At 41.7% G+C, this 60,985-nt stretch overlaps 1 protein-coding gene across 1 annotated transcript; it reads left to right on the top strand.

The window, feature by feature from the left end:
* Window positions 1–3,287: 3,287 nt before the first annotated feature.
* Window positions 3,288–56,342, top strand: uvssa (UV-stimulated scaffold protein A). The gene is made up of 15 exons (XM_080841314.1): window positions 3,288–3,306; window positions 3,609–3,709; window positions 5,071–5,180; window positions 5,815–6,145; window positions 6,750–6,870; window positions 7,145–7,747; window positions 7,976–8,085; window positions 11,004–11,132; window positions 27,803–27,896; window positions 39,944–40,157; window positions 41,065–41,193; window positions 43,324–43,507; window positions 43,748–43,859; window positions 54,362–54,554; window positions 56,099–56,342. Exons 3-15 carry the CDS (start codon window positions 5,071–5,073, stop codon window positions 56,190–56,192), a joined length of 2,424 nt encoding a protein of 807 aa, XP_080697440.1. The 5' UTR covers window positions 3,288–3,306; window positions 3,609–3,709; the 3' UTR covers window positions 56,193–56,342.
* Window positions 56,343–60,985: the final 4,643 nt, after the last annotated feature.

Raw genomic sequence — 60,985 nt, 5'->3', positions numbered from 1 at the left:
TAAATCATATCTTCTGCAGACATGCACCCTCTCAAACTGTCTATATTTTTATTGGTGCTATTTATATTAACTGTGTAGGCCTATATTTTTTATATTCTCCTATTTTGGATTCAGTATAGGTCCAATGTAATCAAATTATACCTAATTATACCTATTATGAAGTCTCTGTTGAAATTCAAGAGGAAATGATGGATAAATAGTGGTTCCATGTCTTCTATTGACCAGCCTCAGATTATATACCTGATGTCTCTCTGGTGGTGGTTAAATAAATCTTAGTGTTATTTTCTTTTTGAGTATGTATACTCTTCACTAAGTGTTGTATATCACCCCTATTACATCTCCAAGACTTAGGTCATCCAGTAGCTTATACACAAATTCTCTCCCCCTCCCCTTCTGCGTGGCGTTATAAAGCTGAATGGCCCTGATGACAAAGGACTTCCTCAGCCTGTCCGATGAGCATGACATCGACAGGAGTCTGCCACTGAATATGCTCCTCTGTCTGTTGAAAGTACTGTGTAGTGGTTGGTGGACATTGTTCGGGATGGTCAGCAACCTACTCAGGGTCCTTCTCTCCGCCACTGTTGTGAGGCAGTCCAGTTCAATGCCAACAACAGCTACCGCCTTCCTCACCAGCCTGTCCAGTCGCCCTGCATCCCTCTTCTTTATGCTGCCACCCTAGCACACCACAGCCTAAAAAAGTACGTTGGCAACAACAGGCTGGTAAAACATGCTCAGGAGTTTGTTGCAGACATTGAAGGACCTCAACCTCCACAGGAAGTAGAGCACAGTCCCCTGTGGAGCGCCGGTGCTGCACAGCACATTCTCAGAAACTGTGGCCTCTCCATCAGGTAGCCAGTGATCCAGGATACCAGGTGGACGTTCACACCCGTCTGCACCAGCTTGTCACTCAGTCGGAGGGGCTGGATGGTGCAGTCTGTAATCAACTCAATACCTCTCTCCACTCTCCCATCACACTTTCTTTACACACCTCTCTCCTCCTTAATTCTCTCCCTATCACACACTCCCTTCTTTACACACCTCTCTCCTCACAATCTTTAGTTTCATCAGCAATGTGTGATACGTGTCATATGGCCCTGCCATTGAAGATAATGCATTTTCACCTGTGGGTAGGCCTATGTTAAAAGTATTGTGGAGCATTCAGGGACGTAAATCTCAACTACTTCACACATTTTATTTATGGTTTGGAATGTCCTGAACATATTCAACCCCCCTTTTATTGAGACACAATTTTTTGTTTCTTCAGCAAAGTGGAATATATGTCACATGGCCCTGCCAATGAAGATAATGCACTTTCGCCTCTCTGATCACCTAAGTTTAAATTATTGTGGAGCACTCAGGGACGTAAATAACAACTACTTCACACATTTTATTTAATGTTTGGAATGTCCTGAACATATTCCACCCCCCTTTTATTGAGACACAATCTTAAGTTTCATCAGCAAAGTATGAAACGTGTCGTATGGCCCTACCATTGAAAATAATGCATTTTCGCCTGTGTGTAGGCCTATGTTAAAGTTTTGTGGAGCATTCAGGGACGTAAATCTCAACTACTTCTCACATTTTATTTAATGTTTGGAGTGTCCTGAGCATATTCCACCCCCCTTTTATGGAGACACAATCTTTAGTTTCATCAGCATAGTGTGATATGTGTCATATGATCCTGCAATTGAAAATACTGCATTTTCGCCTGTCTGATCGCCTATGTTTAAAGTATTCTGGAGCATTTAGGGACGCAATTCACATCTTCATCACACATTTTATTTAATGTTTGGAGTGTCCTGAACATATTCCACCCCACTTTCATTGAGACACAATCTTTAGTTTCATCAGCATAGTGTGATATGTGTCATATGGTCCTGCAATTGAAAATACTGCATTTTCGCCTGTGTGTAGGCCTATGTTTAAAGTATTCTGGAGCATTCAAGGACGCAATTCACATCTACTTCACACATTTTATTTTATGTTTGGAGTGTCCTGAACATATTCCACCCCACTTTCATTGAGACACAATCTTTAGTTTCATCAGCATAGTGTGATATGTGTCATATGGTCCTGCAATTGAAAATACTGCATTTTCGCCTGTGTGTAGGCCTATGTTTAAAGTATTCTGGAGCATTCAAGGACGCAATTCACATCTACTTCACACATTTTATTTAATGTTTGGAGTGTCCTGAACATATTCCACCCCACTTTCATTGAGACACAATCTTTAGTTTCATCAGCATAGTGTGATATGTGTCATATGGTCCTGCAATTGAAAATACTGCATTTTCGCCTGTGTGTAGGCCTATGTTTAAAGTATTCTGGGGCATTCAAGAACGTAATTCACATCTACTTCACACATTTTATTTAATGTTTGGAGTGTCCTGAACATATTCCACCCCACTTTCATTGAGACACAATCTTTAGTTTCATAAGCATAGTGTGATATGTGTCATATGGTCCTGCAATTGAAAATACTGCATTTTCGCCTGTGTGTAGGCCTATGTTTAAAGTATTCTGGAGCATTCAAGGACGCAATTCACATCTACTTGACACATTTTATTTAATGTTTGGAGTGTCCTGAACATATTCCACCCCACTTTCATTGAGACACACTTTCTAGTTTCATCAGCATAGTGTGATATGTGTCATATGGACCTGCAATTGATAATAATGCATTGTCGCCTGTCTGATCGCCTATGTTTAAGGCATGGTGAAGCATTCAGGGACGCAATTCACATCTACTTCACACATTTGATTTAATGTTTGGAGTGTCCTGAACATATTCCACCCCACTTTCATTGAGACACAATCTTTAGTTTCATCAGCATAGTGTAATATGTGTCACATGGCAATACCCTGGCATTGGAGATAATCCTTGTTCACCTGTGTGATCTGTGTGTCAAGTGTTCTTTCACAGTGAATGACCAGAATAATTACTGTTAAACATATTTTACCCTTTCTTTACAGTGTACTGATCATGTTCAACCAACTTTAATGGAGGTATAATCCTTTTATCAGCAGATTGTGGTGTGTTTTACTGTTTCTTACAATAATAATTGCAAAATGTCCTGTTTAGTCAGTGTTCCATATATTTAAACAAGAAAATCATAATTTGTTAACATCAGTGAATCGTTTTTAACCAATTTTGATGTTCCTATGAAATTAATATTTCTGACAGTTAAAGAAACACGGGGTTAATAAGGCGCTTTTATTTTGAAAAATCGTAACCGGAAGTTGCTCGACCTCATTTGACTATAGTTGCTCACAGAACGCTGCTCTCCGGAGGAACCATAATATAAGGTCTGTGACTGAAGATAGAATAGAAGAGATTCTTGCTGGGTAGCTTTTATCATTCTTCCCAAGGCGAAAGAGAATAATTATAATACTGTTATATAGCTTTAGACTCTAGTTTACATCTTCCGTTGTTTTTAGAAAATGAATGTTAGCTGAATTGTGAGTAGTCTACGTACGGTCATGGTAGGAAATATAGTCCTTCTTTGGTCACACGGGTCCTGGCAGTCAAAGAGGCGTCCCATAAAGTATTATTTGGACCTTGCTTTCATTTTATGATAATTGATAGGAAGGATTATCTTCAAATACAGGCTGTTCTTGGTCACCCAGCCAGTGTCTTGTGCAAACAACAACAGGACCAGGAAGGATAAGTAAGAAAACAGAAGCGTGAGCAAATTTAAGGAGAGAACAGGTACGTTGGCTGTTTTAAACCATATATAAAAATGCCTATTGTAAAACACAATGCTACATAGGCTTCTTGCATGCAAACAAACCTTGGGGCACTACTTGCCAGTCATCTTGACACATTTTAGATATATTCCTGGTTGACAAAATACATTGTGAGTCCAGTTCAATTAGCTCCTTAGTGAGTATATTGTTACAGTCAAGGCTCTCATATACACATAGTTCGACGTTACTGACAAAGTTAGACTAGGATTGGAAGGAATTTAGAACTCGAACCGTGTAAAACAAGTTAAACACCACAAACAGTAGCTGTTAGTTTAGGCTACCCATTTCATTTGTTTATGCTACCTTGTTACCCATTGCCTATTTCGTCCCTCTCTTACTACCTGTTCTCTCACACACGCAGACCACAACACAAACTACATAAACAGCGCAGGGGACTGATTTGGGTTTAAAGAATATTGGTGTGGGTAATGGGGTCTACTACCCAGATTATGGTTTGGATGCTCCAGTATCCTCGGCTCTTTGAACACCTCCGAGCGCCTGGCCAGTATCTGCTCCAGCGCAGTGCGTGGCGCCCCCTGCTGGACAGGTTGCACATCTAAGGGCAGTTCTTTGAGGCAGCTCTTTGCTAAAAGATACAGACTTGAGGCTGACTCCACAAATACTGGTTACACCTTTGAGACATTGTTATGCACTACCATGTTTGTATTTACCCTCTATGGTACAAGATGTTTGTGTTTACATGTTTGTGTTTACCCTCTATGGTACAAGATGTTTGTGTTTACATGTTTGTGTTTACCCTCTATGGTACAAGATGTTTGTGTTTACATGTTTGTGTGTTTACCCTCTATGGTACAACATGGAATGATTAATATAATGCAATATGGTGGTATATTGGTGGTATGGTGGTACAACATTAATATCTCCCAGTTAATAATTTCCCACCACTGGTTTTAATCAGTTTTCTCTAAATAAACAGCATTCACTAACTTCTGGCTAGCGTTAGCTATTCGCCCCATATATTAGGCCTGTAGTGTTAAATGATAAGCTTCGTAGCGTGCTAACATTTAGTTTAGTCATGAATAAACCGAGTGAAATGACAGCAAGTCTACTAATTAGCCTGCTCTTGTTCATAGTATCCGATTGGCATCATCGCAAAGCAGATACTGTTCGATTTCTTGGTTCATTTCTTGCTCACCGCTGCTACTGTCAGTTAAAATATGACTGAAAATGTATATCGCTTGATGGATTGAGGAACCGTCTGTAGTACCCCATGTTTCATGTCTCCATCAGATGGATTCTGAACCCCATGGTTCATGTCTCCGTCAGATGGATTCTGAACCCCATGTTTCATGTCTCCATCAGATGGATTCTGAAAAGCGGGATAAACTCTCAGAGCTCGTGGAGGAGCTGACCACCTCCGGGGAACCTACTCTGAATCCAGCCAAGATGAAGGAGGTCAAGAAGACATGCAGGTAAGATTCTAACAATCTACTAGTTATTGAAATCAATAATCGACTATGAAGCGACAATAACTCAATGGCTCTTATTTATCCGTCAGCTTTTTCATTTAACTTGAGGTTGTTTAAGGCATATAACTAACAATGAGACGACGATAGCAATGAAAACTAACAGGGCTAAGTCAGTGAGGAGTACAAGACGAGTATTCATCATCCAGAGATCCAACGAGACACACCTTTGCAAATGCTGCAGTTCACAACCTTCTTGGCAGAATTAAGGGTAAAATACTTCCTTCATGGAGGTCTTTGGTCATGAAGGTGTTACCATTGCTATTGTTCACTCCAGTAGTAAGTTACATGTCTGAGCATTCTGAGCTTGAAAAACACACAATGATGTCACTAACTCAACTCGTGTCAACTCGTTGACAACTAATTTGGTGATTGATTGTAGTTGATTTATTTGTTGCACGCCTCAATAAAGTATCTAAGCTGATGCAAAGGACATTTGTGAGGGTACTTTGAAGATTAAGGTTTAAGTTTTGTATGTGCCTTCTGCATGCTCTACATTGATTCAAATGGATGCATACATGGAATTCGTATGAGCTGTCCAAACTGGTTCAAAAGAGAGAGAACATTTCTTCCCCTACAGAATTTCCAACCACTATATTGAGCACCTGTACCACTTGATCATGACACAGCTGGACCAGGATCATGCCGAGATCAGGCTTTCAGCTTTTCACATCGTTGCCGAGTTGTTCAGCCGCTCGCATCACTTCCGTGTGCTTCTCGTGGACAATATGCAAGACTTTCTGGACCTGACTGTAGAGACGGACACAGACCAGCCGCTGCCCCCGCCCAAGGAGGTGGCCCAGAAGCTGAAGAGGCTGGCTATCCACACCGTGCAGTCGTGGCATGCCACCTATGGAGACGCGTACAAGAAGCTCGCTCTCGGCTACCACTTCCTTAAGCAAGTGAAGAAGGTTAGGATGTTGCCACATTGGATTTCTTTGTTGATTTTAAATACATTCTTAAATTGATCTTTTAATGATTGTTTTATTTTTTGTTTTTTTAATTTGGATTCGAATTTTTGGTGATTCCATAGTTTTAAAAAGAATCAGAATCATTTTTTTCAGAATCATTTTTAATGACCACATGACAGGTCTGTGGAATTTGCTTTCGGTACAGCTCAATTCATGCCAGTAACCACAGACACATAACACATTCAAAATGACATTAGACATTTCAAAACAATGATTGGCACAGCACACAATAGACCCTAATGTCACATGACAAATGGTCAGTACTTAAGACCTGATGCAAGTCTAATTAGAAAGGTTTAACCTTGGTAGTGTATTTCTATCACTGCACTTCTTACCAACTTAATGCTCAAGTTTCATACGCCGTGTCAACTCTGCCCCAGTATTGGTACAGCCGTCCCGACTGTGTGTGTGTTAATACACAGAATTAAAATACACAGAAGGAGTCTGGAAATCAGTGGAAAAGTCTTAATTTGCAAGTTTATACACGTATACCATAAAGAATAATTTAGCCACATTTGATGGGAATGTCCTCTTTCCATTTCAGGTGGATTTTCAGGATGTGGAGGCTCGTACTCTTGCAGAAAGAAGAAGACAAGAGGACAAACACAGAAGACTGCAGACGGTCTACAAAGAGAAGATTGAGAAGGCCAAGGCAGAGATGGAAGGTACCTCCTTCTTTAAATGTCTTCTTTTGGCTGCATTATCACCACTTCAAAGTCTTAACTCTTATGTTCCTTCTGACCTAAGTTCCCTCAAACCGAAGTTATTAGAAAGATCTTGTATATCATATGAATCTGTTTGCGTGGTGTTGGGATTCATTCTCTGTGTTGCTCCTTCGGATGTGCATTACTGAGAGGACGACTGCCTCGTGGGTAGTGTGATGTCATGGACACAGTGTGTGCAGAACATAAGAATTGCTATTGTATATTTTTGATACAGAATCCTGTGCAGACATTGAGGAGAACTTGACTGAGATCCACAACTGTATGACGCTCCTTGTACCCGACCCACACAACTTCAATATGTGCAACCTGGAGTCTGGAGGCAGGTCTAGTCGAGCATCGACATCCTTAAAGTCTAGAGGCGGGGCCAGTGGACCATCGACATCCTTAGAGTCAGGGAGCAGGGCCAGTGGAGCACCCTTAGAGTCTGGAGGCGGGGCCAGTGGAACATCCTTAGAGTCTGGAGGCGGGGCCAGTGGACCATCCACATCCTTAAAGTCTGGGGGCGGGGCCAGTAGAGCATCTTTGGAGTATGGAGGCGGGGCCAGTAGAGCATCTTTAGAGTCTGGAGGCGGACCCAGTGGACCATCGACATCTTTAGAGTCTGGAGGCAGGTACAGTGGAGTCCCTGGAGGCGGGGCCAGCTCAAGCAGCAGTGAAGATGGAGGGCCGTGCTGCAGTCAGGACCTTCAGAAGGAGCCTGAAATGGAGTCCAGTGATTCTGAGAGCGAAAGTGAAGTGAATCCACATGAGAGCTGTTTCCTGCGCAACTCCGGCATCATGACGCACAAGTATAGTTTGGAGCTCAATATCTCCACCGGTATGTTGATCTCTGACATCATCTTTAGAGTATAGTCTCCAATGGTATGTTGATTTGTGGGATCAGGCAGGGGTTTCCATCTTTTACAGAAGGGCATGTGTTATTAGTTATGAATTTAACACATTTAACACATTTGTTTTATGTAGACACACAAGCCCTTAGTCTGGCTCAGATTGGTTGTGTAGGCATAACTTGGTATCTTTGCTCTCCTTCTCTGTCTCTGCACAGATGTAAATCTTCAGGAGTCTGAGGACAATGAGGCTCTTCTGAACACCGTGAGGGATCTGCACCGCCTCATCACCACCAAACACCTGCCCAACGTACAGTCCTGGATCCAGGTAACTCATCACCACCACACACACACACACACACACACACACAGTGCAAGTGAAAAAAGTGAAAGTGAAAGTCCTCTCTATGGCAGAGGTGGTGTAGACACACACACTCTGAAATCCACCTCTGCATTTAACCCATCCAGTGAAGTGATGTTTCACACTTACCCGGAGCAGTGGGCTGCCATTGGCGGCGCCCAGGGAGCAGTGATCGGGGTTAGGTGCCTTGCTCAAGGGCACCTCAGCCGTGGATGTGGGCATGGGAGAGCAGTGCTCTACCACTTCCCCCGCCCACATTTTTCCTACTGGTCGGGGATCGAACCGGCCACCCTCCGGTTACCAACCCGAAACCCTTACCAGTAGGCCTAGGCTGGTTTACTCATCACCTCCACGCACACGCACACGCACACGCACACGCACACGCGCACGCGCACACGCACGCCCAGCGTACAGTCCTGGATCCAGGTAACTCATCACCACCACCAGTGGCGTCGTAGGGGGGGGATAAAGGGGACTGAGTTACCAGGGGAGGGCCCTTGAGGAGTGTGGAATTTTATTTTCCTTTTAAATATTAATATCATTTAAAGGTCCAAATTTTCTTGCTAACTAATATCATTTTAATGTTTTGGGTAAATAAATTGGTTGAATGATGGATTGAATTGTGTGTCCTAGTCTACATATAATGTCTGGAGACCCTCACCCCCCCGGCTCACGCACAAAATGGTTTAGTCCGCCTTCAGTGGGCTTTTTACCTATAGGCGCATTTCACGAATGTTAACGTTCATTCGGCTGAGGCAACGGTGCGCATTGAAGATGTCCAAGAACGTTAAATCCGGGTTTCAGAAAAGAAAAGAAAGGCAGGCAAGAGAGAGAAAAAGAGACGAGGGAAAGCAACTACTAACAGACTTCTTTCCTAAGAAAGGTGAGCCCGAATGTGAAAGCAAACACCCTACATTAAATGAACTTATGATGTGGTAATAAAACGAATCAATACCACCGCGATTGTCATTGCTAAAAACGGCATAACACAAAATTAGAAATAACATGCCCTATCTGTAATCTGAGGTAAACTCTAAATACATGTTTGTTTGCATAGCCTTCCACAGTTGCAGAGTGTGTTGCACGCACATCCAATCCAGGTGCAGGGTAAAAAGAGATCCGTAAAAATGAAAGAATACCCACACTGTTGCTGCTGACACCTGACGAACACCTGACGAAGACCAACAATGGTCGAAACGTTGTGCCAATAAAATACACGGGAGCTGCAGCAACAGTGTGCGGGTATTCTTTCATTTTTATGCATAGCCTACCACACCATTGCAATAGTAGGTCTATACTAATTAGAACATTTGGCTAAATTAATATTTGTTAGGCCATAACATAATTAGGCTAATAGCCTTATTAAGTAGGGCTAGTCTAGGCTCAATAAGTTCATAAGGTTAGGCTGTCAAATTGGTTGGCTAGCAAAGTTGACTTGTGAAACATGGCACTCAGTTTCAGAAGCAGCTAGTGATGCAGACCCCTCATCCTCTGACACTGTGGTCTTGAGGCAAGGTGAGCAGTTTAAAATGAAAGTACATAATTTTAGCTATTTATACTGTAGGCTTAATGTGTTTAGCAAATAGCAACACAGGCTGTTCCACCCAAAGGTGACTTTTTTTTGTTGCAATCAGGGTGTGAAGGGGATTTTAAGCAATATAGTAAAAAGTGTTCCAGGAAAACATCCCATACTCTACCTTTAAACATGTTCAGTCACACAAATTAGGCTACATTGGAATTGCCTGTTACAGTAATATCTATCAGATGCATCATGCTTGTAGAGGGTTCTGTCCAGGAAGATGGAGAAAATGTGGTAGAGGATGACACAAGTGAAGGAAGTGATAGCAGAGAAGATTCTGAGAAAAGTGAAAGGGATGAAGATAGGTCAGAAAGTAGTCAGAGCAGCGCCAGGGAGTGTATGCCAGAAGATCCAGCACTATGGACAGAGAAATGAACTAATAAAGAGAGAGACACAATTGTTCACAGACTGGCAAGCAACATAAAAACAAATAAAATTACAGCAAAAGACAAGGAAGGGAAGCCATTTCCTAACTACCTTCAATTTGCACAGTTTCACCGTCAGGGGGGAGGGGGCGTGGCACTCTTTTTTTTTGGGGGGGGGGGGGGGGCCTTATGAACCTACTGTGCATAGGGCCCAGAATCTGGTGCTACGCCCCTGCCACCACACACACACACACACCTGCCCAGCCTAGCAGGTCTTGATTGAGGTAACTCATCACCACCACACACACACACCTGCCCAGCGTACAGTCCTGGATCCAAGTAGCTCTCTGCAGTCTGTCTGGCACACATTGCCTTTTTTTTTGCCTGAGTCCTTGCAGAACTCCAGGGGCATCCTGTGCAAACTTTGTGTAAAACCAAAAGGGTTGTGTAAGCCATCTTATGCGCTCACTGTCAGATGTATCAAGAGTGCGATGAACGTGAATGTGTGTTCCTACACGCCAACTTCATGTCAGGCAGCACAAACTTGGTATAGTTTTTGTCAGTTGGCTGTACAGTGCAATGCAACTACTTTGGGTTTATTTACAGTCTGTAGGTCCACGTGTGATCTCTGAAAGGTGTTCACGAGGGCTGAAGGTGATTGACAGGTGTGATCTATGACTGCCAGGTGTTCACGAGGGCTGGAGGTGATTGACAGGTGTTCACTAGGACTGGGGGTGATTGACAGCTGTGATCTTCTATGACAGGTGTTCACTAGGACTGGGGGTGCTTCACAGCTATGATCTTCTATGACAGGTGTTCACGAGGGCTAGAGGTGATTGACAGGTGTTCACTAGGACTGGGGGTGATTGACAGCTGTGATCTTCTATGATAGGTGTTCACGAGGGCTGGAGGTGATTGACAGGTGTGATCTTCTTTGACAGGTGTTCACGAGGGCTGGAGGAGAGGAGCAGCTCCTGAAGCGGGCCTTGGACCTGAAGAACTCTCTGGAGGCGGCTCTGGAGAAGCACACGACCCTCAACATCAGCCACAGGGACCGGCAGCGCAGGGTGGTGAGTCACACACACACACACACACACACACACACACACACACACACACACACACACACACACACACTGATCACACGACTCTCAACGTCAGCCACAGGGACAGGCAGCGCAGGGTGGTGAGTCTCACACACACACACACACCCACACACTGATCACACGACCCTCAACATCAGCCACAGGCACCGGCAGTGCAGGGTGGTGAGTCACACACACACACACACACACACACACACACACACACACTGATCACACGACCCTCAACATCAGCCACAGGGACAGGCAGCGCAGGGTGGTGAGTCAATGATCTGAACCATCTTTCACTGCCTTAAAGGGTTAGTCACTGATCTAAATCATATTCCACTGCCTTAAAGGGTTAGTCACTGATCTGAATCATCTTCCACTGCCTTAAAGGGTTAGTCACTGATCTGAATCATCTTTCACAGGGTTAGTCACTGATCTGAATCATATTCCACTGCCTTAAAGGGTGAGTCAATGATCGTAATCATCTTTCACTGCCTTAAAGGGTTAGTCACTGATCTGAATCATCTTTCACTGCCTTAAAGGGTTAGGTTTAGGGTACCCTTAAAGGAAGCACATCAAACCTATTTATCTTTCCTGGTCAGTGCATTTAATATCTTAGTATGGACTTTGAGCTCTGTAGTATAAAGGCACTAATTTACTGTCTAAACATTTTTGAATAGCAATGTCTTGGTAGTAATGACACACCATAACACATTTACCTCAAAGTTAAAATTAAAATGTTAATAATACGCTGTTAAGATTATTGAGGACAATTTATTGTGTTAATGTGTTATACTAACACATGTTATGAATATGTGTGAAGCGAAATAAAAATAATTAATATTCAAGAAAACCCTGACTTAGATCTTATTAAAGTTTCTCCATCTGAATTGGGTCTTTGATTAAACACAAAGGCATTACCATGGTGACTGATAGCTGTTAGAGCTGGACCAATGAGACGTTAGGGAGGAAGTGACATCATAGGTCTTCAGAGAAGTGTCTGCATGTGGCAAAGCACTTGAGCATGTCGTGGCACATGAAAAAAGTTGCCTTTTTAAAAAAAAAAGTTTTTTTTCATTTTCCATGAAGTGGATCTAATCATTTGACTTGGTTTTCTCACGGTCACCACTTCTGTTAGAGACTGTAGCTGATTTTAAGTAGGGGAAATCAAATGATTAAAACCAGCTGCAGGGGTTTTATTCAATACCTACATGGTGTTCAGCTTTGGTGGCTGGTGAAGGGTGATTGTCCATTGATTATTTCATCAGGACCTTAGGAAGCGATAACTAGAACACTAAATCTACAGGGGAGGCTCAGTGATTAAGCCCTTGAATCATTTACATGTTGAGCTGGGAAGTTTTTTTTTACACAAAATCTTCAATGTTTCTCCGTTTGGCCGTGTCTTCATATTAGTTTTGAAGGAGAAGAACTCCCTTTAACACTGTCTGTGTCCAGTAGCAACCATTTGCAAAAGAGGGACGGAACTTGACTAGAAATCTTCAGTTTACAAACAGCAGGGAAACAGCCGAGGGCATCATGCTGCAATGAGCTCTTCTCCCAAAACTCTAGCCTCCATCATGGTAAGGTGAACCCTAGCCTCCATCATGGTAAGGTGAACCCTAGCCTCCATCATGGTAAGGTGAACCCTAGCCTCCATCATGGTCAGGTGAACCCTAGCCTCCATCATGGTCAGGTGAACCCTAGCCTCCATCATGGTAAGGTGAACCCTAGCCTCCATCATGGTAAGGTGAACCCTAGCCTCCATCATGGTAAGGTGAACCCTAGCCTCCATCATGGTAAGGTGAACCCTAGCCTCCATCATGGTAAGGTGAACCCTAGCCTCCATCATGGTAAGGTGAACCCTAGCCTCCATCATGGTAAGGTGAACCCTAGCCTCCATCATGGTCAGGTCAACCCTAGCCTCCATCATGGTCAGGTCAACCCTAGCCTCCATCATGGTCAGGTCAACCCTAGCCTCCATCATGGTCAGGTCAACCCTAGCCTCCATCATGGTCAGGTCAAACCTAGCCTCCATCATGGTAAGGTCAAAGGTCAACCCTAGCCTCCATCATGGTCAGGTGAACCCTAGCCTCCATCATGGTCAGGTCAGATTAACCTTAAAGCAGCAATGTGGAGTTCTGTTCCAAACCTAGAAAGCTTACTACCTAAAAGGCATGCAAAAATCTTGCAAACACCACCAACAGCCCAGCTGTCACTGATAGAAGCTTTCCAACACACTAACTGGTGTCTTTTGGCAGTATAGCTGGCAATGTCAAGCTTTTCTTCCATGTTTGTAGGGTATTCCAGCCCGTTACACAGAACTACATAGGGCACATTCTGGTTGGCTAGTGGGGAAGACACAGTGTTTATCTGTCCTTCACATGACAATATGCTATAAAAATGAATTTGAGGATGGTACCTAAACTAGTTGCCTATAAAACCATATCTCAAAAAGTGTCAAATTGTTGCATAGTGTTACTTTAAAACCTAATGTTACTTTGCAGGCTATGCAACCTGCTTTTTTAACAGAAATGTCTCAAAAGTCCCCAATTTTTCTTTTTCGTTCTCCCTTTGTGCGCCAGACTTTTGGGAAGACAATATATTTTATCATGACAACACTTGGGGCCTGATTTACCAACAGGATTGCGCCCATTTCTGGCGTAAAATAGCGGTCGTAAACATAAAACGGTATTTACTAAGGGGGCGCATTTGAGTAGAGTCGCATATTAACGCTTTGAGGGTGTGTACCTGCCAACAGGTGGGATGGCACAGAGACGTGGGTGGTAACGTAGGCGTGAAGCGCACTTTAATGGGAGGAGTGCGCCTAATGATGTATTGCGTGGTATTTACTAAACTGCCTGGCAAGAGCTATTTCGTGCTAATTCTCCGCCTCATAAAAGCACGTCTTAACCAGGAAGCGCATTTCCATTGAGTCTGAAAACGTTGATATGGCAGCAGTGATAAGAGCAAGGCGAAGAAAGAAGACAGAGACAGCGCACAGAAATAATTTTTTCAACTCGTATAACACATTTTCAGTTAAGCGAACCATAAATCATTAGACGGTACAGGTTAACCAGCCACGCAATACTTCAATTACTGGACCAGATCAGAGACGAAATCGAACCCTCCACCCTGCGATCACATTCCATTCCATCAGTTGTTAAACTCAGGACAACATTACAAATATTGGCATCGGATCATTTCAAAGAGTTATAGCATCAGCAGTTGGTATAGCTCAGCCTTCACTCAGCCAAATATTCACCCAGGTGCTCGACGCATTGCGACGGCGCACTGGTCAATATACATTTCCCCACTACGATAGCTGAAATTAAACTTTCCGAACGTAATTGGAGCCATTGATTGTACCCACATGCAAACAGTCCCACCTTCAATCCACGAACACGTTTACCGAAACAGAAAGCACGCATATTCAATGAATGTCCAGGTCATATGTGATGCCAACATGACCATTACTTACGTGGTAGTGGTCTGTCCATCAATGTTAGTAAATCAGGCCCTTTAAAGGGCGGAGTAAGCACACAGTGCCCAGCGCAGATGTGGTTTGATAAATACCACGGAAAATGCGCAAAAACACTGTGCGTTAATGTGCGATCGCAGATTAAGCAGCGCTCGCATGTTAGTAAATCAGGCCCTTGATATTTCCAATTGCGCTTTTGAAGGGATGAAAAAAGAAGTACTGCATACAGGCAGTAGAGTGCAGTAGAGGACATGTTATGAATACTGCAGTCCTGTATGGTACTAATGAAAAACCCAATGTTGCAAAAGAAATCAATGTCAAACCATAAACATACACTTAAATACCCTTATTTACGTATCTGAACAATTGCCACAAGTAATAAAGCACAATATTTGCAACATATAATCCGGGTTTATTATTTTTAAAGGCAATAGGATGTACCTCCTTGTGACCTGTTCATACTGCCATTGAGTCATGCATACCGATTGGCAGATGGATGAAATATGCTAAACGGAGAATTAGTGTAATTGTAAAGGACCTTTAGTGTGGCTGTAGCCTTATACATAACCCTAACCCTTATACATCTGCAAATCATTTAGGGTGCCCCCCCCCAGATGGGTTACTCAGATAATGATGGGAATTATAAATCTACTTTGCCACAATTTTATTTTTGTAAATCCATACATATGTTACATACACTCTATGTTTGTTTTTGAAATAATTTAGTTATGGAGCCAAATAACTAAATTAAGTTATGGAATTTCCGTGAATGGGAAGAGGTCTTGGAAAAACATGTATTACATTTTTTTTTTCCAGTTGATCCTTTTTTAGCCAAAACCTTACCTGATAGCGAGAAAGCTATTTTTGTTCTTACGTCTTGAAAACCTGGAGTTATATGTATATATTTCCCCCCCTTCAGTCAGTATTTCCAACTGTTGAAAGGTCTCAGGCAGTGTTTCATGCCAAGATAGTATTCTCCTCTTGGAGTCTTGGCTGGGTAGCTCTATTCTCCTCTAACTAGTCTTGGCTGGGTAGCTCTATTCTCCTCTATCTAGTCTTGGCTGGGTAGCTCTATTCTCCTCCTCTAACTAGTCTTGGCTGGGTAGCTCTATTCTCCTCTATCTAGTCTTGGCTGGGTAGCTCTATTCTCCTCCTCTAACTAGTCTTGGCTGGGTAGCTCTATTCTCCTCTAACTAGTCTTGGCTGGGTAGCTCTATTCTCCTCTAACTAGTCTTGGCTGGGTAGCTCTATTCTCCTCCTCTAACTAGTCTTGGCTGGGTAGCTCTATTCTCCTCCTCTAACTAGTCTTGGCTGGGTAGCTCTATCCTCCTCTAACTAGTCTTGGCTGGGTAGCTCTATTCTCCTCTAACTAGTCTTGGCTGGGTAGCTCTATTCTCCTCCTCTAACTAGTATTGGCTGGGTAGCTCTATTCTCCTCCTCTAACTAGTATTGGCTGGGTAGCTCTATTCTCCTCCTCTAACTAGTCTTGGCTGGGTAGCTCTATTCTCCTCTAACTAGTCTTGGCTGGGTAGCTCTATTCTCCCCTGCTTCACACGCCTGAGTTATTGTGTGTGTGTGTGTGTGTGTGTGTGTGTGTGTGTGTGTGTGTGTGTGTGTGTGTGTGTGTGTGTGTGTGTGTGTGTGTGTGTGTGTGTGTGTGTGTGTGTGTGTGTGTGTGTGTGTGTGTGTAGCTGGGCCGGGATCCTCCCACATTGACAGATGGCAGAGGGGTGAATGTGTGTGTGTGTGTCTGTGTTTGCCTGTGTGTTCTTTCAGAGAGCATATGTGTATGTAGGTGGCGTTTGTATCTGTATATATTTTCTTGTGTGTATTCATGTCTTTGGATCTTCCAAAATAAGTGTGAGTGAATAGGATGTTTATTTGTGTGATAATGAGTGTGTGTGTGTGTGTGTGTGTGTGTGTGTGTGCAGGGGCGGACTGGCCATTGGGAATACCGGGGAAATCCGGTAGCTCAAAACACCAGCCCATTGTCATCTTCAACCGGCCCACCGCCATTAGGCCCTCTCGCAGCGCATATCAGTACAGCAGATTTTAAAATTTCTGAAGACAGCATTAATCAAGTTTTCTCTAAGAAATACAAATGTTGAGAAGCACTGACTGAATTTTATACTCCTACTTGCAATCTGTCTTCACACCTATGGTGACTATTTTTTGATTTTTTTTTTTTTTTTACGTTACTTCTTAAATGTGTTTTACGGACTTTGGAAGTTCAACGTAAGAACATATCTCTACGTTATTAATGAACACCTGAAAATTGGTTCTTACATAGCCGAAGTGTTCTCAGCTGTGCCGATTGAGGTAGAGGATTCTGGGATTCTTACATTTGGATTTGCATACATACAAGCAACACGCCCAGCCAGGGCACGCAACCGTATTGACGTGTGCAGTCAGCCCTAGCCCTTAACACGGATGAGGCACAGCTTGCTGCTGCCTCTATCAATCTCTTCCGTCAGTCTGATTTAGTTTTAGGTGTTATTAAATGTCAATTACTCTAGCCTACATTTTATTTGGATTTCATTTTATTTGGAAAACCACTGACTGGTGACAGTGATAAGGTAAGATGTGGCGTTGACCTTGCCAAATGTTAGCTTGCTATTCACAGATGAGGTAACGTTCCCTACAGCAAGCCTAGCTAACGGTATGTCTTAAATTGAGACCGTTATGATCTGGTAAAATAAGCAAGCTGTTGGCAACATCGAGATTATCTATTTTAACATGTTAGCCGTAGTCACTTGCTTACAATCGATGAGCAAGCTATCCATGGTGGTAGTTGTAAATAGGGCAATCTTTTAATTTCTAATACTGTAACTTGTGTCAAATAACTTAACCAGCTAGTTTGTTATGCTAAAATCACTGTGTTACACCAACACTTACATTATAAACAATGTTAATATGTTATCTAGATTGTGAATATGTTATCTAAAGGTGTTGAATTGGCCAAGTAAAGCTTGCGTTTCACAACACTTAGTTATAAACAATATGTTATCTAGATAGATGATTCTGGAATAAAACATGGATAAATGGATACAAAATAAATGAAGGGACATTTATAATAGACAAAAAATTGCGATTAAATATTGTCATAGTTTGACAGCACTAATTTCAAGTATATTTATCTAATACGCTTTGAGTGTACTAACCAATAGGCTGTAGTTATACGTATAACCATCAGATCTGATATCTTTTTCCCCCCAGTCCGCCCCTGTGTGTGTGTGTGTGTGTGTGTGTGTGTGTGTGTTTCTTGAGAAAGAGATAGAGATTATGTTGTGTCTTCAAGTTCATATAGGCGTCTACCTCCTGTGGTTTGTGTGTGTGTGAGTGTGTGTAGCTCTCCCCTGCTTCACACAGCTGAGTTATTGGCTGAAGCCCAATCATCTGGAAGAGCATCCAGCAGGTCAGGAGCATATTAGCATATAAAAAGCAGACGTGCTACACCACACCGCCCCCCCCTGGCCAGCACGCTACACCACACCGCCCCGTGGCCAACGGCTACACCCCCCCCTGGACAGCACATCTTTGGACGTTTTATTTCTACTTTAGAAGATTGAATAGGTTGTTAAATTCATAACCATTGAACTCTGGAGGAAAGACAAATGTAGTCAATTATTCAGCTGTTCTCGACGGCCTCCTTGACTTCTTAAAGAGAAAACTAGACATTATTCTAAGGCCAGTGGCAACGGTCAACACATTCCCCCGTCTGCTGTAATGTAGCTGTGTAGAATGTTGATTAGATCTCGATCATACATTAATGTGTATGTGTGTGTGTGTGTGTGTGTGTGTGTGTGTGTGTGTTTGTGTGTGAGGGTTGATTACATCTCGATCATATATTTGGGAGCTGGGATGGCAGCAGTGCATTGTGGGATGTCAGCAGTGCATTGTGGGGGGGTGACTGGCTGGGCATTATGGGATGCCAACATCATTATGCACACCTTTCATAGAAGGACAACAAACAGGAGGGCAGATGGTTGACATTAACAGCTAGCAGCTCAATAGAGAGATCACAGCATTTGTCTGTATTCAAGAGACGGCTCAATACTCTTTCATGTCTCTCTGTACCTCACAGGCTCTCCATGAAGCAGCCTATGTGCAGTAGCTGTCTGCGTAATTGTCATAATTTTTCTTGTTTAAACATTTCACTTTTTTTAACAGCAGCTTTGAAATAAGTTCTAACGGTCTGTGCACACAGAAAATGTCTCAGGTGTGTGTGTGTGTGTGTGTGTGTGTGTGTGTGTGTGTGTGTGTGTGTGTGTGTGTGTGTGTGTGTGTGTGTGTGTGTGTGTTCATGTCTCGTAATGCACATCCACTCAGAGCATGAGGAAGAGATGCAGGAGGCCATTTTCAATTCACAGCAATGGTTCTATCTGTGTAGTGGACGATTTATTTTTATTTCGTATTTTTTCTCACAGAACTTCAAAGAGCTTTTTTTCTGTAGCGGGTGGGGTGGGGCAGTTTAAATGCAAAGAATTGAATACGGTGCACATCCTATACTTAAGAAAAACCCAGCGGCAGCAAAACGCCTCCGTACAGCGACCCATCCTCAGACTGCTGCACACACACACACACACACACACACACACACACACACACACACACACACTCATCCTCAGACTGCTGCATCCACTCAAGCACAAGAGTAACAGTCCTGCCAGGAGCTGGGGGCAGATCTGATTTTATCACGACAGAATTAAAGTGAATTAAAAGTAAAATAGTGGTTGCCTCACAGGAATGGTGAGCTTGGGTGGTAATAGTTTTTTTAGGCTTTATTTTTCGTTTTCATCTATCAAGAGGCGAAAAACTGCCCAGAACTAAGGACGACAACTTGCACAAACAAAATAGCAATCTCCTCTCCCGCAATTACTTTTCTAGACGGCCAGAAAAACTGTTGTGCAGATGGAAATGATAGCACCACCGACCACAACTTTAACTAAGATGTTTTGTTTCATGGCATTCTTCCAAAGTGTGAATGAGTTTGTCGTAGTGAATGGGAAGAACCGGAGCTCATCAGTGAGTGGAAGCTGCCTTTTAGCGCGTGGCATAATTGCTGTTCATTTACAGTTAAGAGCAGCAGCATGTGCAGAGGAGAGTCTAATACGCTGTTTCATATTAGTCTGATTGGCCAAACCGGAGTGGCATTGGGAGATCCATTTAATGATACTGCAGGCATCATGATTCATTCACCTGAAGGAACATCTTGTGCAATGAAATGTCATTTTGTTCTGAAATTTCCCACTGAAAATGATCCACTGTAATGATGGTAAAAGACTACAGTCTTTTCACAGCCTTCTATTGACTGTCCTATAATCTTCAGTTATGGGATGCAATGTGGGGAAGGATCTAAGTCCAGAAAGTAAACACACTTAAGACCAGGGCCATCTTCGGCTGCCCCTTTAGTGCCTGATAGAAGTTTAATTACATTAGCAATTAAGGTGAATGAATGTAAGAATAATGATGTTTTAAAAGAATGCAGAAACAGCTCAGCTCACTGTCTGCCCTAGGAAAACAAAGGGCACTCGCTTGCCTCTGATGCTTTATGAAAATCACCCCCATATTTAAAAAATGGCATTTGGTTATGCATTGTAGCACCCGGGAACGGTTAAGTACTCTCTGAGAAAATTAAAAGGCATAAATTCTGTTTAGCGCTGATGGGATCCACGGTGCTCTCCCTGGAGCTGAGTGCTATCCTGCGCACCAGATGGAGCACTGTGTGTGTGTGTGTGTGTTTGTGTGTGTGTGTGTGTGTGTGTGTGTGTGTGTGTGTGTGGAGAGCGGGAACGAGAGGAAGCCTTGGGTTGCGTTTTGTCTTCCATAAATTCTCGCCCGTGAGATTTCTATGCTGTCACAGATGGGAGGAGAAAAATAATAATAATAATTTGCCTTTCGAGGAACTCATTGATATTACATATAGATTGATGGCGGCCGTTTACCCTTCAGAAGCTAAGTGCCTCTGTCACTTCAGCGGAGCATAATTAAGAGGGCCACAGGTCAATGTCAGCGACAGTCTTCTCTTTTGATTAGTGCCAGAGTGATAACTGAACTCACACACACACACACACACACACACACACACACACACACAGAGGATGATTGATGAATAGGAATTGAAGGTAGGCAGAGACAGCAGCACAAGGGAAGACGGAGCTTGGGTGGTGCCTTTTTATACCACTGGTTCGCAAATAGTTTCATTACAAAATGATCAAATTCACTGATATGAAATGATCCCCTTTTGCAGATATATTTGAGTGACCTCATAGTTAACTAGAGGGTTTGTTTTTTGGAGGAAATAGAGTATCCTCTTTTTGTTTTGCATTGTATCACAGCGATGAATTGTCAGTCGACTGTCCAAGGTACATGGAGGAAAACCCACTGAACACCTTACCCACTGAACACCTTACCCATTGAACACACCTAACCCATTAAATACCTACAAAGTTTCCAACTTTGGAAGCTGGAACTAATGTACCACCTCGTCTCTGGACGTTAGATGCTCTGGCTTTCTGATATCCTCCATTTGTACTCCTTAAATGATTGCAAGGCTACTTACGTTATTATTTATTATTATACTGGGAATTGGAATTTAGATTATGCGTACCTGAGCTTGTGCTTGACTTCAGCAATGTAGTGTCCATCTAGTCATGTATGTATTACTGCGACTACTATGGGCTGCAATCAATTCACAACTGTATTTTTAGTCTACGTCTAGTCAACCGCTCTATTTACAGTCTGCAGCTGTTGCACAAGGCAACCCCATAGTGAGAATAATACAAGGGAAAAGAAATCATACACCAACTAATTAGCTTCATTGTCATGGTAACACTTTACTATTCAAATGCCATGATAGATTTGACTCCATTAAATCATTAAATGCATTACTGTTGCTTTTTATTGTGGATGTGAAGGTAAAGCGTTTCAGGGCACTGTCATGTGTGTGTGTGTGTAGGAGTGAGATGAGGTGTGAGTGGAGAGTGCACTGTTGTGTGTGTGTGTGTGTGTGTGTGTGTGTGTAGGAGTGAGATGAGGTGTGAGTGGAGAGTGCACTGTTGTGTGTGTGTGTGTGTGTGTGTGTGTGTGTAGGAGTGAGATGAGATGTTAGTGGAGAGTGCACTATCGTGTGTGTGTGTGTTTGTGTAGGAGTGAGATGTGAGTGGAGAGTGCACTGTCGTGTGTGTGTGTGTGTGTGTGTGTGTGTGTGTGTGTGTGTGTGTGTGTGTGTGTGTGTGTGTGTGTGTGTGTGTGTGTGTGTGTGTGTGTGTGTGTGTGTGTGTGTGTGTGTGTGTGTGTCAGTGGCGACTTTTGGTCATAAAAATGAGGGAGGACAGGTGGTGAAGAGGTGGGCGGTGGTGAGAGAGAGAGACCTGGAGGTTATCTTGGTATTTCGGGGCTTGGTAAGGCACTGTTAAAGGGGTTGAATTGTTTGTAATAAAGTGATGTAGGCCTAATAAAAAGTGTAAGTTGTTGTGGGCATGTCTGTTGTTTTTACACTGAAATATAGTAAAGGTGGCAGAAATGTTTTTGAAGATGATGTTTTTACATTTGAATGGGCTGTGTGGAATTTAAGGTATTTTAAAAGGCATTTGGAATGTATTTGAAAAAGTAATCAAGTCTCCTGGATCTCTGGGTGGCAAATGTATCAATTACATGCTCATACCACTGGGGGTCTTGTTGGAGACATTGGTGATGTGGTAGCTATGTAGTCACCCCAATAACCCCATCCCTTCCCATAGGGACCAGACTTCCTTAACAGGAAAAATAAAACATTTATTTAAACTAAACACAGAACTTATTTTCCCTAGCAGTTTCATAAAAATAATAATTCAGTCAAATACAAATCACATAGCTTCTTTCAAATTAAACCTTTCTCTTAAAACACAGGGAATCCTTTCTTTTAAAACACAGGGAATCACTTTTCACATTAACCATTCAATTCAACCAACAAAATAGTACATGAAACCACAGTAGCTTCAATACATGTTATTTAAGGCATTTAGTCCATCCACTGCAATGTAACTGTCCATAAAGTTCATGCTGCTCAATTCACCAGTCAGTCAAGTGTCCATTTCACTCACGCAAGTCAGTCACGTATCGTTACCTTTGGTTCAGTTGTAGCAGCAGCTTTGGCAGTAGCGGTGGTGGTAGGATTAGCCGTAGCAGTAGCTAACTCTTAGCCCAGTGCTACTGTGGAGAATATGGTGTCGCTGCCAAATGTGAGGACCCGCCTGATGTGAGTCCGCATGCGCAAACTTTGCGACACTATTGTAGTACAACGAGCCAGGTAATGCTGGTGGTGTAGGCCATAGACATGTCTATGGTGTAGGCTACAGCATGAAGTGGAATGACAAGCGCATTTGTTTACGTTTGAAATTCACCAAGGTTTATGATGTTAAGCTTCATGTTTATTGAATTATTAGTTAAGCAGTGCATTCATTAGCCTACTAGTAACAGTAATACAACATAGCCCCATATGTTGACACTGAGCCTTATGCTGTAAACCGTTGACAAAATTATAAAACACTACGTTAAATAAACCTACATTATGCGTTAAGAGAAGCCAGATACATTGATATTAAACCATGTATGAGCATGCACGTCTTGGATAGTTTGCTCCTGAGCCTTCTGCCGTAAACCGTTTGTGTTTGCGCATGCGAACTCACATCAGGCAGCGGCGGACTCACATCAGGCAGCGGACTCACATTTGGCAGCGACATATGGAGTGGCAGAATGCTAACGGGAGGAGACACGAGGGGAGGGAGAGAGTAGAGAGCAATACACTTGAACCCGCCTTGCAAATCACTGTGTACCGTGGACTCCGACACCGTCTTCTCAGTAAGACTCGCCAGCCGTCCCCCGGTTCTTTTGATTTACAGCTTTCAGTTCGTTAGAAACACTTCTCATCAGCTACAACACCGCGCTGTCATCTTCTCCGAATACCTGTTGCTCTGCCCTTCATTCTGATTGGGCACATCGACGAATGCCGCGTTGCTGATTGGCTGCTTGATGACAGGCTAGCATTTCGAACTGACCCGCCCAAAGGGAGGACCGTCCTCCCTTTCCTCCATTCACTTCAAGGTTAAAATGAGAAGACCGCGCTTCGCCCAGGTTTTGAGCGCTTATAATGGGAGTCAATGAGGGGGTTAGGGAGGACGGTCCTCAGCGGACCCTTTAGCGATTTAGAAGTGCTAAAATAGACTAAAGTCTATCAAATACCTATGAAATACTAACAATTATTTAATAAATATGTTTTATTTTTATTATAATTTCTTCTGTAATTTTTTTTAGGGAGGATCTTCCTCCCTTTCCTCAATGGGGGAATCGCCACTGGTGTGTGTGTATAGGAGTGAGATGAGATGTTGGGGGCGAGTGCACTGTCGTGTGTGTGTGTGTGTGTGTGTGTGTGTGTGTGTGTGTGTGTGTGTAAAGGAGTGAGATGAGGTGTTAGTGGAGAGTGCACTGTCGTGTGTGTGTGTGTGTGTGTGTATAGGAGTGAGATGAGGTGTGAGTGGAGAGTGCACTGTCGTGTGTGTGTGTGTGTGTGTGTGTGTGTGTGTGTGTGTGTGTGTATAGGAGTGAGATGAGGTGTTAGTGGAGAGTGCACTGTCGTGTGTGTGTGTGTGTGTGTGTGTGTGTGTGTGTGTGTGTGTATAGGAGTGAGATGAGGTGTTAGTGGAGAGTGCACTGTCGTGTGTGTGTGTGTGTGTGTGTGTGTGTGTGTGTGTGTGTGTGTGTGTGTGTAGGAGTGAGATGAGGTGTCAGTGGAGAGTGCACTGTCGTGTGTGTGTGTGTGTGTGTGTGTGTGTGTGTGTGTGTGTGTGTGTGTGTAGGAGTGAGATGAGTTTGGAGATGTTAGGGGAGAGTGCACTGTCGTGTGTGTGTGTGTGTGTGTGTGTGTGTGTGTGTGTGTGTAGGAGTGAGATGAAGGTGTGAGTGGAGAGTGCACTGTGTGTGTGTGTGTGTGTGTGTGTGTGTGTGTGTGTGTGTGTGTGTGTGTGTGTGTGTGTGTGTGTGTGTTGGAGTGAGATGAGGTGTTAGTGGAGAGTGCACTGTCATGTGTGTGTGTGTGTATATGAGTGAGATGAGTTTGAGATGTTAGGGGAGAGTGCACTGTCATGTGTGTGTGTGTGTGTGTGTGTGTGTGTGTGTGTTGGAGTGAGATGAGGTGGTAGTGGAGAGTGCACTGTCTTGTGTGTGTGTGTGTTTATGAGTGAGATGAGGTGTAAGTGGAGAGTGCACTGTCATGTGTGTGTGTGTGTGTGTGTGTGTGTGTGTGTGTGTGTGTATGTGTGTGTTGGAGTGAGATGAGGTGTTAGTGGAGAGTGCACTGTCATGTGTGTGTGTGTGTGTGTTTGTGTGTGTGTGTGTGTGTGTGTGTGTGTGTGTGTTGGAGTGAGATGAGGTGTTAGTGGAGAGTGCACTGTTGTGTGTGTGTGTGTGTGTGTGTGTGTGTGTGTGTGTGTGTGTGTTGGAGTGAGATGAGGTGTTAGTGGAGAGTGCACTGTCATGTGTGTGTGTGTGTGTGTGTATGAGTGAGATGAGTTTGAGATGTTAGGGGAGAGTGCACTGTCGTGTGTGTGTGTGTGTGTGTGTGTGTGTGTGTTGGAGTGAGATGAGGTGGTAGTGGAGAGTGCACTGTCTTGTGTGTGTGTGTGTTTATGAGTGAGATGAGGTGTAAGTGGAGAGTGCACTGTCATGTGTGTGTGTGTGTGTGTGTGTGTGTGTGTGTGTGTATGTGTGTGTTGGAGTGAGATGAGGTGTTAGTGGAGAGTGCACTGTCATGTGTGTGTGTGTGTGTGTGTGTGTTTGTGTGTGTGTGTGTGTGTGTGTGTGTGTGTGTGTGTGTGTGTGTGTGTGTGTGTGTGTGTGTGTGTGTGTGTGTTGGAGTGAGATGAGGTGTTAGTGGAGAGTGCACTGTCATGTGTGTGTGTGTGTGTGTTTGTGTGTGTGTGTGTGTGTAGGAGTGAGATGAGTTGGGAGATGTTAGTGGAGAATGCACTGTCTTGTGTGTGTGTGTGTGTGTGTAGGAGTGAGATGAGTTGGGAGATGTTAGTGGAGAGTGCACTGTCACTGTCACACACACACACACACACACCACACGGCGATACTGTCATGCTAATAACTGGACGCACACACACACACACACACACACACACACACACACACACCACACACACCACACGGCGATACTGTAATGCTAATAACTGGACGTGTTATGAAGAAGCCCACAGATCCGCGTGACGTAGCCCAAAGATCCGCGTGGCGTAGACATTTACATTTTTGGCTTATTTGCAGAGTTCATTCAAATACGTTCTTTTAAAGGTGTTGATACTGCAGAGATATTTTAAAGTAGGTAATACTGCAGAGATTCTGAAATGTCAACATTACCTGAAAGCTATTTTTTTAAATACAGCATGTAATTCGGTATTGATCAGAAGCGTCAGATCTATTAGGCATACCATTATGGGTCTCTTGTATCAACTTACTGACCATTTTGCTTTACTAATCATTTACTGCAAACAAATCTGGCATGGCCTTCACAGTCTGAAACACATTATTAAATATTTTTCCTCGTGTGAATGTTCCATGTTCAGTTCTCGTTAAACTTTCACTGAATATGTATTTCTATTTGAAAAAGGAACTGCAGTCTAGGTTACAGCGATGCTTTATGCAGTCACAATTAGGTGAACTATTGGTTAAGTAGATCACCTTTGGAAGGAAGCAGTGAAAAGATTGGATCTGGTCAACTGGAAATTCTATTAGGAGTGTGAATAATATTATAAGATGGAGCCACCCACACACACACACACACACACACACACACACACACACACACACACACACACACACACACACACACACACACACACACACGTTCCTGCAGAGTGTGCTGTTCTGGACGCCGTAAATCTCAGGAGAACCCCAGGCCACTGGGGTCCCCTTTGATTGTTAATAAGCTGAGAAAACACTGTGTGTGTGTGTGTGTGTGTGTGTGTGTGTGTGTGTGTGTGTGTGTGTGTGTGTGTGTGTGGTGCGGTGCACAGCCGTTGAGACTAATTCCTCTGTAAACACATATTGAGGGAAGGGCGGCCATACACAGACAGATTAAGACAGACACACACACACACACACACACAAACACAAACACACACACACATACAGACAGACAGACAGACAGATTAAGACAGGCGGGTTAAACATGAAAACTCTGAAGCTCCACAGCGTCAAATGCTCACTCTTATTGCTAAGACATTGTTAAATTCTGAATAAAGTGTATTTATTATTACATTTTCAATAGAGTTTTCAGCTTGCAGTTGCCAACTAATGTTATAGTTATTTAGTTGGTTATGCCATCAAGCATATTGTTGCACAAATGAACATATGAAAGGTCTTCCTAGATCTAGGGTCAAGCTGGACTACAGCACTTTGCTGTAATGAGAAACAAAACCCATTTCATATCTAGAGGTATATCCCCCTCACCTCACCTTGTCCATTTCATATCTAGAGGTATATCCCCCTCACCTCACCTTGTCCATTTCATATCTAGAGGTATATCCCCCTCACCTCACCTTGTCCATTTCATATCTAGAGGTATATCCCTCTCACCTCACCTTGTCCATTTCATATCTAGAGATACATCCTCACCTCACCTCACCTTGAACACTGCCATGAAGCAGGAAGGAGCGACTTGGAGTTTCATCTAGTCACGAGCGCTGTGTGTGAATCTTGTAACAATAAACAGAGTGTGCAATGATGACCTTTAGTTTTATTAAACGCTGTGATAAACACAGAAGTGGTACTAGTGGTTAAAATAACGACTTAAAATGCATTAAAAAAAGGGAACCCTACAAACTACATTTCCCATGAATCTTTAGTGTGTGTATATATATATAATTATACTACAGTTACCTGAAATCTTTAGAGTGTATGTATAAATATACTACATTTACCATGAATTTTTAGTGAACGCCTAACCCTATGTATGTATATGGATGATACAGAGTATTTTCCAAACCATCCAACTAGCCAATTAATCAAAGGAATAATATTGCTGGTTGCATATAAAAGTGTAAAAACTTTACAATCAATTCTTCAGTTGGGATTAAGTTTTTGGTGTTTATTTTCTCGTACTAATATTGTACCTTCCTGTTTCCAACCGCACCAGGTGAGGGCAGATGATAGTGATGAGGACTTTGAGGAGGTGCCGGAGAAGGAGGGCTTTGAGCCGCACATTCTTGATGCCCTGCGTGTTGAGTACGGTACGCACACACACACACACACACACACACACACACACACACACGTTTACTCAGGAGGAGGGCTTTGAACCGCACACTCTTGATGACATGCGCATGGTACGGTACGCACACACACACACACACACACACACACACACACACACGCTCTTGATGACCTGCATGTTGAGTACGGTAGGTTTACTCAGGTGGTCGAGGCGGGAGGCTGAGACCCCCAAAGTAAAGTCAACAGACAGCTGCTACAAAGCAATAAAGGAACGTGCAGCCGTGAGGGCAGGCCCACACCACTGGGGATGAAATGACTTAACTTGACATCAATTGGTCTGTGATGAATGAACAAGCACCATGTTTTTATCAGATTTCTGTAGTTGGACCTCTTACTCTTCTGCTCATCCTCTTCAATGTCTTGTTTCTCTTCCCATCAAATGCTGATTTGACATTTGGAGCATTCTTCCAGACTTAAAGTTTATGAAAGAAGTGCAGTTTCCGATTACAGTCAAGATTTTGTTGTGCGCTGTTAAGGAATATGAATTGATTGACTGATTCATAAAATTATAGTCTTTACAAAACATTCCTGAGCAAATTTCGAGGATTTGTATGCACAGATTCTCCTCTTGAATAATAATTATACTGAACACTTGTACACTGTAGTTTAATAAATACAATTAGTCTCACCTTGGAATGTTTATTGAATATTTTCAACTACACTGTGGTCGATTGATTAGCAGTGTAATATAATAGGTTCAATGTTAGTTATTCTAAAATCAATAGTTTGTTGTATCCTGAACCACTTACCTTTTTTTACTTTATTTACATTGTAACTACATTACAACTATTCAATTTGAGCTTTTGACACATTCTTGCTTTGAACAAAGTTTTATAGAGGTTTTATAGAGTTTAATAGAGATTTTGTAGAGGTTTTGTAGAAAGTATTATTTTGAGTAGGGTAAGTAGGCGTACAGATCTGTTTGGGCGGTATGGAGATGATCCAAAGTAGATTATTGTTTTTAGTTTTTTAAACTCAATGGCGAATTGGACCATTGTTTAATATCCAAGACAATGGCAAATCTAACAAAGCGGTTTTAAGCCAATTTCAGTGTGCGGGTACGGTGAACTCAACCCAAGCATTCAGAAGACATTTTGAAATTTGATTCTTATTTCTGTGTTCCAAAAGGTATGACCATTCATGTAGGTCCATTTGGATATGCTGCTGGTGCTAGAAATGATCTCTAGTGTCATCAAACTATGAGCTGTATGGGTCTTTAGTCAGTACAGTCCTGATATAAGGATGGCAAGTGTGCTCTCACAAGCACTATGAGCTGTAGGTTTCTATAGTCAGTAGGCAAGCGTGCTCTCACAAGCACTATGAGCTGTAGGGGTCTATAGTCAGTACACTCCTGATTTTAGGATTCAAGCGTGCTCTCACAAGCACTATGAGCTGTAGGGGTCTATAGTCAGTACACTCCTGATATTAGGATTCAAGCGTGCTCTCACAAGCACAGTCATTTAGTGCCCTTCATCTGCCACTGGAGAGCTCTGCCTCCTCTCACAGGACAGAAGGAGAACACATCTGTTTTGGGCTGTTCTTTAGAAATGTATCGGCAGGTTCTTTTCTCCTTTCTCGTATTTTTCATGCATTCTGTCCGTCTTGATCTCTCTTTTTTTTTTTTTTTAAACAAACATTTGGATCTCCATGGAGACACTGGATTGGCACGGTCCTCTTTTCTCAAGAGCCTAAACTGGTTATTTAACAAATATGCAAATTAACTGGATAACTGATTGGTTACCATATTTATAATTTTGAATGGTTTACAGTGCTCCTCATTTTTCCTTTTTCTTGTGATTTAAGAATTGTTCTTCTTAAATCAGTGTTTGTAATCAGAAAAAAAATGTTCTATCTCGCTTTCCCTTTCTCTCTTTCTACTTTTATTCATTTCCTGGGTCCTTTTTTTTCTCCATTTCTGTCTTTTTACGACTGATACGTTATCTATCCCTTTATCCAAGCACTCTTGTCAGGACGTTATCTCTTTCCAAAATTTACATTTTAATTACAAGGCCCGCTGACCCTACGGAAATCAATCCCCCTGACTCCACTGGGTGTCTACTGGAAGGCCCTCTCCATTTCCTGCCATTGATTCATCTCTTTAACACCTGCAACTTTATTGCTTCAGACAAATAGCTGCCATTTTGGTACATTTGAACAGAAAAAGAAAGGATTTGGTAATATTTTACCATGGTTCCCGACGAGGTGTTGTTGATGATGCAATATGTCTGTGAGATTGAGGGGAGCAGCAGACAGCGATAGAGAAACGGTTAAGGGTAAATGGCATCACACACACACACACACACACACACTCGGAGGGTAAATGGCATCATACATCCCCCCGTTCTCCGGTCGAATCAATATCAGCCCTATGCTCCCCCACAGTTTGTTTTCCTCTCTCTTCTGCATTTCTCAATGATGGCTATTTTATATAATTTACAAGAACAAAACCCGCTTCAAACATGCACAGTACAAGGTTCTGGTTGAACTGAGTCTTCAGGATGAAGCCAGACAGACTGCAGAAGGCAGGCTGCATTAGTGGTGTGTCCAATGTGTGTCCAGTGTCCATGGCTTTTGGTGTGCAATGCTCCATGGTACCCACATACTTCAGATCCACAGATGCATCTCTCATTCATCACACTTTTTTGTGTCAACAGCTGCAGAAGAAATTAGTAGAAATAAACATTCTGTCTTCTGATCTCTATGATGAACAGAAAAATCACTTTCAGTAAGGAATACTAATATTATACTAATAATAAATACAACAATAATAATAGGAATACTAATATTATACTAATTACATACTAAAATATTAATAATATAATAATAATAAATACAATAATAATAATCGGAATACTAATATTATACTAATAATAAATACAATTATAATAATCGTAATACTAATATTGTACTTATAATAAATAAAACAATAACAATAGGACTAATATTACTAATAATATACTACTAATAACAATAACAATAATAATAATAGGAATACTAATATTAAACTAATAATAAAAGAAATAATAATATTATACTAATTACATAGTAAAATACTAATATTATACTACATACTAATATTCTTTATGATGAATAATCCAGGTCAGAACAGATTGTACAATGTCATAGCAAAGACGTATGATTGTTGTCTTGTATGCATTTTGTGTGTAGTTTGTAAAAAAAAAAATTATAATTGAAAGAATACATATATATTATACTGGAGGTCTTGAAATCAATTCTAGCTTCTCCTTTTTTTAACAAATCCTGCACATCTTCTCTGTATGTGTGTGTATGTGTGTCTATACTGTTTATATACAGCCGCGGAAAAAATTAAGAGACCACTTCAAAATTATCAGTTTCTCTGGTTTTACTATTTATTGGTATGTGTTAAAGTAAAATGTACATTTTAGTTTTATTCTATAATCTAGGTTTGTAAAAGACCATAAGGATTGAAAAAAGCGGACTGGAGGGTCTTCTAGTTCGTCTTCTCTGATGAGTCCAATTTTCAGCTTTGCCCAACACATGGTCGTCTGATGGTTAGACGGAGACCTGGAGAGGCCTACAAGCCAGAGAGTCTTGCACCTACTGTGAAATCGGACTCATCAGAGAAGACGAACTTAGAGGAACCTCCAGTCCGCTTTTTCAATCCTTATGGTCTTTTACAAACCTCAGCCAGGCAAAGTACAACGTTGTCCCGGAAGAAAAACTTGCTTCCTTTTGCTCTGACAATGTTCCCCAACTCTGAGAAGTGTTTTTTCCAGCAGGGCAATGCTCCATGCCACACAGCCAGGCCAGTAAAGGTGTGGATGGAGTACCACCAGATCAGGACCCTGTCATGGCCAGCCCAATTTCGAGACCTGAATCCCATAAAAAACCTCTGAAATGTGATCAAGAGGAAGATGGATGGTCACAAGCCATGAAAAGAAGCCGAGCTGCTAGAATTCTTGCGCCAGGAGTAGCATAAAGTCACCCAACGGCAATGTGAAAGACTGGTGGAGAGCATGCCAAGACACATGAAAGTTGTGATTTTAAATCAAGGTTATTCCACCAAATATTGATTTCTGAACTCTTCCTAAGTTAAAGCATTAGTATTGTGTAGTTTAAAAATGAATATGAGCTTGTTTTCTTTGCATTATTCGAGATCTGAAGACACTGCATCATTTTTGCTATTTTGACCAATTGTCATTTTTCTGCAAATAAATGATCTAAATGACAATATTTTTATTTGAAATTTGGTAGGAATGTTGCCAGTAGGTTATAGAATAAAACTAAAATGTACATTTTACTTTAACACATACCAATAAATAGTAAAACCAGAGAAACTGATAATTTTGAAGTGGTCTCTTAATTTTTTCCGCGGCTGTATATATATACAAAAGTCTGAATATATATACAAAAGTCTGAATATATATATAAAAGTCTGAATATATATACAAAACTCTGAATATATATATACAAAAGTCTGAATATATATACAAAAGTCTGAATATATATACAAAACGAAGTCTGAATATATATATATACAAAACGAAGTCTGAATATACAGTGGGGAAAATAAGTATTTGAACCCCTGCCGACTTCGCAAGTTTGGCCACTTGCAAAGAAATGTGTGATCTAGAATTTTAATGGTAGGTGTATTTTAACAGTGAGAAACAGAATATCAACAAACAAATCCAGAAAAATGCATTTTATAAGATTTATGACTTTATTTGCATTTGATGCAAAAAATAAGTATTTGAACCCCCAAGCAAACAGCAAGAATTCTGGCTCCCAATGGCCAGTTATGTGCCCAAAAAGCACACAGATTAGTCCTCATTAGGTCTAACAAGGTATACCTGATCTCAACTGGTGACCTGTATAAAAGAAACATGTCCAAAGAATCATACTTCACACCTTCAACTCACCACTATGGGCAAGACCAAAGAGCTGTCCAAGGACGTCAGAGATAAGATTGTAGACCTGCACAATGCTGGAATGGGCTCCAAAACCACCGGCAAGCAGCTTGGTGAGAAGCAGATAACTATTGGTGCGATTATTCATAAATGGAAGCAACACCAAACAACTGTCACCCGCTCTAGGTCTGGGGCTCCATGCAAGATATCCCCTCGTGCGGAATCAGTGATCATTCGAAAGGTGCAGAATAACCCCAGAACTACACAGGGGGAGCTTGTGAATGATCTCAAGGCAGCTGGGACCAGAGTCACCAAGAAAATCATTGGCAACACACCACGCCGTAATTTTTTGAAGTACTGCAGCACTCGCAAGGTCCCCCTGCTCAAGGAAGCGCATGTACAGGGCCATCTGAAGTTTACCATTGCACACTTGAATGATTCTAGGGAGGATTGGGAGACAGAATGTGGTCAGATGATACCAAAATCAAGCTCTTTGGCATCAACTCGACTTGCCGTGTTTGACAGGGGGGGGGGGTGCTGAATATGACCCCAAGAGTACATCATACTCACCATCAACCATGGAGGTGGAAACATTATGCTTTGGGGCTGTTTCTCTGCCAAGGGTACAGGACGACTCCACCGCATCAAGGGGACTTTGGATGGGGCCATGTAACGTGGAATATTGGGCTTGAACCTCATTCCCTCATTCCCTCCCATTGAAAACACAACCTTAAAGATTTGGGGCCTGATTTACTAACAGGATTGCGCCCATTTTCTGGCGTAAAATAGCGGTCGTAACGAAAAACGGTATTTACTAAGCTGGCGCAGCGCATATTAACGCTTTGAGGGTGTGTACCTGCAAACAGGTGGGATGGTTCGGAAACGTGGGTGGTAACGTAGGCGTGTAGCGCTATTTAATGGGAGGAGTGCGCCTAATGATGAACTGCGTGGTATTTACTAAACTGCCCGGCGAGCGCACATCTCTGATTTGCACGCTAATTCTCCGCCTCATAAAAGCACGTCTTAACCATGCGCATTTCCACTGAGTCTGAAAACGTTGATATGGCAGCAGCAAGGCAAAGACATAGACAGAGACAGCGAACAGAAATATTTGTTTCAACTCGTATAATTCATATATTCATATATATGAAATTAAACTTTCCGAACGTAATTGGAGAAATTGATCGCACCCACCTGCAAACAGTCCCACCTTCAATCCGCGAACACGTTTACCGAAACAGAAAGCACACATATTCAATGAATGTCCAGGTCATATGTGATGCCAACATGACCATTACTTACGTGGTAGTGGTCTGTCCATGACAGTTTTATCTTTCGGAATAGTGTCATTTATCCATGATTGAGCAACGGTGATTTTGGAGAGGCCTGTCTACTTGGTAAATGTATTTGTTTCAGTGGGGATATATTGTAGTGAACCCATGTCCCTTGTAGAACGTATTAATCTCGCCATGTACACATATATATTGTTATAATAGACAGTGTATGCATTAATGCCACCAATAGCATATTATTTATAATCGTGTTCTTTTAAACATCTCGCTGTAGATGATGGCGGGCAAAACAACAATATAACCCATTGAATCAGGTTCAGTGATTGAGCGAACGTGAACCAATACATCTATCTCGCTATCTATTCGCTATCTATTCGCTGAACCTTAGTTTTTTCTTCCTCGAATCTCCATTGTGGCAGTAACTTGCTGGCAAGTTCTCCAGTCTTTTAACGGCGCGCTAAATAATGATTGCCCAGCGCGTATCTGGCTTGATAAATATCACGGAAAATGCGGGGAATCACCGTGCGTTAATGTGCGCCTGGCAAAGATGCGTTCGCAAATCAATCTTAGTAAATCAGGCTCTTTAAAGGGCGGAGTAAGCACAGTTTGCCCAGCGCAGATCTGGCTTGATAAATACCAAGTAAAATGCGCAAAAACACCGTGCGTTAATTTGCGAACGCAGATTAAGAAGCGCTCGCATATTAGTAAATCAGGCCCTTGGAGAGGATCTTGAAAGAGGAGTGGACCAAAATCCCTCCTGAGATGTTTGTAAACCTGGCGACCAACTACAAGAAACGTCTGACGTCTGTGCTTGCCAATAAGGGTTATTCCACCAAGTACTAAGTCCTTTTTGTCAGTTTTGGGGGTTCAAATACTTATTTTTTTGCATCAAATGCAAATAAAGTCATAAATGTTATAAAATGCATTTTTCTGGATTTTTTTGGTTGATATTCTGTTTCTCACTGTTAATATACACCTACCATTACAATTATAGATCACACATTTCTTTGCAAGTGGCCAAACTTGTGAAATCGCAAGGGGTTCAAATACTTATTTTCCCCACTGTATATACAAAACTCTGAAGCGCTCAATCCGTCTTTGTCCGCCATATTGGATTGAGCGCTTCCGATTAAATCAATGGTACCAAAATGTTTGCAATTACGTATTTTCTGCTTCATGAAACTCTGTTTTTCTGTTATATTGTTCAATTTTGACATTGATTTCTCACTAGAAATGCAATAATAACACGTTTATTTTACACCGTTTGACTTCACGAAGGATATTTTTAGAGGCAGATTCCCCATTGACTTGACTGGGGTCTTGTCAAAACCTTCGTAATTCCTTGTTTTCTGCTTCATGAAATACTGTTTTTCTGTTATATGGTAGGGTGACCAGACGTGCTCTTTTTCGGACATGTCCTCTTTTTGAGACCTAAAAAATGCGTCCGGCAGGGATTCCCAAATCGTCCGGGATTTTGCCCTGTCGGTGCTTCACAAAATGTTATTTCTACGAGTAAGTAAGGGTAGACAATTTTCTGGAAACACACCCGTGACCAATGGCTAGTTGTATTGTGATGTAGTACCTTATGTTATTTATACCCTTGGAATGGCCAACCTATCTAGGTCATGGTGAGTATTATTTTGTAGAAGGGAAATAGGCAGTAGCAATCTATAACACAATTATATGCTTATCCTACATAAACTATGGAAACTATAAAAAAAAAAAAACTATTCAATTCAATGAATAATGTCTTATTTTCATTGGATATATGCAATGAGGATATCTGGGTAATAATTTTTTGTCCAATGTCAAGTGTCTATTTGATCATGTGACGAGAGGATACGATGTAGGCTATCCCATTTAAACGTAAAAATGTCCTTCGTTAAGTCAAACGATGCAACATGAACGTGTTATTATTGCATTTTTAGCGAGAAATCAATGTTTAATTTTAGCCATATAACAGAAAAACAGTATTTCATGAAGCAGAAAACAAGGAATTACAAAGGTTTTGATGAGACCCCAGTCAATTCAATGGAAGACTTGCCTCTAAAAATATCCTTTGTGAAGTCAAAAGGTGTAAAAAAAACGTGTTATTATTGCATTTCTAGTGAGAAATCAATGTCAAAATTGAACAATATAACAGAAAAACAGTATTTCATGAAGCAGAAAATACGTAATTACAAACATTTTACATACCATTGATTTAATAGGAAGCGCTCAATCCAATATGGCGGACAAAGACGGATTGAGCGCTTCAGAGCTCAGAGTTTTGTATGTATATTCAGACTTCGTTTTGTATATACAGTACTGTGCAAAAGTTTTAGGCAGGTGTGAAAAAATGCTATGAACTAAGAATGCTTTGAAAAATGTAAACAATAAATGTTTATTTTTTATCCATTTACATGGTAAGACTGAGCACAGCAACAAGACACAACGTAGTTATACTGCATCAGCAGGGTCTCTCCCAGACAAATATTTCAAAGCAGACAGGGGTTTCAAAATGTGCAGTTCAAGCTCTTTTGAAGAAGACGTTGAGGATCGTAGACGCAGTGGTCAGCCAAGGAAACTTAATGCAGCTGAGGAAAAACCCATCAAGCTTATTTACCTTCGAAATCGGAAGATTTCAAGCAGTGGCATCAGCTCAGAACTGGCAGAAACCAGTGGTACCCAGGTACAGGCATTTACTGTCCGGGGAAGTCTGGCCAGAAGTGGTCTTCATGGAAGAGTTGCAGCCAAAAAGCTCTACCCAAGGAAACAAGGCCAAGTGACTGAACTAAGCACGAAAACATAGAAACTGGGGTGCAGAAACATGGCAGAAGGTGCTCTGGACTGATGAGTCAAAATTAGAAATATTTGGCTGTAGAAGAAGACAGTTTGTTCGCCAAAGGGCTGGAGAGAGGTACAATAATGAGAGTCTGCAGGCAACAGTGAAGCATGGTAGAGGTTCCTTTCCAGTTTGGGGCTGCATTTCTGCAAGTGGAGTTGGAAATTTGGTCAGGATGAATGGAGTCTTCAATGCTGAGAAATACAGGCAGATACTAATCCATCATGCAATACCATCAGGGAGGCGTATGATGGGCACCAAATGTATTCTGCAGCAGGAACATAACCCCAAACATACAGCCAATGTCATTAACAACTATCTTCAGCTTAAAGAAGAACAGAAAGTCCTGCAAGTGATGGTATGACCCCCACAGAGCCCTGATCTCTACATCATCGAGTCTGTCTGGGTTTACATGAAGAGACAGAAGAATTTTAGGAAGACTACATCCACAGAAGATCTGTGGTTAGTTCTCCAAGATGTTTGGAACAATTTACCAGCTGAGTTCCTTCAAAAACTGTGCGCAAGTGTATCTGGAAAATTGATGCTATTTTGAAGGCAAAGGGTGGTCACACCAAATTTTGATTTAATTTAGAATTTTCTTCTGTTCCTTCACTGCATTTTGTTAATTTATGAAGAATTGATGAAAATAAACTGTTAACACTTCCATTTTTGAAAGCATTCTTAGTTTACAGCATTTTTTCACACCTGCCTAAAACTTTTGCACAGTACTGTATATTCAGACTTTGTTTTGTATATATATTCAGACTTTTGTATACATATATTCAGAGTTTTGTATGTACAGCCGCGGAAAAAATTAAGAGACCACTTCAAAATTATCAGTTTCTCTGGTTTTACTATTTATTGGTATGTGTTAAAGTAAAATGTACATTTTAGTTTTATTCTATAACCTACTGGCAACATTCCTACCAAATTTCAAATAAAAATATTGTCATTTAGATAATTTATTTGCAGAAAAATGACAATTGGTCAAAATAGCAAAAAAGATGCAGTGTCTTCAGATCTCGAATAATGCAAAGAAAACAAGCTCATATTCATTTTTAAACTACACAATACTAATGCTTTAACTTAGGAAGAGTTCAGAAATCAATATTTGGTGGAATAACCTTGATTTAAAATCACAACTTTCATGTGTCTTGGCATGCTCTCCACCAGTCTTTCACATTGCCGTTGGGTGACTTTATGCTACTCCTGGCGCAAGAATTCAAGCAGCTCGGCTTCTTTTCATGGCTTGTGACCATCCATCTTCCTCTTGATCACATTTCAGAGTTTTTTTTATGGGATTCAGGTCTCGAAATTGGGCTGGCCATGACAGGGTCCTGATCTGGTGATACTCCATCCACATCTTTACTGGCCTGGCTGTGTGACATGGAGCATTGCCCTGCTGGAAAAAACACTTCTCAGAGTTGGGGAACATTGTCAGAGCAAAAGGAAGCAAGTTTTTCTTCCGGGACAACGTTGTACTTTGCCTGGCTGAGGTTTGTAAAAGACCATAAGGATTGAACCAAAGCGGACTGGAGGGTCTCCTAGTTCGTCTTCTCTGATGAGTCCAATTTTCAGCTTTGCCCAACACATGGTCGTCTGATGGTTAGACGGAGACCTGGAGAGGCCTACAAGCCACAGAGTCTTGCACCTACTGTGAAATTGGACTCATTTTGTATTCAGACTTTTGTATATATAGTCAGAGTTTTGTTTATATATTCAGACTTTTGTATATATATTCAGACTTTTGTGTATATATTCAGACTTTTGTATATATATTCAGACTTTTGTATATATATATTCAAATGTTAATTTCCTGAACGGCATGCCATAATATATATATATATATATATATATATATATATATATACGTATACATATATATATACGCATGTGCATCAGTGTTGACTGATGGTTAAAAACATTAGTATGAAGCACAAAGGGCACTCCCCAGAATGCTGGGGGGGTCCGGGAGGGGGGGGGGGGGGTCCGGGGTCATGCTCCCTGTTAAACTTTTTTGAAAAAAAAAGCCCTTAAATGGTGACTTGCTAATACCATGCTATTCCTGTGTGCGCATTCCCAATGTCCCGATCATCTTGTCTTTGACCACTGTGCAGATTTCTCTTTGTCGCTCTGTTTTGTTCATACATTTCTCTAAACCACAATCTAGTCATATTGAATCCACTTGCTCTTGTTGCCCTCTCACAGGCTAACAGTTAGCCATCGATGGCTCTCCCTCACACAGGCTAACAGTTAGCTATTGATGTCTCCCTCACAGGCTAACGGTTAGCTATCAATGGCTCTCTCACAGGCTAACAGTTAGCTATCGATGGCACCCTCACAGGCTAACAGTTAGCTATCAATGGCTCTCTCACAGGCTAACAGTTAGCTATCGATGGCACCCTCACAAGCTAACAGTTAGCTATCGATGGCTCTCTCTCACAAGCTAACAGTTAGCTATCGATGGCTCCCTCTCACAGGCTAACAGTTAGCTATCGATGGCTCCCTTACAGGCTAATAGTTAGCTATCGATGACTCCCTCACAGGCTAACAGTGAGCTATTGATAGCTCCCTCACAGGCTAACAGTTAGCTATCGATAGCTCCCTCACAGGCTGACAGTTAGCTATCGATAGCTCCCTCACAGGCTAACAGTTAGCCATCGATGGCTCTCCCTCACAGGCTAACAGTTAGCTATCGATGACTCTCCTACCAGTCTGGCTTGGTTCCCAATTCCAGATTGTTTTTCTGTATTTTATTTCTTATTCAGTGTAGACATCTGAAAATATGCCTAGATGGCCACAAGTTCTAAAGGCTAAGGTTCTCGTTTTCCCCTGGTCAGTAGGTAAGATGAAAAACAAATTCTCACAAAGAATTTATTCATATTTTAAAAAAAAAATCTAAATTCGTAAAGAAATGGGTGGGACAAACACCACTGTTTTGAATTTTGGGCGGGACGTGTTCCACCTTTCCCTCTTGGTTCATTCTGGTTATTCTTTAGGTCTGGAACCACAGGTGTCCCCCTCAGTGTCGGGCATGACACAGAAGCCTCCGAGACCACTGGCTCCTAAACGTGTCCCTGTGGCGACTTCACGTGTCGCTGTGACCTCCTCACGTGCCAAGAGGAAGGCCTGTGAGGAGGAACAGGACCCTGCCAGTTTTGCTGCCACCCTGCGTATCCTCAAGCAGCGTCTCCCATCCACTGTGGCTGAGCAGTAAGTACCCTGATGTGCTAATTATGATGCCCTGTGTGTGTGTGTGTGTGTGTGTGTGTGTGTGTGTGTGTGTGTGTGTGTGACCAGTAAGTAACTTGATGTACAAATTATGATGCCCAATACGCAGCTCTCATTTTTCCCAGCTTGTGAAAGATTCATATTTTATTGCTGTCAACAGTGTAATACAATTGTCTGCTTGAAGATTTGAACACTTATTTGTGCTCATTCAGTAAAGACTTTATTATATGGCCACGACAGTACAAACGTTCTGATTGGCTAATGCTTAGTCATGCAGCCGCGTATTGCCCAACTCACCGGTCAGTACGGATCTGTATTGCCCTCTGACGACATTTTCAAAATGAGCGAAAGCGAGTTTTATTATCCAGACGATATAAAAACATCAACAGCCATGAGGAAATTCAGAAGAAGCGAAGATTTGTTATTGAAAGTGATGATGAAAACTAGAAACTATAGTTTGAACCACTTGTGTTGTTACTTTACTGTAAATTAAAGCCATTTTAGCTGAGCCGTGTTGCCCGTTTTCTATTGATCATTGTAACTTGAAGTTAGCAAGTAATTGGTTGCTACCTAACACCTGAAACACATTGGGTCGTGAGAAGACTTGAGAGCTGAACAAAACGACGTACGTTTTCTATTTACAATTAACATTTATTTACATTTAAAAAATAAAAGGAGCGAAAAATGCCATATAATAAACAATTTACTAACCTCGACGGTTCGGTCAACCTGGGAAAAATCAAACTTTGTGTATAAGTACAAAGTCTGTTGGGGTGCCAAGTGAGGTTTTTATTTCATCTGTTGAGTATTGGATGTTATTTACAATTTATTTGATCTAGATTAAGCTAAATAACTTGGTGTCTCATCTGTGTTATCTTCCCTGCGGTAGATGTGTTTCATCAAGCAGCAGTAAAACACCCACAGAGGTCAGAGAAGAAAAGAACGTCCCTGTCGTGCCGTTTGGAATAGACCTCTACTACTGGGGAAAGGACCAACCCACGGCTGGGAAGATCATCAAGTATGACATAATGCAAACACTCAAACCATGCTAAAACTCACCTTAGAAGATCAAGTATTTATTTATTTTATTTTATTTTATTTTATTTTATTTTATTTTATTTTATTTTATTTTATTATTTATAAAGCGCAATAACAATACAATTGCCTCTAGGCGCTTTACAGAGCCCAGAGCCTAAACCCCCTTAGTGCAAGCACAATGGCAACAGGGGCAAGGAAGAACTCCCTGTTAGGCAGGAAGAAACCTTAAGCAGAACCACGGCACATAAAGGGGGAGGGTTGTGTGGCAGAAGGGGAAGGGAAACAACAAGGGTTGTACACAGCCAGAGATGGGCAGTATTTCAATTACTTTATTTGAAATACTAGTTAATTTACTTTTGAGTATTTTGTAATTTGTATTTGATAGGGGCGATGAAAAAATCGAATGTAATTTGTAACAAAATACTTTAGAGTGGAGTCATTTTGTATTTAAAATACTCAAAATACTTTCTCCAGTGTTTAGGCAGAAGGAGATTTTTTTCTTTCGGATTCTACCACTAGACCATCTGATCTACCTCTGAATTTCATTGTCAAATCAGGCATCAGTCAATTTGCCAAAAGTGGTGCTTCCTATGGCCCGCCCCTTTTTGGGGCGAAAAGGAAATCACCCCAGATCGCTCTCATTGACTCTCATGTTAAATCCATTTTTTTTACAAAACAGGGCTGTGTTCGAAAACTTAGATAGCTGTCTTGATCCTTTTCAATGTATCTTCATTAGTACACCGACTAAAAGGAGGTTCTTTCAAAGAGTGAATCGAGTTGTTGCACTGAACGTTAGCCATCTTGAAAGAATGTGACTTGATCAAAGCTGTATGATGTCCTTTTACGCAATTACCTATGACGAAAGCAGTGCGGTGTAGTTACTACAGGCCCAGGTGCAGGCTATTATGACGGGCCCTTGTCAGTGTTGTAAGGCAGTGGTTCCCAAACATTTGAGTCCCGTATCTTTTTTTTCATGTTTGTAACCGCCGCCACCACGCCCCTCCCCCCGCACACATATTCCGCCTAGTACACCTGTCAGTGTAATGTTTTCGCTGAATATGGGTATACATCAGCCCAAACCTGAATGTTCTGCTATACCAAATTGTGAGAACAGAAAATTCAGAAAAAGTATTTCCTATATTTTAAAAATACAAAATACATGTATTGTATTTTGTTACATTTTCTGGCAACAGTATTTTGTATTTTATTTTGATACATTTATTTGAGGGGTATTTTGTATTTTGTATCAAAATACATTTTGATGTATTTTTGCCCATCTCTGTACACAGCCAGTATTTGGTCGATGTACGTAGTATATATACAGGCATCCGGTGGTAAATACATGATACAGGCAATACCAGTTAAGTGGGTATATACTGTACTCATAGGGTTACTGTTACAGGGGTAAGGGATGTAGGGACAGAGAAACATTTCAGTGGTGGCAATAATGTATATTGTATGTAAATGCTAGCATAGGGTATGGGGCAGCGTAAGCGTACGGCAAAGTTCAGCTGTCCATATGCGAAGATGAGGAGTGGTGGGGGTGAGGAGCAATGTTTCCACTTCCATCAGCAATTGGAACATGCTATAAGGGAGAGAGTACATTTATGTTAGTAGACATCAATTTCAGAAACAGAGAGGGAGATACCTTTGGGTAGTAGATTTAACAGTAGGCAATATGGCTATTTTATCAGTGTTATTATAGGCATAAGCAATATGATATGAAAGGAGAGAGAGAGAGAGAGAGAGAGAGAAATGGAGAAGATATGGTAGTATGACATCATGCAAACACTCAAACCATGCTAACCCTTACCCTAACCTTAGAAGATCGTCAAGTATGACATCATGCAAACACTCAAACCATGATCATCAAGTATGACATCATGCAAACACTCAAACCATGCTAAACCTAACCGTAGAAGATCATCAAGTATGACATCATGCAAACAATCAAACCATGCTTCAAAAGGGTTATATGTATTACCCTTAAGTGAAACTTCATAAACAGTAAAACAGTTTTGTGTTTGTAAGACATGATCATCTGTCAAGAACCAGTCCACCTCCAACTGACCTTTGACCTTGGTGTGTTTGACTCAAACGTGTTTCCCAGGAACTCCTCTACGCATCAGGTCTGGATGCCCTATGAGGTGGAGGAGGAGGTGGTGAACGAAGAGCTTTCTGCCGCGATGAAGACGCGGCGCATCACCTTCGCTGGCAGCTTTGAGCCAGTGCAGCACAAGTGCAGGGCTCCTCTGCCCAACGGAGCTCTGTGTGAACGGCAGGATCGCTTGAAAGTAATTTCTCAACATAGATTTAATGACGCATAGGAAGGTCTCTTTAATAATAATAATAATAATAATAATAATAATAATTATTATTAATTTAATTTATAGCGCTCTCTACATTCACCTGAATCTCAGAGTACCACAGTACATAATAAAGTAATCTTTCAGCAAGTGTTAAAAGCAGTTGTCGCTATATAGTTTACAGTCGCATGGAAAGATCTCTAAAAATGGATTTAATGTCTTCCCCAGTGTCCTTTCCATGGAAGAATTATTCCACGGGATGATTCAGGGAGGCCAACTAAACGAGAGGATGCAGAACGTCTCGAGAAGGAGAGGATGAAGCTCCAAGAGGAGCAGCCTGGTAAGAGATCCTATTTCAGAACACCTGCTTTATACTACTGGTGAGGGATCGCTGGGTCACCCCGCGTTATTGGGATGGTGTGTGTGTGTGTGTGTGTGTGTGAGTGAGGGACCGCTCGGCCACCCCACGTTATTGGGATGTGGCTACTACAGATAGTGGTGGAGAGGAAAAACCACGGTGCACGAGATGATGCTTTTCGTACAAAAATATATATGTGTTTATCTGGCTCCAACACCAAACATCAATACTAAACCATTAAACATAAATAAGGACTTAAACAGTACTAATAACTAGCTTACTAGTTTAAACAGCAATGCAACAATATTCCATCAGTATTCCAACAGCATGTACTTCCCCTCACATCAAGCAAGTACTCCTTCTCTACCTCCCCTTCCAAAGGAAGGAGGCATGCTTAAGTAATGCTGCCCATTGGGCTAGATTGGACTCATAATCTCCAATTGGACCTAACCATGTCAGTGGGGTAACTCTGCACTACTAATGGATATTTCTCTGCTACTAATCCTTGGTGACATGAATATTCATAGGGACAATTCTCATTTAGCAGACTTCTTGTCCCTACTTAACTCGTTCAATCTCGAACGTGACAACCCTCAACTCCCCTAAGGCTGGTAAGGATCTAGGTATCATTCTGTTGCACAATGGCACTACAGAAAAGCTGAAGGTCACTCTTTTAGACATGAATCTGACCATTTTGTTAGATTTTCATTGCGTCTCCTGGACATCCACACAATCTCTTTGCTCCTACGGCTTTGCTTCGCTGTAACCTCAGAAGTCTCTGGAGCAACGGTGTAAATCCAGAGATGCCAATGATCTGGGTAACTATCAATGTCACATCTGCCTTTTCTTCCACAGTCATAGTTGCCAAAAAGCCCTTCTACCTGTGTTACGGATCCCCACCAGGAATCGTAACATAAAAGAAGTCACAGTGTGGTTAGTGAACAAAAGTATAAGTTTACTTAGAACCAACAAAACGCCACAATTCCATACAAAAACACGGTGGTTATAAGATCAAAAGGAAAAAGAGAAAAAAGAAAACCTCACGCTTGCTGTGTTGGTGGTGTGAACTTTGCCTGGCTCCCGTGCCCGACGTACAAATCACAAGACAGGCCAAAACAAGTAGTGAGTCTTCCGCAGTCCAACTTACTTACCTACATTAACTAACTAACAACTAATAAGGTGCTGAAAATAACCACCAGGTGCTAAACAAACAAGATCCAGACTATAAATAGAATGGTAAAGGAGCGTTCAAATATACAGGTAATCGACAAAAAAATTTGGGTGTGCCAGCGTTTGTCTTTTGCGAGGCGAGAGCGAGCCTCCATCTTGGAACCTGGATGGCTTTTATCCTGGTAGGCCTGCCCCCAGTCGTTACAGGACCACGCCCAGTCTCCACCTACAGCAAAAGTGCATAAACCAGAGCAGGAAGCCAATACAACCCCAGGACTATGTAACACCCCCACCCTTTAAGAAATAAATTGGGGGTTAAACAAAGCATTGCACTCTTTATAAATATTTACAAAAATGAATAAATATGGAAAATACTCATCCATCATCTGAATTATATCCCCAAATAAGCGCCACTGAAGACAGGCTGAAAAACATTTTAAGAGTGCATTTTAACCACAATTTATTTATACACCAGAAGAAGAATAAATCAGGTAAAAGTCAACCCACACATCACCTCTAAAGAGTTTCGGACCTCTCTGGCAGCATCTGGGGTAAATGTACATGGGTCTACAATCAGACGAAAATTGTTGGTTTTGATCGTGACAAAATAATCTCGGACTCATCTGTTTAAAGAAGGGACTTCCAGAAGGTCTTTGGTTTATCCAAGTGCTCTCGGGCAAAGTTGAAACGGGCAGTTTTGTTCTTTCTTGAGAGCAGAGGCTTCCTTCTAGCAACCCGATCATGAATGTTATGTCTATTCAATTTTCGTCTAGTTGTAGACCCATGTACATTTACCCCAGATGCTGCCAGAGAGGTCCGAAACTCTTTAGAGGTTATGTGTGGGTTGACTTTTACCTGATTTATTCTTCTTCTGGTGCTTCTTGGTGATGGTCTTGATGGGCGTCCACTTCTAGGCAGAGATGCGGCCATGTTGAATGCCCTCCATTTCTAAATGATTTGTCTTGGATGGATGGATGGAGCTGGAATCTTTTGGAGATGGTCTTATAGCTTTCCCAAGACTGATGGGCTGTCAGAACCTTCTTCCTGATGTTCTCGGATATCTCGTTTCCTTTCGGCATTGTTGATCTGTGTGGGTACACCTTGGCACTACAGTAGTTTGGTTGGTTTCCTCTCTCTTTTAATCTGTGTTGCCCAAACCTTTCCCTAAGGATGTCTCAGATGATCGGTTTGCTTAATTGACTAATTAAGCACCTAAATAAGTTTCACTGAATCTGTTACCTGCTTGACTTTACCAATTCAGCTGGGGGTTCACTTACTTTTGAAATGGACTAATTCCATGTTCCATGTAGTCTTTTGGCTACTCAAACAATTCCCTCTAAAAAAAGTACACGCAAATGATAAACATAAACCTGACATTCCTTCTATGGAAAATTGGTGATGAAAAAAATGAAAAAAATGAAAAATCATGGTAAAACAACAGAAAACTCCTAAGTGGTCAAGGGGTTCACATACTTTAAAGTGGCACTGTATATATATATATATATTAGGGCTGGGCAACGATTAAACATTTTAATCACGATTAATCGCATGATTTTCCTGATTAATCACGATTAATCACATTTGTATACACAAAATCCGACAATGAATTCAAAAGTAATGTACAGTGCACATTAATGTTATCCTGTTCGTTATGAAAAAGAAAAAAAACTGGCCACAAAATCCAGGCAATTTCTGAGGTAACAGCAGAAACATTTTACTTTCATCAGGGAGCAGCATAACCAGTCTATATTCAGTACCAAATGTCCCTGTTAGAGTGAGAAACCAGAAAACACTTTCAGTGCAGTTTGTCAATTCCTAGAACTTGACACTGTTATTTTAAATGTACAGCCATATGAACTAAAGTGCAATTGCATTTGTTGTGCAAACACTTAACATCAGCATTTGTATCTAGTAGCAGTTTCTACTACATAATTATTACTTGTTTAATTTATGTAATAATTCAAATTATTTTATTATATTAGTAATATTCCTATTTTAAAAGTATACATATATTTCATGTTGCCATTCTGTATGCTGAGTATAATGATTTAACATAAATTACATAAATACCTCTGTTTAATGTTATTTTCATATGAAAACCCATGGTTATAATTATAATTGTTCATATAATTGGTCAAGTTAGCAGTGTCATAACTACATTTCTGACGTTTATAACAAACCAAACCGCTTAAAAATCGGTTGAAAATTGAGCAAGTTATCGTTATTTAAAAAGTACATGTACCGCTACCAACACAATGTTACGTGAGCGAGCTGACTGTGGCAAGATGGCCGCCAAGTGTGGACGTTCAACTCCGTTGGCCGGCAAACGCGATGAGACATCTGTATATATATATCTATTAGGGATGTGAATCTTCACCATCAAGGCGATACGATACACATCTCAATACACTACCAACGATTCGATACATTCACAATTCATGGAATTACCAGTGATAAGATACGATACGATTCTCCTACCTCCTGCGATCCAGTGCGATACGATACGATACGATACAATACGATGCAGAAGAAAAGTACACCATGGAATACATAGTTCAAGTTATGGCACTTGAAGCATTAAAGCTGGCTGTGCCTTTTATTTTGAAACAAAGGAAGTACAACTTAGAGAGTAATTGTAGGGCTCTGGAACTTTAGGATACAAGTGTAACCTTTAACAAAAATTCAGATTTCTCTTTAGTGCATGTTGTAGAACAATTTAAGCCCTACACAAAGGCATGTTTTCCAGCTAAGCCTTTAAAAAGTGCTTTACGTTTATACATGAGGTAAACCAAATAAAATGGGCTAATACAAAAAGGTGCAGGCCAGGAGGATCCATCCACTATAAAAACTAATAGGAAAGCATTAACAGGAACATATTGCATTTCCCCCAAAATATACAATGCACACCATTGATGAGTACACCCCATTTGAAAAGTAACATTTTGAACAACATTTTAATAAGCACAAGTTATTTCCAAAATGTGCATAGGTAAATGTCATGCCCAAAATGTGCATAAAATATCTGATGAGCAAAGTAAGGTTAATAATGTAACTTAGGTGACATTTTTTACATTTACTCAGTGCACATTTTGGAAATAACACGTGTACTCATTGAAATATAGTTCATAATGTTACTTTTCAAAAGGGGTCGCCGCTTCAGATGTGTCGACATATTAGTTGTGCTGCCTGTATATTTTATCGCTGCTCTGCATAGTTTACATATGGCCGTTGTCTTATCCAGCTCTCCATCTCGTTTGTAGAAGCCAAAATCTTTCCATACCGTAGACTTAAAGCCCACAACCGAATGTATTACCTCCGTTTCGTTTTCCTCCATGCTAACGCGCTATCTGACTGACTATATGGCTGGCCGCCTCTGTTCGAAAGCACGTTTGTTTGGACCCGCCTATTCGCGCGAGCCTTCAGCCGAGATTTATGCAGAGACTAGAGGGGTAGGACTAGTAGGGATAGAAACACAACTGAAACTCAGAGACACGTTTCTAAAAAGTTATAATAATAGATAATAATCGGTTTGTATCGATGCAGATCATTTTGATACGATGCATCTCGAGTTTATGTGCGGTTTTTACCGATGCAGACGTTTGCAAATCGATGCAACTGCATCTTACATGTCGTATCGATTTTCCGATGCGCATCGGTGAATCTTCCCATGCCTAATATCTATGGTTTTTCCGTTTCCGGTTTTGTACGTTAGAGCCAGCATGTGGTGAACCAGTGCCAGCATTAGAGCCAGCATGGGGAGAAACAGTGTACTGAAACCTATTTTTCCGCTGCAAGGTTAAGCAATCAGACAGTACATGTCCAGGCTTTTTGCAATATCCACAAAATATTGACTAGTTGGACGAGTCATTCGGTAATCATCGACTTGATAAGTCTCACCTGCAGTTTCCTTAGGGGTCTTAAAACTTGTTTGAGGCATATTATTCTGAAACATGACAGGACAGGAGATCGCACCCTTATGTGCCAGGACGTATTCGTCAGCCAGTACCGCTGCACTGGACGGTGTAAGGTCTTTGTGCTCACTGACATACATGGCTACACTCCTGGACAGACAATTTTTTTAAATCTTCCAAAATAACGAGATCACGTAGGCCTTCAAATGTAGTCACTTCTTGAGAATTAAGCCAACGATCACATGAATTCCACATGCGTGAGAGTGTCAGGTTTTTTGTAGTTGCGATAATTCTGCCTATACACCTCAGGAACCAGGGAGTAAATGCGCAATACGGCTTGCTTTACCTTCTGGTAATCAGCCGCATCGTCAAAAGGCAAAGAAGAATAAGCTTGCTGTGCTTTCCCTACAAAAATGCTCTGCAAACACATGGTCCACGCTTCAAGTGGCCATTTGAGAACTGTGGCGACCCTTTCGAAATGAGCAAAGAACTTATCCACTTCTTTTTCATTAAATGGAGGAACAAGTCTAACATTTCGAACAACATCGAAATGATCAGTTGAACTTCTAACACCAGCTTCCCGAGCTTGTATATCCAACTCTTTTAACCGAATGGCGTTCGCCAACTCCATGTCTTTCATTTTAAACTCATGATCCATACGCTCGCGCTCCCGAGTTGTCTGTCTGTCTCCATCAAGTCGTGATTTCTCGCGCTCCCATTCAATCTCCTTCTCTCTTACAGTTTTTCTCTGTTCCTAAAACAATTTTTTTTAAAGCACGCCTCGGTTTCTCAAATCCCAAAACCACTCAAACAAAATGCAAAACCCTTTATATCTCCTGCAAAAGGCCACTTTGGTTTCAAAACACTATTATGTCACCTCAAAAGGGTATTTTGTTTTCAAACAACAAACACAGACCATTATTTGAGTAGACATTCTAAGCATTGATTGAACACTGATGTGCTCAATGGAAAACACTACTATGAAATGGGAAAACACTAGTATGAAGGCCTTATCAGGAGTATTATGCCTTTTCATCTCCAGTGTTACTGTACGCTTTCTCCTGTTGTAAAATATTGTAACTGTATAATGTTTTAACTCAAATATAAAACAACTCACAAACAGTAACGACTTACAGTAAAGATTTATTTTTTTCAAAAGTGCTGTAGCCTTTACATCAGAGCAAACACAACCGAATGTGTAGATGATTTACACAGAACAAACAATAGGATATTGATACAGTCAACAAAAAAAGAAAGAAAAATGTAAAATAAAAAAGGATAAAAAAACTAGACATCCTAGTTCTTGCTCAAGACAATATCGACAATTGTTGTGTTGTGAAACATCTGAAAATACAGTAACATTTGATTGGATTACAATACAGTAGCCTACAGTAATGTTTCGTAATCAGTTGTGGAAACGTATATGACTTACTTGCACATAGTCATATCATACTGTAATTGTTTGACTCTATCAGAGTTTCTGTCAAAAGGCACCCTGTACACCTGCTTCATTCTCGAAGTGTTCTGCCTTAGAACATGGTCCACTGTGGCTAGGCTCACTGTATTGATGTTTAGGAATATGTCTTGGTCATCAATGGTTGCACTTTCTATTTGTTTATAATTTTACAAATGCAGTACAATGTAAAATACTCTAAATACAAGAATACTATGCTCCTGATAAGGTATTCAAACTAGTGTTTTACTGTCATAGTAGTGTTTCTTACCCATTCTCTCTTCTGAATGTCCAGAGAATCGGTGCAACTGAGAAGCGGCTTATGTTTGGTTGAACCCTCTGGCCAGCCTTGCCAGCCTCCTGCATGGTCAAACCCATGTTGACCACATGGTTGAACACATTGGCCTGAATCTCATCAGAGATACAGTAATGGCTCTCTGTCTTGCTCTTCCGCTTCATCATTTTCCTCCTCCTCCTCCTCCTCCTCCTCCTCCTCCTCTTACTCTCACTCCTCTGCCTCTCTGATCACTTCAATGTTACCATAAATTGTTCTCCAAACTAGGAGCTAAAGTTTTGATTTCAAATGGCACAACAGCTTTGGAAATGGAAGTTTTGTCATTTGAATAGCAGTGTGTTCTGTCTGAAAGCAAGGAGGTTTTGGCATTGATAAACTGTGCAAAGTAGAGAGGATGGTGTTTAGTATTTTGTAGAAAGTGTGGTTAACAAATGAAATCTGTGTCTAAAGCAGAGAATTGTGTGTTGTGTTTTGAAGAAAGTGCGGCTAACAATTGAAATCTGTGTCTAAAGCAGAGAATTGTGCTTATAGTTTAGCAGAATTGGTTTAGGGAGTTGGCACTTGGGTTTAGTGTTCAGAGAAACCGAGGCATGCTTTGAAAAATTGAGTTTTAGGAACGGAGAAAAACTGTAATTCTAAGTGACGAATTTCGAGTTCCGCCTTGGAAATTGGAGGCGTGGGTGAATGACCAGGTGCAGCAGATGAGCCAGGCTTGGCAGCCTCTCCAGCTCCCTTGCCGACGTTACCAAAAACACCTTGCGCAGTCAAGGCCTCAATTCGTTTTGCCAACAGTTCTGCTTTATTAGGCCTACCATGGACATCCACTTTATAATGCCCAGAGATCAAAACAAGTTCATCCCGATTCACACTTGATAAAACTTCAATAGTCGGGGCGTTTCAATAAACGCGTCAAGACTAAACATTTTGCAATAGCGAAACAGCCACAGAAGCGACAGACGAAAAACAACTGTTAAATCGCAACAGAGACAGAGCTGGGCACACTATACCAAAACACACACTATGACAACTGTTTTGATGACTATGATAGTCAAAAGGCAACCAATGCGCGGTTGACAGAGAGAAAAAAAAAATTCCACCCTTCAAAGTGGAAATCAATATGCGCCTCAAACCTCAGAGTTTTATTGAAAAAAAAATAACGAATATATTCATATCACGGCCGAGGCCCCAATTCTGTTACGGATCTCCACCAGGAATCGTAACATAAAAGGAGTCACAGTGTGGTTAGTGAACAAAAGTATAAGTTTACTTAGAACCAACAAAACGCCACAATTCCATACAAAAACACGTGGTTATAAGATCAAAAGGAAAAAGGGAAAAGAAAACCTCACGCTTGCTGTGTTGGTGGTCTGAACTTTGCCTGGCTCCCGTGCCCGACGTACAAATCACAAGACAGGCCAAAACAAGTAGTGAGTCTTCCGCAGTCCAACTTACTTACCTAGACTTACTAACTAACAACTAATAAGGTGCTGAAAATAACCACCAGGTGCTAAACAAACAAGATCCAGACTATAAATAGAATGGTAAAGGAGCGTTCAAATATACAGGTAATCCACAAAAGAATTGGGTGTGCCAGCTTTTGTCTTTTGCGAGGCGAGAGCGAGCCTCCATCTTGGAACCTGGATGGCTTTTATCCTGGTAGGCCTGCCCCCAGTCGTTACAGGACCACGCCCAGTCTCCACCTACAGCAAAAGTGCATAAACCAGAGCAGGAAGCCAATACAACCCAAGGACTATGTAACAACCTGTAAAAGGTCAACAGCAGACTCTAGTACTCCCGTTGACACAAACACACTCATGCACACTCGTGCACACTCACACACACACACACACACACACACACACACACACACACACACACACACACACACACACACACACACACCAGGGATCAAAGGCAGCTGACTCTAGTACTCCTGCTGACACACACACACACTCATACACACACACACACACACACACACACACACACACACACACACACACACACCTTGGATCAAAGGCAGCTGACTCTAGTACTCCCACTGACCACTGACTTGTGAAATAGCATCTTTTATGTCCAAGTGTACAATTGATCCTCTTTCCACTATCATCCTGTCATTTGAGACCTACTCAGACATCATGTCGGCTCCATCACACACACACACACACACACACACACACCACACACACACACACACCACACACACACACACACACAAACACACACACAACACTATATCACCAGGTATCGCATTAGATCACACACAAACACACACACCACACTATCTCACCAGGTATTGTATTAGTTGTTGAGTTGTCAAGCTCACAGTCACTGCTCACTTATTGGTTCAGTTGTCAGTGCTGTGTGTGTGTGTGTGTGTGTGTGTGTGTGTGTGTGTGTGTGTGTGTGTGTGTGTGTGTGTGTGTGTGTGTGTGCATGAGTGTGTGTGTGTCGCTCACTGTCACTGCTCACTTATTGGTTCAGTGCTGTGTCGTTACGGATGTATTGTGTGTGTGTGTGTGTGTGTGTGTGTGTGTGTGTGTGTGTGTGTGTGTGCGCGCAGTGAGTCTGGCTAGTCTGATCATGGCTCCTGGGAATTATGAATGTGCACTTCAGTTCATGTATGAGTTGTGTGTGTGTGTGTGTGTGTGAGTGTGAGTGTGTTTTCCTGTGTGTGTGTGTGTGTGTGAGAGTGTTTTCCTGTGTGTGTGTGTGTGAGAGTGTGAGTGTGAGTGTGAGTGTGAGTGTGAGTGTGAGTGTGTGTGTGTGTGTGTGTGTGTGTGTGTGTGTGTGTGTGTGTTCTTGAGTTCATGTAGAAGCGGAGTAAATTACTTGGCAATCAACTTCCTCCTGCTGGTAAATCACTCCAGTGGGTGACCCTTAACACAAGCAGTGATCTTAGGGACAGGATTTCAGTTCCTTTGTTGTCTCTGTCTGTGTGTGTCTATATATATATGTGTGTGTGTGTGTGTGTGTGTGTGTGTGTGTGTGTGTGTGTGTGTGTGTGCTCCTGCATGCATGTGGTGTGTGTGTGTCTGTGTGTCAAAAGGCTTTCCCCCACAGCTGGAGGAGATGCCCTGAGCTGTTGACAGATAAAGAGACGGGGCTGCAGGGGCTTTCAGACACACACACACACACACACACACACACACACACACACACACACACACACACACACACACACACACACACACACACACACACACACACACACACACACACACACACACACACACACACACAGGCTTTTAGACAGCTCAAGCCAATAAGAGTTCTGCTAAAACCCTGTCGAACCTTACTTTCATTCCACACACTTCAAATGAAACCCTCAAATAGAGGAGCTTAAGTGTGATAAGGTCTCCCGACACTTATAATTGTAAGCTTTAATTGTTTTAAAGCTTACAATGGTCTAGAACATTTGGTGGTTAAGAGGTATTGATTGTGAGCAACAACAGGCAGACTGATTTATAGTTTGATTTCCCCTGTAGTAAAACTTGGCACATACTCATACATAAGTCTTGTTGACATGCAGGGAGGTTATTTATACATCATGCATCATACTGAGTTCTGATTAAGACTTTTAGGTTAGAGTTTAAATATCCAATCCTATCTACAGTTACATAGAACCAAAATCTTTTGATCGTGTCCATTTTAGATTGGCGAGATCCAGAGCTGATGAGGGAGATCGAGGCGGCCACTGGAGAAGACCTCGGCTCGTCTAAAACATTTGGCAAGGGGAGGAAGGGCTCCAAAGGGAAGGGGAAGAAGAAGAAATACCCGAGCCTGACCGACCTGAAGCAGAGTGCCAATACATCACGCTCCAGGCTCGAAAAGAAAGTTTTTAACAAGTGAGTATCATCACACACACACACACACACACACACACACACACACACACACACACACACACACACACACACACACACACGCACGCACGAGTATGAAGAAAGAGTCTGGGGTTGAGTGTGTAGAAAGAGTCTGGGGAAGAGTAGTAGAAAGCCTGTCGTGTTTGATCACAGTGTGGTGTATGCCCCTTTAAGAGTCAGTGATCACAGTGTGGTGTATGCCCCTTTAAGAGTCAGTGATCACAGAGTGGTTAATGCCCCTTTAAGAGTCAGTGATCACAGTGTGGTGTATGCCCCTTAAAGAGTCAGTGATCACAGTGTGGTGTATGCCCCTTTAAGAGTCAGTGATCACAGTGTGGTGTATGCCCCTTTAAGAGTCAGTGATCACAGTGTGGTTAATGCCCCTTTAAGAGTCAGTGATCACAGTGTGGTGTATGCCCCTTTAAGAGTCAGTGATCACAGTGTGGTGTATGCCCCTTTAAGAGTCAGTGATCACAGTGTGGTGTATGCCCCTTTAAGAGTCAGTGATCACAGTGTGGTGTATGCCCCTTTAAGAGTCAGTGATCACAGTGTGGTGTATGCCCCTTAAAGAGTCAGTGATCACAGTGTGGTGTATGCCCCTTTAAGAGTCAGTGATCACAGTGTGGTTAATGCCCCTTTAAGAGTCAGTGATCACAGTGTGGTGTATGCCCCTTTAAGAGTCAGTGATCACAGTGTGGTGTATGCCCCTTTAAGAGTCAGTGATCACAGTGTGGTGTATGCCCCTTTAAGAGACAGTCTGGTGTTTAATCCTCATCTTTGACTTCCTAAATGTGTTCAACAAGCATTTTAAACACATGAGATAAGAACCAGATAAGCTCCTCTCCTGTGTAGCTAACCTAACCCTAACCCCAACCCAGCGCTCATTAGAGTCACCTGCTCTTCTGTTTGAGAGAGAACAGTGCTCATTGACCCTAACTAACCCTAACCCTACCCAGCGCTCATTAGAGAGAACAGCAGTGTGTGTGTGTGTGTGTGTGTGTCTCATTGACCCTAACTAACCCTAACCCTAACCCAGCGCTCATTAGAGAGAACAGCAGTGTGTGTGTGTGTGTGTGTGTGTGTGTGTGTGTGTGTGTGTGTGTGTGTGTGTGTGTGTGTCTCATTGACCCTATCTAACCCTGACTCTAACCCAGCGCTCATTAGAGAGAACAGCAGTGTGTGTGTGTGTGTGTGTGTGTGTGTGTGTGTGTGTGTGTGTGTGTGTGTGTCTCATTGACCCTATCTAACCCTGACTCTAACCCAGCGCTCATTAGAGAGAACAGCAGTGTGTGTGTGTGTGTGTGTGTGTGTGTGTGTGTGTGTGTGTGTGTGTGTGTGTGTGTCTCATTGACCCTATCTAACCCTGACCCTATCTAACCCTGACCCTAACCCAGCGCTCATTAGAGAGAACAGCAGTGTGTGTGTGTGTGTGTGTGTGTGTGTGTGTGTGTGTGTGTGTCTCATTGACCCTATCTAACCCTGACTCTAACCCAGCGCTTATTAGTCACCTGCTCTTCTGTTTGCAGGAGCTCCATGAGGCGAGTCACAGACGTCATGAATAAAATGGACGCCAGGAAGCATGACAAGTTTTCCAACCAATTCAACTACGCATTCAAATAAAACAACATTGCCAGGCACAGCAGCCTTTACATGGTCAATACCGCTCCAAATCTAGGAAGTGCAAGAAATATTGACACAATTTCAAAAAATCTTTTACATGAGTACTTATAAAAACTTTTTTGTGAGAAATATATCAGTGGTTAAATACATATTACATGGCTAATGAAATGTGATTTTGTAATGTTTTACACGTATCGTACATCGTTTTTTTGTTGTTTTGTAATATTGTTAATTTTGTATGTTTGGTTTTCTCAAGGGTCAGTTTTTTTGTGTGTCTCATATATTGCCAAGCATTGTAATAACTGCAGAAAATGAAAAGGTAGTCATCTTCCAAAACTGATCATTTGTATTGCCTTGATTTTTTGATCATTTCTTAATACTTCTCCTAAAATGATAAAAAAAAGTTGAATTATATGCTGCCTTCTTATCTTTTTGTCCATCAACTCTGATACACTGGAGCACACACTATTCTTAGCCTTATAATTATTACCAATATAATGTATGGCTTGTAGTGGTTGTAACAGACTCACAGCCAACCTGAAAACATCCAAATAAAAAGTCAAATTTAAGAATCGTTCCAATCATGAAATAAATGTTAAACTTTAAGTCACCGTTTCATTACACTGTGCAGGTTTAAAGGCTGAGTCCGCGGTTTTGGGGACTTTCAATAAGGACATATCTGAAGTTGAAGTTCTGTGAATGTTGAGACTTAGTTAAAGGGGTTTTCTAGCCTGGATACCAGCCTTAGCTCCGCCCACAACATTTTTGGTCTGGGAGATTCAGTCTGGAATTGAGCTAGTTGGGAGAGATTAAACGTCTCGGAAAAGTGATCTGACAAATCAAATTTTAAGGGCAGGCTTTATACGTTGATGGACAGATGACCAACCAACGCTTGAGTTGATTAGATAGATAGCCTATACATCGAACAAAGATGGCGCCGTCTCGGGAGCTTAGTGGGACATATTTTATATGATTTAAGCTATCTACACGACTTTTTTTATGTCTACATTGACTTGGTTAGTTGTGTATGTGCAACACGAATGTTGCCGAGGATTGTAGGTCTTAACTGAAGCCCTCTAGACCATTATTGATGGGTTATGCTAACGCGTAGACAAAAAAAACATTGAAACAAATGGTAGCTTCTAGCCTTGAGTGCTAATTAAGTAACGTGAGCAGGCATATCTCAACAGATATTGACAGCGCATTCATTTTCAAAGAGGAACAGAGAAACGCGATCAAGGCATTTGTCGATTGAAAAGATGTTTTTGCCGTCCTTCCTACGGGATCAGGTAAAAGTTTAATCTATCAGATGGTAATACTACGTTGCTCTGATTGGTTCTAGGTATCCAATTCAGCGAAGAGGCATTTTCTTTCCTGGTTCGTTGAATCACGCACCATAATCACAGCCCAATGGTTCAGTATCAGACTCATATTCTGACTAGAATTATGAGTATGACATCGTCAGGCTAGGGGTTTTCTGCATGTGATGATATTTAGGGGAGCAGGAGAGATTAATTCATTCGTAGGAGCTGCAATAGAGAAGTCTGTTAAGTGAAAAGTGACACCCCTCCTCTCACTGGTCCTGCAGCAGTGTGTCAATTGGCTTGAATAGTGTGTGTGTGCGTGTGTGCGCATGCGCGTGCGATTGAGCTTGTCTGTTGTATGTGTTGAGTGGTGTATGGCTGTATGGGTTGGCCCAAGCCACTGTCTGTGTCTCCATGTCCAGCCAGGCCTGTTTATGAACACCAGAGTTAGGAAGCAAACAGCCACAGGTTTGCGAGGAGATGAGCACTTCACTGAATGTGACGAAGTGTATAAGATCTGAATCATGGGCAGCACCTTTCATTTTAGGATGAAAAAACTAGTTACAGCACCATATTACATTCATATTTAATCACTGTTTCCGAAAGTGCTGCATATTATGACAAATATTATATCTGACTAGTGTTGATGTCAGTCAAGTGCCATTTTTATCAGTGGGGAAAGACAGACACTGTCAGGCTTATTGAATTCTGGAATACTAAATTGAACAGTTTCAGTACGCACAGAGAGCTTTGTTGAAGAGTATTGAACTGAGCTGAAACGTACTGCTCACAATCTATAGCCCACTAACTTAAATTTGTGAATTTAGTACTGTTCTCCCACAAATGTAATCAAACTATCTGAAACTCCCATTGAAGTCTTAGACGTCCGCAAGCGGAGCAGTGCAGTGCCAAGTGCGTAGTATGATGTATGAACACAATCACTGAATATGCACCCATTCTTTTTCTCAGAGACTTGGGAAAAAAACCGAATCAGGACAGATGAAGACTTCTTTGTGGGCCACAAAGTCCCTTACTTTACTCTGCTAAAGGATGACAAATAGAACTTTACTGGAGATCCATTTGGCTCAAACGAGTTAATATGCCCCAAGAGTGGTTAATGTCCTTGGGTTGGTGGGTTATAAAATTATTTAGATCTTAATTAACACAAAGCCTAAACCACAGGACACATTATACTCTATGTGTGCAGTATGCCCATGTGCTGTGTGTGGGTGTGCTGAGTGTGTGTGTGTGTGTGTGTGTGTGCTGTATGTGTGCAGAATTTAGATTTTATTTAACACAAAGCCTAAACCACAGGACACATTATACTCTATGTGTGCAGTATGCCCATGTGCTGTGTGTGTGTGTGTGCTATGTGTGTGTGTGTGTGTGTGCAGTGTTTGTGCTGTGTGTGTGTGTGTGTGTGTGTGTGTGTGTGTGTGTGTGTGTGTATGTGTGTGTGTGCTTTATGTGTGCAGTATTTAGAGCTTAATTAACACAAAGCCTAAACCACAGGACACATTGTACTCTATGTGTGCAGTATGCCCATGTGCTGTGTGTGTGTGTGTGTGTGTGTGTGTGTGTGTGTGTGTGTGCTGTGTGTGTGCTGTATGTGTGTGTGTGAGCAGTATTTAGATCTTAATTAACACAAAGCCTCAACCACAGGACACATTGTACTCTATGTGTGCAGTATGCCCATGTGCTGTGTGTGTGTGTGTGTGTGTGTGTGTGTGTGTGTGTGTGTGTGTGTGTGCTGTGTGTGTGCTGTATGTGTGTGTGTGAGCAGTATTTAGATCTTAATTAACACAAAGCCCAAACCACAGGACACATAGAGGCGTCTGAAGAACCATCCTGAGGAGCAGGCCACCACCTTAAAGGGAACACTCTGACTCTGGTGTGTACGACACTGAATGGGACCGGGAATGGGATTCTGTATGTGTGCTGTTTGTGTGCTGTGTGTGTGTGTACTCTATGTGTGCTGTGTGTGTGCAGTGTGTGTGTGTGCTCTGTGTGTGTGCTGTGTGTGTGCGTGTGCTGTGTGTGTGCAGTGTGTGTACAGTGTGTGTGCTGTATGTGTGCTGTATGCCCATACCAGTACATGTAAGCATTGGCAAGGTTGTGCGGGTGCCTGCTCCAAAAAAATATCTACGTTGATACCCTGCTGTAAAATGCATATGCTTTAATGCAACCCAATTTGAGAGTCCTACTGCATTCTTGTCGAGAGATCATTTCCCAAAATAGATACATTGAAACACATTTTCTTGCTGTGAATGTTGGGTCGGTCATCTTTGCCCTGATAAAAGTGGTCTGCTTGATCTCTTTACTGTGTTTCAAGTCACAGACATGGATGGATGGTGTGATTGTGGTTTCGTTCTAATCTATTTCCTTTCTAGTCTTGAACACTGCAGCTATTAGTCAAAACTTCTTGTGAACTCAGATTGTGTTCACACATAACACGCACACACACACACGCACGCGCACACACACACACACACACACATAAGAGGCAGTCTAATCACAAGCATCTTTGACATGGGCTGATGCTTGTCTTCCCTCTATGCATTTACATGCTTGTCCGAGCTCATTTGTGTGTTGCATACATGTGTTTATTTCAGAGCTCGTTTGCATACATGTGCTTATTTCTGAGCTAATTTGCATACATTTCTTTATTTCTGATAGCCTTTTGTTTGCTTTGCTGACTTCCTAGCACTGTTCTGGCGCACGATCTCCCTACCAATGCAGAGTTCTCTCTGATTTCCATTAAATAAGACGGTAATACAATTTTCAATACACAACAAATGTATTCATGCCATAGTGACAGAAATATTCTTCCATTGTTGGACCCTAGTGGGATGCTGGATATTCCTTCCGGTCAACCTTTATTGATTCCTTCCGGTCAACCTTTATTGACATGTTCCAGTTTATCAGCACTGGGCCTGTTCTTTCTTTTAAATGAATTCACACATTTAACAGAAGAGACAAAAGACCACTGAAAAAAACATCAATATACTACTCTGGTACCTCGTTTCCACCGACACGAACTGGGTGCTAGTCCTTGGCTGGTGCTAGTGCTTGGTTCAACTTGCAAATCTCCGACGAACATATGCTTTGTTTTGAAGAGAATTAAGCCATAGGGCTTGGAAATACACCCCCGAGATATAAATACAGCAAAACGAAACATTACGGAAATATTTGTTTTAGTTTTTGTGCTTCACTTTTTATCACAAGTTTTTGTTTTAGTGTTTTCTTGTTGTTGCCATCAGTGCCGTCGTACAAATGTCGACAGAAGGAGGAGAGTTGCGCCTGTCACTCCTGTCCCCATCAATGTAGCTACTTTCCCCAGATATTCAAATTTTGACAAATTAGGTAGGGGGAAAACACAATTAAATCACATTTTGCGAGATCATGGTATTAATGTAAATCCAAAAAGCGAAATCATTCAGTGCACACAATATGTAGGCTATATGACAATATATGATACTATAGGCTACA

This window comes from Sprattus sprattus (assembly GCF_963457725.1).
Source record: "Sprattus sprattus genome assembly, chromosome: 6".
Classification (NCBI taxonomy): Eukaryota; Metazoa; Chordata; class Actinopteri; order Clupeiformes; family Clupeidae; genus Sprattus; species Sprattus sprattus.
The sequence above is the reverse complement of the archived record's forward strand: the minus strand, read 5'-3'. Positions and strand labels throughout refer to the sequence as shown.

Coding starts and splice junctions, on each gene's coding strand:
- uvssa (XM_080841314.1), top strand. CDS start 5,071: ATGGATTCTGAAAAGCGGGATAAACTCTCAGAGCTCGTGGAGGAGCTG. Junction 5,181..5,814: donor GAGGTCAAGAAGACATGCAG/GTAAGATTCTAA, acceptor CTTCCCCTACAG/AATTTCCAACCACTATATTG. Junction 11,133..27,802: donor GGGACCGGCAGCGCAGGGTG/GTGAGTCACACA, acceptor CAACCGCACCAG/GTGAGGGCAGATGATAGTGA.